This window comes from Dermacentor variabilis, chromosome 4 (genome assembly GCF_050947875.1).
Source record: "Dermacentor variabilis isolate Ectoservices chromosome 4, ASM5094787v1, whole genome shotgun sequence".
NCBI classification, from domain to species: domain Eukaryota; kingdom Metazoa; phylum Arthropoda; class Arachnida; order Ixodida; family Ixodidae; genus Dermacentor; species Dermacentor variabilis.
The window spans coordinates 16,276,583-16,348,671 of NC_134571.1; the positions used below are offsets into that span (position 1 = coordinate 16,276,583).

The following is a 72,089-nucleotide window of genomic DNA, read 5'->3' on the forward strand; positions in this document are numbered from 1 at the left end:
CTAATACCCTTGACCTCGTTCTCGCTTCACAGCCCGACCTAGTTTCCAACATCACTCACGTTCCAGGAATGAGCGACCACTCTTTACTCTTTTTTCACTTAAATCTCGCACAATCTAAACATGCCAAAAGAACTGTAACTATCCGTAATTACAATAAAGCTGACTTTGACGCGATTAATAGAGAATCATGTTCATTCCTTGATGTTTTCCTCCAGAATTTCGACAGTCGTACAGTAGAAACTAACCGGGCAATCTTCGTAGAAAAAGTTACTTACCTAACCAACACGTACATTCCCATTCGCATCGTAACTAGCAAGCCAGACGCTCCCTGGTATAATGTTCATATAAGACGCTTATCAAATAAAAAGAGTCCATTGTACAGGTCGGCAAAGTTTTCCTCGAGTGAAGCTCGTTGGAGTGCCTACCGATTGGCTTCAAGCGAATATGTATCAGCGCTAAGAAACGCCAGAAACAATTTTTTTATGTCACACGCTGCCGTCCATGTTAACAAATGATACCAAGAAATTCTGACGCGTTACTAACCAAAAAGATGATGACACCATAACTCTTGTAGATAACTCTTGGACTGCCATACCCTGTGATCATATCGCGTCCGTCCTCAATGTAACATTTATCCAAAATATTTCTGTAACCTGCAATGTTTCCCCACCCACTGCACCTTGTTATGATTACCGGGCTATGTTTCCAATTACAATAGAACCATGTGGCGTCGAAACCGTGATTAAATCGTTGCGGCTCTCCTCTACTCCTGGCCATGACCTAATTTCCGTGAAATGTGTGCACAACACTGTTGTTTATTCATCTATTTTACTAGCAAAACTTTTTCAACAATCGCTTGACACTGGATACCTGCCGTTTGATTGGAAAATCGGTAAGGTGATTCCACTTTATAAATCAGGTGACAAGCATTCTCCTCTCAATTATCGGCCTATTTCATTAACCAGTATACCATGCAAAATATTAAAACATATCCTATGTTCATAGCTTGCTAACTTTCTTGAGTCAAACTAATTTTTTTCAAGTTCACAGCATGGCTTTCGAAAAAGATATTCTTGTGAAACGCAGCTGGCTTCCTTCATACATAAGCTACACCTAATTCTTGATACTCGTTCAATGGCAGATTGCATTTTCCTAGAATATTCCGAAGCTTTCGATAAAGTGTGTCACAAACTGCTACTTCACAAACTACAGCTCATGAACATTGACCCCAAACTTCTTGCTTGGATTGAGTGTTTCCTTAAAAACCGCTCGAAATACGTGTCAGCTAATAATCTTAACTCTCAGTTAAACCCTGTCCATTCCGGCGTCCCACATGGCTCCGTCCTCGGGCCGCTTCTTTTTCTAATCTACATCAACGATTTGCCTTCTTCTGTTTCCTCTCATATCTATTTATTTGCGGATGACTGCTTAATCTTCAGAGAAATAACAAGCAGTGACGATGTAACCGCTCTTAAGTTTGACCTGAACGCTATTTCATTGTGGTGTAAAACATGGCTTATGGAACTTAATATCACAAAATGTAAATCTTTTCGCGTATCCAGAACTTGCAACAGTATCCCCACTTATTCCGTAGATCATGTCCGCTTAGAATCGGTAGGCTCATACAAGTACCTTGGTGTACACATCACTTCCACTCTCACTTGGTCTGTACATATCGCATACATGCTAATCATATCACAACATGATCACAACACATATCACAACAATGCTAATCGTACGCTTGGTTACATCCGCCGCAACTTTTCTAAAGCGCCCTCATCCCTCACACAGCTGTTGTACAAAACGTTAATACGTCCGAAACTAGAGTACGCCAATCCATCTGGGACCCTCATCATGAAAACCTAATACATTCACTAGAAATGGTCCAAAATAACTCGGTTCGCTTCATTCTTTCCAACTATAACAGGACCGCTAACATATCTTCAATAAAATCAAGCCTTAATCTACCATCCCTAGCCTCACGTCGCAAAGCGTGTCGTATCTGTCTGTTCCATAAGATGTTTCGTCATCCACACTTGTGTAGCGAATTAATCCCTACCCCACGTCACCTATCATCGCGATTAGCTCATCCCTACAAGGTCGGTGTCCCATTTTGTAGAACTAACGCATTCTTTCAGTCGTTTATACCTCGTACAGCAGCAGAGTGGAATCGCCTTCCCGCACTGACCACCACCACCAAAGATTACCAGCTTTTCAAGAACGCCTTAGCTAATATTGTATGAGTAGACACACCTGTTAACTTTTTATTGCAATACTCCTATTCCTTGTATCACATTTCCTATTTCTTCTTGTTTTGTATGCCTGTAACCACTCCACTCTCCAATGCCAATGGCCCTGAAGGTACATGAAATAAATAAATAAATAAATAAATAAATAAATAAATAAATAAATAAATAAATAAATAAATAAATAAATAAATAAATAAATTAATAAATAAATAAATAAACGAGTTGGTATAAAACGAGTTGGTAGTTTGCGCCACCTGCGTCCACTATTTGTTCTTTCCTGTTTGTTCTAGAGTCCTTCCTTCAGTGTAATACTAAGCACAATACAATCGTGAACGTTCACCAACTAGCCCCGTTCATTGCTTCATGAAATGAGCCACGAGTCTAGTCACCGGATACATTGCAGCTGTTGATATTGGGCAAAGGCTGTGTTGAAAAAAGTCGGTTATGGTAGAATGGCACAGGTGCTTCACCTATACCGATACCGCCACAGAACATTATGAACTGCTAATTTGCTTCTCATCACGTTCCGTTTCTGTGCATCATGGGGACGGTGGTTCCCAACGCAATAACAAGGCAACTGAAGTGGCTTGTTGGCGACCGAGAGTGACTCGGGGCGCCATCTCAAGGGAGACCACGCACTGGCAGGGGAGAGATATTACGACGCGCCTGCGCACATGGCGCATTTCAAGAGCTCACATCGCTAAATCAGGCTTCGTTGTTCACTTAATATCGCTGAACTGTACCGTAGCGTTATAAGAGATGCCGTTGTGCACTGCCCCAATATAACTTTGGACCACCGAAGGGTAGGCTGCACCGATCGCGTAAATCCAAGTTGACGGACGTGTTACAGAGATAGTTCTGATGCCTAATAAGCAGGCGGTGGGAAAAGAGGGAGGGAGAGATAAGGGGGCAGACTTTAGGGGTGTTCTGTCGCTAGTTCACCATCGCATTTATTTGGCAACAGAAGTCGTCCGGAAGCAAAATCTTATCCGTGATTTCGCCGGGGTCGCGGTGTATGAGCCGTCGTGCATGTCTTCGGAGGTGTCGTTATCGTAATCCCAACGACGGCTGTGATCTTTGTCATGCTATCATCGTAATTATCTTTGCTATCGTCATCGTTATGCTCTCGTCATTGTAGATCGTCATCGCTAGTCGTCGTCGTCCTTTTGTTCTGGGACCACATTTCATTGTTTTGGGGAATTTTGAAGGCTTTTCTGTGAGTGGGCCACTGTAGTATTTTCATTACAATACGATAGAAACGTGACCGCCGCCTTTCGGAATTGAACAAGTAATCTTTTGACGAGAACCAGAACGTCATGTGGCTGAGCTACCATACACTGTAGACATCACCCACAGATGGGCACCTCCACTTCAGATGGTCAACACACACCATTTCTTTTTCAGTGTTACTCCAACAACTCGGGAAAGATTATTCAAAAGAAGTATTTTTTGCCGGTCAACCATTGCAGCGTTGCCAACGTAAAAAATTGTTGGGTATTTGCCAGTAAGGAAATTGCAAGATTTCCATTAATGTAACTTTTAATATAACGGTTATCTAAATTTGCCTATTGAAATCGTGATATTCAAGACAATCAGCGTGCTAGCATATATCCACGGTTCTCAATAATAGCGCTGTTTTTCCGGACATCACCCTCCGCAACCTTGCAGCAAAATCCCATTGTCGTTTTACTCGTAGTGGCACGACTATCGCCTCCAAAGCACGCGAAGAATAAGATGGGCTCGCGTGCAGGTGGCGCGAGAATAGAACCCGCTATCGCGCTCGATCTGAGTGGCCACTCCCTAGATCCCGCTGCACCATGGCTGGCCGGACTTAAGTAAGCCGTGGCTACGGCGGCTACCTCTTCGCGCCGCCTCTCACGTAGTTAAGTTTTCCCAGAGATTCTTACTCAGGCAATCTGGGACAAATATTCGCGTAAGAGCAAAGTATAATGTCGCTGCATAAAGAAAGAGTGTATCTATGAACTGGCGCTATTGCGAGAACTTGCCCCTGGCTTATACATCTTAGGGAGTTGCCACATTTATTGAGTAGTTAGAACACGTGTAGTAAGCTTACCAATAATAACAGAAAAAGCTAATCAGTGCTACTTTGCAGTTCGATTAGGTTATATGGGCTTTTACTGTTGACTAGCGCTGTATCTGCACGCACCCGCACGCAGGCACATGTTTAATGCGTTAGCACGAGGACAGCAAAAGTGAAAAAAAAAAGGTGTACATGTGCGAAGTGTGGGAAGGCGGTCGCGTGGTAGAACTAGAACTTACAAGAGAGTGTATACATATATACATAGTCATGACCATATCAAACCAAGAGATAAGAAGACAGGATAAGCATTGCGGAAGTTAAGTTTGGTTATAACTGAGACATAGCAAATGAAGACAAACATATTGAAAGTGGAAGAAAAGACAACTTGATGACGGTGGGAGCCTGTATATATATATATATATATATATATATATATATATATATATATATATATATATACGGTTGTCGATCGATTACTACGGGAAACATATTGACAGTATTCAAAGCGATTTTCAGTATTTATTCTAATTTAAGGGAGAAAAAGGGGCCTGTATGACGCCTAATGTTGAAGTAGTGGTTTGAATTTTAAAGTGAAAACCGCTTTTAGCGCGCGAATACTAATTTTGTGCTTTTTTAAGGATGGATGGTGTACTTTGATCATGCATGTACAGTATATTATAGAAAAGGTAAATGTAACAAAACTTAAGAATGGAATAATTTTTACCTTGGTGCCAACTCTAATTTCCTTGTTAATGTCTTACCACGATGAGATGCAACTCTTATTTGTAGCCTATGGCTTGGAGTACCTTTTGCCAATGCGTACTCCTACCTCATCGAAATGGCCCCAACTCCAGATTATGATGTTTGTGGGTACAAAGTGACGATAGTGGAATAATTTTTACCTTGGTGCCAACTCTAATTTCCTTGTTAAAGTCTTACCACGATGAGATGCAACTCTCATTTATAGCCTATGGCTTGGAGTACCTTTAGCCAATGCGTACTCCTACCTCATCGAAATGGCCCCAACTCCAGATTATGATGTTTGTGGGCGCAAAGTGAGGATAGCGCACCTTTTGTGTGATTGTCGTCGTTAGGATTAACAAAAACACTCCTCTGCACGAAGCCCGACAAGATTGACAACATTCCCCTTACGGAAGCCACAATTCTTGGACCTTGGTCCCAGTTGACGCCGTCACTAACTACTTTAAAAGCGCTAGTGTGCTTTTTAAAATAAACGGGATTTTGAAAAACTATAGTCTGTGCGAACTGATGCGTTTCTCTTTTTTTAAAATATCGTGTTGTTTTCTTGTCTTTTCTGCCCTTACCTCATTCCCCAGTGCAGAGTAGCTAACAGGACACTTAATTTGGCTAACCCCTCTGCCTTTCAACTCTTGTTTTCCTTCCTTCCGTGTTGAAGTACCCTTCTGAAGCACAGAAAGGCTCTCGTTATGCAAGCGTTGAACTAATCTGGATAAAATTTGTTGCATTTAAAAGATAGATAGAGAAAAGCCTGAACTCCACAGACTGTATGAAACAGAATCTTGATTAAAGGCATCATGGCGTTTGCACTAAAAATCCCCCAAGAAAGGTAAATTAATAAACATTTAAGAACAAGGTGTTTCATAGCCGTAATTAGGCACCAACAGGCATAGCAACTGCACGAAGCGGTCAAATTTGATAGACTAATTTACAGCTTAGGCGAGATTGTTAGAGTGTTTGCGAAAGCTTTGCAAAAGTCCCCCCCTCACAACTTAGTAGCACATCTATGAGGGATGAGTAATACATAAATTCCGTACAATTTAGACGTTTCATCAGGTGAAGTTTATATAATTGTGACATTGTTTTTTATTTATGAGTTATAGAGAGTTGTTGCAGACTTGAAGCTTCACTTTGTCTAACTTTGCAATTTCCAACAATTTTTGTAAAGGGGCCAAAATGAAAAATCTACCCCATTCACACGGTACATCTTTTATATGCAACAAACCTGATTCACTATGGTGTCGTGCATTCAGAGGAGAAGTATTTCTACAATCTAATGTTGCTAGAAACAGAGCTTCTGAGGTAAAGGTTCTACTTAAAAGGCTCAAAAATAAGATTGCGCGTAGAAGTTGGAAATAAAGCGGCAGGTTTAACGAGCGAATGGTAAGAAAAACTTAATGTGTTGAACTGCACTGGAAGGTTAGTGTTAGTGCTAGTGTTAGTGCAAGTGTTAGTGCAAGTGCAAGTGTTAGTGCATACGGGCATTCATCCCGTTCTGAGACTGTGGCTTTATGATGAGGATAATGGGTACAAGATGCTCCGGGAAACTAAACTTAAGCCTAATGTTCCAGAGAACTGTACCCATTGGTTAATTGACAAGAAATTAGCAAAATCATTGCTGCAGTAGCTGTATCACACAGGGCTGAATACGCCTTTGGAAGATTTTTTAGGTATTTTTTCTTTCTTTTTTTTTGTGGGGGGGGAGGGTTAGATAACTTCCCCCTCCGAAAAAGAAAAGCTGCATGTACGATCAAGAAAAATAGTGCCAACAATACCACTGTTTTCAGGAGTTGGTGAACAAGCAAGATACAAGCATTGTTTGCAAATGGCTATTTCCGCCAACCACTACTCAAGGTATAGCAGTGAGGGTATGCTTCACTGCAAAATGAATAATAATAATAATAATAATAATAATAATAATAATAATAATAATAATAATAATAATAATAATAACACTACTACTACCACCACTACTACTACTACTACTACTACTACTAATAATAATAATAATAACAACAACAACAACAACAACAAGGATTTGCGCCCCACACTGCATTTGCTTTGAGCAGATAGACTTATACGGAGGTACATGTTTTCTACAGACGTGGGGATAAATCCAGCATTTTTTTTCATATGCACCGAATTGCCGGATGTCGCATTTGTCGTTACAGGTGGAAGCCTGCAAATAACGGCACAACCAGGGTCGTATATCGTTTCGAAAGCAAAAGAAAAGAAAACACATTGGTAACGTTTTGAGGAAGATCGCTTACCTGGATCAGCGCGTGTGCAAATTTAAACGCGCTCACTTCGTCGTTTCAGCACAGAATAAACCTGGACGTTGCTGTTGTCAGCTCGAGCCAATTTAGCGACACGACGCTGACATGTCGTCATCCTCGACGCAAGAGTTCCTTTGCAACGTGAGTACTGTCAACTAAGAAATACATGATTGGAAATTTTCAACTATTGATTGAAGGGGAAATGTTGTAATGGTAGGGAGAGGGAATGTCAATAATTGGGGCTTAAAGATTAGCAGCCCATAGCAAATTCAGATATCAATGCCCCGTGACGATGAAGCTATGTGCAGCCTCTTATATGCTACTATCACTCCTGCCCGTGACAGTCAGCCTGAAGGAACGCGTGGTAATTTTGAAGCTTGGAGCCTGAAACACACCTCCCTGCACTTAGGTGCGACGCAAAAGGTTTGTCAGCTCTCGATGCTCGACCAAATCATGCGCTTGTTACGTATACCGCGGCAGGTACAATCAGCGCAACTTCAAAGGCGAACAAGTTTAAAACCACTGGAGTACGCCTCTTGCGTTTTCAGGTTGTACCTCTCTTGTAATAGTGACCTGATTCAGGCTCCAAACGTGCATTGTGGACTGCATCGACTACGAGGTGCTTGCACGTTGCACTCCGATGTAATTGTGCGAAAGATTTGTTCTGATTAGCATTTTCTGTTTGCGTTTAAGTGTATGCTGGTACAGTCGTCGGCTTTATGAAAATGGTTGCTTTATTTCTGTGTAAGGACTGGCATGGAAGGGTCCCAAGACTACTTATTTTCGCTGTGGGATGAAGGTTAATAGGTGGAAGTTAGCACTTAATGCATTCTATACTTTCGCAGGAAATCAAAAGGTCTTGTTTCCAGGAAAGACACTGCATGTAGATGATCACCCATGAATCACTGGTGACTGTACAGGCTCCAACATTGTCGTCTATAGCGCGGGAGAGGCATGCAAACTGCAGCATGCGTACAAATACATTTACCTGAAAGAAAAATACAGGGAAGCGTTGCCCGAGACGCTAGATTTGTATTCCTAGGGGCGGCAGCCAAGGGAATTATAATCCCAGAAGGATATTGCAAATCTTGGAAAAATTCACAAGTAGATATCTTGTTCAAGCTCAAAGCTTGTCCGGTGTCTCTCGTATGCTTGTTCGCAGCGCTTCAGTGTTTCTAAAAACTAATCTGCGTTTACTACGTCAGCTGCTGACCTATGCAACTGATTCCACTCCTGAATTACGAAGTGGAGGAACGGATAATGGATTAGGCCAGTTAGGGCGAAAGGTTGGTGAACATCGAAAATGGGTCCAAGCGCGGAAAAGCTGTAGCTGCTGCCTTTATTATTGTTGTGGCGTAAGAAGGATGGTTGCGATAGATCGTTTGAAAGAATGTTATTCCAGAAGCTTTCCTCCTTCTTTCCAGTGATACAAGGTCCACGCTTTCCTTAATTTTAGACTTACTTGAATAGGAAGAGTAATTCGATCAGATGAACTTAGCGGCTTTGTTTTGTAGTAATTCTAATCTACTTTTTTTTTATTCAGTACCTGCATCGCCTTTGTAGGCATTACAGCAGGGGGTACATTCATGTCTACATCAATTGTCACTCACTTCAACACACAAAGCGGGGTAAAAAATTTCATTGCATCGTACACCTACAATATTTGACGGAAGAACATTCTACTTCCTCGTTCTCCTATATAAAAAAATGCATAACGTAAGGTGCCAGCCTCAATAGAAATATATATATATATATATATATATATATATATATATATATATATATATATATATATATATATATATATATATATATATATAAAATGGTAATGTTATTTATTTTTTCCTGCCAATGCCTGTTTTAGAATGGTAAGCAGTGAAAGAATTTGAGTCTGAGGCCCTTTTTTCTGCCTTTTAGATCCTGACATTGAAGTGCGCCCTTGTTTTCGGTGATACTGAGGTTTCTGTCGCAACTCCACAGAACGAATCGAACTGCCCTATTCTGAATTTTTTAAAGTAAATTGGATAACTGACACGGAAAACCATCCCAGCAGATACAAGCGTACTCAAGCAACGAACGTACATGAGTGAAATGCAGCCGTTTTTACAATTTACTAGGTAATTGGCCAAAATTTCGACGTAGGAAGCGCAATCTTCGTGTCGCCTTCCCTCTTACTTCCTGTATATGTTCCACCTAAATCCGGGGTAAATTAAAATCCGGGCCTATTAAACGCAGAAATAAAGAGGTATTAAAAAATAAAGAAAATTCCTAACTATTTGGATTCCATAGCCCAGCGTAGAGTAACACTATTTAATTTGTACTCGTATGCCTTCTATGAATGTTTTCTTGTAAAGGTGATGTTTCAACATTTCGAAACATTTAGCGACATTTCCCATTGCGCACACCAAGTTAAAACTTTATCTAAATCGCTCTGAAGGGCCTAAAATCACAATCAATGTCAATAAGCCTATACACTACAAAGTCGTCTGCAAACATCCTGAAAGATGACGTAATACATCTAGTGACATCATTTATATACAATAAACATGAGAGAGGCCCCAAGACAAAGCCTTGGGATACGCTAGAGATCACTGCAGCAAGATCAGAGGAGATGCCATTGAGAAGCACATATTGCTCTCTACGTGAAATATATTCAGATAACCCTGCAATTACCTTTATGTCCAATATGTAGGCGTGTAGTTTGCTAATATGTAGGTCATGAGCCACAACGTCAAACGCTTTACGGAAATATAGAAATATGCAATCAATTATGTGTCTTTTGTTTATTGCTATAGGGCTAAATCGTGAGTGAATTCTACAAGCTGCGTAGTATAACAAAAAACCCTGCCGAAATCCGTGCTGGTTTACGTTTAACAGATCACGTTTAACTAGATGCCATATATTACAAGTATATATAACGTGTTCTATTATTTTGCATGTAATACTAGTCAAGGACACTGGCCTGTAGTTCTCAGCGCAGTTTTTAGGCCCACTTTTGTATACAGGCACGACATTTGGCAATTTCCAGTCGGTAGACCGGTACGACACCCATATCTAAACACTTTTGGAAAAGACGGCATAAATACAAGCATAACGATTCAGAACAACTACGAAGCATTGCTGCTGCTATATCGTGTGGCCCATTTGCCTTTCTGGGAGAAAGATTTGCTAAGAGCTTACGTGCACCTTCCAAGACAAACTCAAGTTCGGGCATTTCTTCATTGCAAAGCGAGCAATCCACACTTACAACCCGAAATTTGCGATTACTAAACACGGAAGAAAAGAAACTACCAAATACTTCAACTTTGCGCTTGTCATCTCAGAGAACTGTGTCTAATTATTCAAGAGGACGGACAGAATTTTCGTTCTGACCATTACGCCGGATATACTTCCAAAATTATTTCGGATTTTCTACCAACCGTTCCCCAAGACGAGCAAAATACGATTTATTAGCCAATTTGGCTAAATTCTCCAAATCAAACTTTAAGCACTTTAGTTCGAATAAGCTCTTCAGGTATCAGTGTTTCTCATACTTTAAGTATACCTTCCGCACTCTGCGCAGCAAGATGTGCTGTTCCTGATTTTCATGTGTCTTAACAGGAGGTCCCAATACAGTCTTTGACTATGGGACATTCTTATGTATACTACGCACATTTTTTTCACATTTTCAAACCACCGTTTATTTTTATCATTTTTAGATGAAAGCACCCATGACGGAACGAACTTACCTCGACGATAGAAGAGCTTTTCTTTAAAGCTTTCCCACAACTGTTCAACGCTCAAATCATCTGCTAATGGGTCAAACGTTGGGAAGTACGAATCTAACGACTGATCTATAGAACGGTAATCAGCCTTACAATACAAGAAAACTTTTCTAGGCGTTTTCTTCACCATGGATACATTTTTAACACTAACCTCAGAAACAAAAATATTATGGTCACTCAGTTCAGGTAGTACATTAACGTCTGATACAATACCAGACCCATTACACAACAGCAAGTCCAAGAAATGGCCAGTGCCATCATCACGCGACGCACTGAGGACGTATTTTTCAAATGCACAAGTGTTCATTAGATAAAAAAAAACGAGTACAAACAACTACTAACAAAATGCCTGGGATTTGCACATGACCAGTCAATTTCCGGTATATTAGTCACCTCCGAGCAAGGTAACATATTTAGGTTACATGATGCATTCCAATTCCGAGCAAGGCACGGTCATTTTTCAAACACTCCAGAAGGACAGAAGGTTTGATGAACTTTTCATACGAGTTAGTGGACGACAGTAGGAGCCAAACACCATGATTTTTGCGTTTGGGAGCCGCATCCTAGAAAAAACGGCCTCTACATCAAGAAGTGCGCTTGCCACGTGAACTCAAGGAATACTATTATTTACTAGAATAAAGACACCTACGTCGTGAGAATTTCGATCGCGCCGAAAACAGTGGCAAATTGCCGGGAAGATTTTGGAATCAAAAGCACAAAAACCTAACCATGACTTGGTGCCCAACACTACCATGGACTGTAGAGTACGTAGCAGGCATGGAAACTTATCAATTTTATTCTTTATGCTCCTGCAATTTATCAATATAACCCCCAGGGGCAATCCTGTTGTGCGCTTATGCGAAGGCCACTGCTGAACTACATCTCCCCTTGCACTATCAAGCCGAAAGCACTTTCCCCGCAGATAAAGCGCATCATGCTCCAAAACAGCCTTGTTGCCTTCCCGCTTGTTCAACTTCACATAGTCCCGTAGTTTCTTTCTTTTGTCCCTGACTGAGCGTGAGAAATCTTCAGATATGTTATAACTGGTGCCTTTGAGTTTGTAAGCGTTCAATAGCACCAATTGGCGGAATTTAAAGAAATAAAATTGAGGAGCTATGCGTGATGAGGGCTCCAAATCAATGACGAATATTCAAATTTAGATCAGACGATTGAGGTGTAGGGAAGAAGTTCTCTATCCTTGTTAGCTAAGCGAAGTGCGCGTCGGAGAAAATCGAGTTGTATTTGCTTTCTCTAAAAGACAATAAATAGGTGCGTTCTACGTCATATTAGTAGTCAACTGGGCACCTGAATATTTAACTGACTCAACTGGTTCAATTTCGTCATTATTTATTCCATAAGTGTGCGACAAGAAGTTATTTAGGGCAGTAAATCAAATTAGCTTTGTTTTCTCGATGTTAATACTCATGTGCCAGTCAAAACACTATTGGCTTATTTTCTGTGAATCTTTTTCGAGTTCACTGCAATCGTTATGGTTAGTGACAGCCCGATGATTAACACCGATACCAGCAAACAGACAAATTTTTGAATTTATACCTATGTCAATATCCTCTATGCAGATTAGAAACACCGTTTGTTCCAACACTGCGCCCTGGGGCACGCCAGACGTGACGTGATCGAAGTTAGGTCCATCGTTATCAACAAATACCGCTTGACACATGCCACATAAATATTCTTGAATCCAACCATCGACTGTATATTATATTTTAATGATTGTATTTCTTACTTCAATGACTGTATCTTTTATTTTATGGCAACATGATTGTTTAATAACGAGTGTCCCAGCTACTAAATTTTTTTTGTATTTGTTGGTTGAACTCTGTTCCGAAATGTCTCTGCTATAACGTTATCTAATAAGTCCTTCATTAGAAAACAAAATTTAGGGATTTTGTGTGCGAAAACCACTCTGATTATGAGGCACGTCATAGTGCAGGGCTCCGGATTCTATATTCGACCATCTGTGGTTATTCTTTAAGGCACCCAAGGCGCGGCACAAGGTCATTTTTGCATCGCGCCCTCTCCGAAATGTGGCCGCCGCAGCCGGGAATCGACCCCGGGACCTCGTGCTTAGCCGCGCAATGCCAGAGCCCCTAAGCAACTACGGCGGGTGTATGACCTTTATTTAAAATGCGCCCCGTACCTTTCATGTGTAGTACAATTTCTCAATGAAATCTTACACTGAAGCGAATATCTGATGACAGAATCAAGGGAAGGGAATGAAGGATACAGTTGTCGTGTCCTGGCAAAATATTGAAGCTGCGGTAAACCATGAACTTGAGAAGCAAGCTATTTCCTTTAGTGCGCATGCGCGCACTCTTTCTATCACACCTTCCCTCTCCCCTTACCTTTTCTCTATATTTCCGAGCTTGAATAAACCCGGCGTTCTTCGGCTGGCACGACTGTCTCGTTCACTACGGGAGGGGCGTTGCCTCCGCCCGTCAACCATCGTAACAGAAGCTATCACGACACTTCAACAAGATACCCTGTGGTGTCCGATGTAATAACACGCATTTTTCTTATATGCTGCAAGCGGACGTAGAGTACTTTAAGCGATTGTTTTTTTTACAGGGAAGCCATATATGGGGGCTAGGTTTCCATACATTTTTCTTCTACTTGAACGAAGACTATCATCGTCAATGGCTCGTACCGCCGTAAGAATTCATACTCCTGTAAGAAAGCAAAAAATGCAACGGCTCATAGCAATAGCACCGTAAGGCAGAGGCTACAAGCACTCAGCAAAGTGAAGTGAACAGTGCTCGCACCCAATTCTTTCTAATGACGCATACAACATACAGAGCAGCATTTCGAAAACTGTCGTCATCAATGGCTCACACCCCCGTGAGCAATGGTTCATACTCCAATAAACAAGCAAAAAAAAAAAGGAAATGCAATGACTCATAGTCCCATAAGGTTCATGGCGACTCAGGTTGCGTGATTTAGCTGCCATGACACTACCACTCTTGTCGTTGTCGGTGATTTCAATGTGGATGTGTCGGTACCAAAAAGGGAGCGATTTACGCGTTCCGTGTTGCAGACATATCCCTTGCGGTGCCACACCGATCCGGCCCAACCGACCACCCAGCGGCGTACGTGCATCGATTTGAAATTATCAAAGAATGTGATTGTAGTTGCGAGGGAAATAATGACCACCGATTCAGAGAATAAATGAGTGCGCGTACATTTCGTCACGATGACCACCCATCAAGAGAGTAAACGAGTTCGTACCTTTGTTCAAAATTGTGCTTCGCCTCCGTGTCGTGCGTTGGTCAACCACTTTCACAGAGTGAAATGGCTCATGTTTTCTTTCCCCCAGGTTCTCAGACGGGAAGTCAGCTGGTCAGCGATCGCAGTGTGGCTGACCATAGCCAGCGGACTATTTGCGCTTAAAAGCCTTGTGAGTAAGAGAAGAGACAAAAAAAGCAAGCGTCTTCCGCCCGGTCCGAGTGGCGTGCCGCTGCTCGGCTATCTCCCCTTTGTGCGGAAACAGTATCACGTCGCCTTTAAAGAGATGAGCGACCGCTACGGGCCAACTTTCAGGTAGGCGTTTCTTGAATGGCCGAGTACACGTTTGCGAACCGATGACCAGTGTTGCGCTCCATGCGTAACAATCGCTGTTGTTCAGGAAGGGGTTGAAATGGACGTGTCAGATAACGAATTTCCGCGCCGAGAATATTCGCAAAAGGAATATAACATATGTAACGTTATGTAAACGTTCGCGCTGATGTTTACTGATTAGCCTTGATTTCTGTGAGATGCCACGTGGATTATGACACACAGCGTAGTTAGGGTATGGAGGCCCTGACGTCACCAACCTATGATTTATTACCGGTCTCGAAAATCCAAGTGTACGCGCCATTGCGCATTTCACCTCCGGCAGAATGCGGTTGCCTGCATCTGCAAAAGAAACTCTTGGCCTGATGCGAGGTATCATCGTGTTTTATCATCTCGTGAGAAGCCAAGAAGAGGCGATGAACGCTGATACGACGTCAAAATGTGATAGGGAGCTAAACCTGCAGGTGCGAATGTTAAAAAAATTAAATTATGGGGTTTTACGTGCCGAAACCACTTTCTGATTATGAGGCACGCCGTAGTGGAGGACTCCAGAAAGTTTGACCACCTGGGGTTCTTTAACGTTCACCTAGCTAAATCTAAGTACACGGGTTTTTTTCGCATTTCACCCCCATCGAAATGCGGCCGCCGTGGCCGGGATTCGATCCCGAGACCTCCGTGCTCAGCAGCCCAACACCATAGTCACTGCACAACCACGGCGGGTGCACGTGCGAATGTTAAAGAGCGAAATTTTCTCTCATAATTTTGGGAGTGTTGGTAGCCACGAATTGTTTGTGAATTTCCCCTTCAGAGCTACTTTAACAGCTCTCTGGGCCCTCGACAGGGATTATATGTGAAGGGAGCGCGCGCTTCGTTGTTGGTTGACGCTCGAGGAGATAGTCGACCAGCATTTCATAGGCGGTAGCGGCTGCCAAGAGAGCTAATATTGAACCCATGCACGCCATTAGAGTAGGAATAGTGAGTAGAGTAGCAATAGTGTGCAGCGCAATCACATACTATACCGATGAACATACGGTTGCTGGTCACCTTGCCTTGAGGCTATATGAACTATTTATTTGGCAGCTTGCTTTTGTTTTCTTTTTCGTAATTAGTGTCGAAATAAAGACACTTAGTCGCTTTGTAATACGGTGGCGGTGGCTATGTTGCTGAAGGTGGGGCTAGCCTGGCAGGCCCGGTCGGCAATTGCACCGCCTGAGCGTCTTTCTTTGTGCCAGATATGTCGCCATGGTACCCATCAGTCCTGTATCTCGCAGCATTTTGAGAAGAATGCGTGAGACTTCCACTACTATTCTGACGGCGTTGCGGCGAACGAGCCTGCGTGACTGCGTTTGTCGGCGCTGTAGGAGACGGCCGGAAAAGGGAGCTGTCGAATAGGGGTGTGTAGTGATTCGCCGTAAGAATATAGCCTCAACTACAGATGCATGAAGTGCGATCGTACCTTCAGTTGACCGCGCTGCTATCGCTTTCTGTCGTTTAATCCGTACTTCGCTTCCTACTCACTCTCATACAATGCCTTAAAGTAAATGCGCTGCCACTTCAGCTGCACCCTTATCTTAGCATAAGAACTTTTTGACTATTGCGTACTAACAACAAAGCTTAGTGAATTTCGCCCCTTGTGTAATCAGACTGCGTGGTTGAAGCGAATGATGGCGCACATTCTCGAAAGATTGTGGCTGCTAGTGATTATGATGGAAGGTACGGTGAATCATGTGTGCATAGCCGACGCTCCTGACCCGGAAATCAAATTTCAACGACCGACGACTGTGGTCACCGCTTGCATTGTGGTGTGAGCATCGTTTGTCTTGCTGGTGATACGCTAAACAAATATAGGGTAAAATTTTGCACTAGAGCTTTTCGACAATTGCATTCCTCGCCGTCCTACGACGTCAATATTGTCACGTGGTAGTGACAGTGAAGAAAGCAGCAAAACTGTGAATGACGAAGCTAGCGTCTTATTGGGCGAACTTGTGCCCTCAAATGCAGGCTACACTCAAAGAATCGCGACAACGGCGAACACATTCGGCGATCGTCGAAAATCTCAGCGGGTAAAGCGCGTCGGCTTTTATACTTCAGTCATCGAAGGTTCCCGAGTAATCGCTGGTGCTCGCGTGTCTTCCAGAAAGTACTACATCATTCGCCTCGCGCATGCATGACATCAGATTACAAAAGGTTCGGTGACAACAGACAGCGGATAGAACCCTCGACACCATTCTAGAAACCTCCGATATACGCAGGCACGTCCTGCGCTGTGCGATAACATTTGTTAGGCGGTGAAAAGCGGCCACCTGAAAAGATAAACAAGTACACGTGTCAGTATGTTTAGGCCATAAAGGGGGTGCCCTCTTTCGCTGTTCGGTGCATTACAAAAGCTTTTGCGGGCAGATTCATCGATTCAGGGAAGCAGTAATTTTTAACAAGGCCTCTTTCTTTCATATTGTCCGTTAATTTTCTGTACGCAGGAAACTGAGACTGTTAACAAACACGTAAAAAAGGACGTTATTATAACAAATGCGAAGAAATAAACTCTACGTTGACTCGTGAGCAAAAGCTTCATTGCTCTTTTGTTTGTTTTTTTTAGTCGATTTATACATCCGTCCGGTCATGGCCACTTGTCGAGAGTTGATAAACACGAGGTCACGTCGGTTAGGGAAAGAAGGGGATTGGATAAAATAATTGAGTTTTTACGGCTTTACCGTTCCCTTGTGTGAATAGCTTGATGTCGTAAGGAAGTCATAAAGACGTGGCTTCCTGCGGTGAGGCTAGGAATGTCAATTGCATCCATGTTTTGTACAGGAAGATAGCAAGCAAGAGAACGTCTCTTATTCGAATTATTATGGCACAAATTACTGCTGCGCACTATAAAGTATGTGGCTGGGGGGAGTCAAGACTGACGGTCGCGACGTGAGAGAAGGAAAGGTAGGAAAGTGCCCAAAAGGAGAAAACAAAAATAGCAGGAGGGGAAGGAGTAGCCAGAATCCTGAAGGCGATAACCTTGAGCTTTCACGCGTCGTCGACAGGCTGTGACAACAAGGAAAGCAAACTCGCATTACAGCACATCACAAGCTAGTCGAACATACCAGCAGAGTAACTATGGGGATTGTGGATGACAGGGAGCTAGAAAGCATAGGAAAGATGAAGCGTACCGGTTTGGCAAGCGCTCGAAGGGTTCTCCCAGCTTTCTCTGAAACATTCGAGCGGATGTCTATAGAAGAAAAGCGGTTTTGGATAAGTGTGGCTGCTTGCAAGTTCGCGAAGGGTTCGCTAAGACATCTTTGCAGTTTGCGCGATCGATGTCGAGATGGAATTACGGGTGAACGGAAAGCAGGAACAATCGCCGTACAAGTTCGTCGACCATGGCTAACGCCACAACTTCTCTCCACGATGCTCTGGGGCATGGTGGCGCTGGGAACAGCGCGCCGGTAACGTCATCGATGGGACTGACCTTTGTGCTCAGCTACACCTCGGCCTGGTGCGATCATTGCACTTTCATTCGTGCACTTGCGCTTTCAATGCATGCACGCGTAGCGTGGGTGCTCTAGAATGAGTCTGTAGTTCCCAAATTAAATTCTGTGACTTTGAGCGCCAAAACCACGTCGCTAGTTATAAAGCACGCTGTAGTGGAAGCAGGAGGAAATAACTTTATTGAGTCCTCAGGAACCCCTCCCCACCAACTCTTGGTTTAGTGGTCGGCAGGGGTCGCTGGCCGCACCCCCGTTGGGCGGGAAGCCCGTGACCCTCCACCCTTTCGTGAGCCCTCTGGACGACCCGGAGCTGGGTCTGGTGGTCGTCGCTTCGCAGGGTGTCCACCCAGTATTCTTCTTTGCTGAACACGGTGCCGCTTAACGTGGAACATCGCCAGAGCATGCGCGATAGCGAGCAGTACGATTCGCCGCAATCCGGACATTGCAGCTCTACGTCCGGTAAATAAAGGCTCAGTCTGGCTCTCGAGGGGAACGACCTTGTTTGAAGCATTCTGAATATAGATGACTGTGGTCTAGTGAGTTTAGCATGGGGGAGCCGGAAGGTCCTCCTCGACAGCTGATAGTGCGTTGTTATTTCGTTGAAGGTGAGCAGCGGGTCTCGGTGCTCCCCTCCCTCCCCGCCACTTCGCTCGCCAAGATCGCCGCGGTGAGTGAGTACTCGCGCGCGTCCGTGCGCCAGCTCGTTGGCGTTGGGAAAGTCGGGGTGCACGTCGGCCACCATGTGGGCTGGAAACCATTTGAGGATGTGATGACCCGCGGCTCCCTCACTGCCGAGGACGGCCGCCGCTTTCCGCGATATCGAGCCTGAGGCGAACGCTCTGGCCGCCGATCGCGAATCTGTGTATACGTAAGGACGTTCGGGGTCCCTCATTGCCATGGCTATTGCCACCTGTTCGGCCACCTCGGACGTTACCCCCTTGACCGATGCTGCGTTAATGATCATACCATCCCAGCGTATCGAGACATCCGCGTACCGGTCGCTGCGCCCGTACTGGGCCGCGTCTACAAATGCCGCCAGTCCCGGGCAGTTGGCGGTCGATTTCAGCAGTGCCCGGGCTCTGGCCTTTTGGCGCCCGTCGTTGAATTGCGGGTGGACGTTTCTCGGAAGCGGTTCTACCTTGAAAGTGCCCCTGACCGCCGCGCTGAGCGCGACCTTGCGTGCGTTGCACTCTGCCTCTGCATTTATCCCTGCTTCTTATAGGATGCGTCTGCCGGCCCGGGTGGTCGACAGCCGCACGACCTGTGCCTTGGTCTGTGCTTCGATGATTTCTGCTAGCGAACTGTGGACCCCTAACCGATCGAGCCGCTCCGTGCTTGTAGTGATCGGAAGACCTAGCCCCTCTTCATGCTCTTGCGCATCAGTGTGTCTATCTTGGCCGCGTCTCTCTTGGTCCATTTTAGCGCCGAGGCTACGTAATTTACGTGAGTCGTGAGGAAGGCGTGGTAAAGTCTGATGAGATTGCTCTCGCCTAGCCCACCCCTGCGGTTCGTCACCCTGAGGATCAGCCGGAGCATGTTCCCCGCTTTGGACGTGAGTCTCATGACCGTTCGCGTGTTACCGCCTTTAGCCTCAATTATCAGCCCCAGGATTCTTATAGTGTCCACTCTGGTGATCGGCTGGCCGGCACTCGTGTGTAATTTGATCGGTATTTGATCGATCGTGTAGTCGTTAAGCTCGAGAAAGAAGTTATCTTGAGTAGGGGGACGGTAAAAGGCTCCTACAATTACAGTGTGCCCATCGAAATATACTTTAATGAGCACGCACTCAAGAGCAGGTATATCAGGTAACCTAGACACGAGTAGTGACTGTTGATAAATAACTGCAACACCACCGCCGCGCGAACTTCTATCTTTACGATGAATTCCGTAACCTGGTGGTGTTACTTCCTCGTCGGAGATATCGGGGTGAAGCCAAGTTTCCGTGATTATAAGAATATGTGGCTTGTGTGTTAAAATGATACTTTCAATATCATCAGCTTTATTAACGATGCTACGTGCATTAAGGTTGATGAAACGGAGCGGCTTTTGGGCATCTGTTTGGGTTCATTGTGACTGGCGTCTTTCTTCAGTTTGTCTGCCTGTGGGAATCCTTCTGTCACTTGTGCCATCCCATCGGAATAGCTCGCCATTAATCCTAATTTTGTCGTACACTAGTTGGACTTTCCCCCCAGCAGCTCTAATTTCGGAGGCGCTATCCCAGAGTTTCTTTCTTTTAAGTCTTGTGGGCGCTGAGAAGTCTTCCGAGACCGAAAATCATCGATTGATAAAGCACCGTCAGAACCCTCAGAAATTCTTCCCGCTTTGCAAGATCTGCTACGGAGGAACACCACTGTAACCACAGTTGACGAGGAACAACCTCAACCGGACCTCGCCCTTTTGCAACTTTGGGCAAAGCGACGTCACGCAGAAGTGTATGCGTCGAGGAATCCCGATGCACCCGGTAGCCATGCACGTGCTAACCATATAGCGGCGAAGGCGCGTCGGCACGAAAAGCAACTTTCTCGACGACGATGGTATGAGTGGTGCGAGAATCTTGGATCGAGCATTGGAAACAGAGCGCTTCGGCGTACGTTCCAATCAATGGAACGCGGTCATAAGCAACCTGACCCTGCAGCGAGCGTTAGGTTAGCGATGCAGAGTTCGCCAGATCAATTTGCAGAACACGCTGCTAGAGCGTTTTTCCCGAAATACGATCCCGCGTCACCTATAAACTGCCACGAAATTGATGAGTCTGAAACAACTTCCAAATCCGAAATATCCAGCCCTTTCAGCATGGCCGAACTAATCGCGGCGATTGAAACTTCGAAGCAACGAACAACACCTGGTCCCGATGGTATTCCTTATGAGGTATTCAAGAACATGGAAGGAGCAGCTCTCGACGCACTTCTTCAGGCTATTAACAAAGTATGGAAGACTGGAAACGTTCCACCTGATTGGAAGCATTCAATTGTTGTCGCGATTCCGAAACCAGAAAAGTCTCCAAATAGCCTGCAGTCTTTACGCCCAATTTCACTAACCTCAACTGTCTGCAAGCTCGCTGAAAAGATGTTGGCCACACGTGTTTCCTGGTGGCCTGAACGCCACGATAAATATCATCCTGCTCAAATTGGATTCCGTTCTTACTTGGGAACTGAAGACGGACTTTCTATCTTATCAGACGATGTTTTACAGGTTTCACCACACAGTGACGCTGTGCTCACGGTAGTAGCAACAGCCATAACGAAAGCTTATGACAATATAGACCATGAAATCATTATAGCCAACCTCATCGACCTGGGACTTCCACCGCGGGTGATAAGATTCATCTACTCACTCCTTCAGAATCGCACATTTGCGATTAGAGTAGATGGAAGGCAAGAAAGATACTTCACATCGAACAGAGGAGTCTGTGATGTGTGGTGCGCGACATGGTGCGGCGATCGGGACGGTCGGGAGCAGACAACAAGGAGTGCGCGCGCCAAGGCAAATTCCGTGCTGGAAGGAGAAAGACGACAACGCCGAAGAGCGTCCGGCACGTGAACGCGCGGCGCAAGAAAAACAACTAAAAGAAGAAAAGCAAATCAATTAGGTAGAACCACGGGGCATCAGTCCAGAAAGAAGAAAAACCGTGGTGCGCTGGCAGAAAGAGGAGACGCAGGGGAGACGCCAGGAGAGTTCCAGAAAGCGACGCCAGGAGGAGGTCAACCACCGGAGCGGGCGTTGAAGACGGGCCGTCGGGTTCCGGACCCGAGCCACCAGGACTTCACCCGACCGGGGCCTCCTTCCAGCCCGTTCCTGTGCGTCGCCCGTCTACCCGAGCGTGCCGTCAGCTCCTCAAGGCCGGTGAGCTTCTGCGCCCGTGGGCAGGACGAGACCAGTCGGGCTACGGGCCCGAGTTCTACGCCAGCTGCCCGGCCAGAACGCCGCCCCCGTCTTTCGTGCCGCCTGCTGTACGAGGCCGGCGTTCGAGCTTCTGTGCCCGTGAGCAGGACAAGAGCAGTCGGGATACGGGCCCGAGTTCTACGCCAGCTGCCCGGCCAGAACGCCGCCCCCGTCTTTCGTGCCGCCTGCTGTACGAGGCCGGCGTTCGAGCTTCTGTGCCCGTGAGCAGGACAAGAGCAGTCGGGCTACGGGCCCGAGCTCTACGCCCAGCTGCCCGGCCAGAACGCCGCCGCCGTCTGCTCGTGCCACCAAGCCGCCTGGTTTGCTTCTCCAAGACAGAGCTGGCCAGCTCCGGTCGCCCGGTCAACCAACTTACACCACGACCTTTGGTGAGACCGGCGCCACTCCTTTCGTCAGCTTGTCGCCGCGTCGCCGCGTCGAGACTGTTATGTGTCACTGCCGTCGTGGAAAGCCCGGACTCGCGCACTACTTAGCTCCATACTAGCCCCAAATGTGTGTCTTGATGTGTATTTGAGTGTTTCTTTTATGTTTGCCATTTTCTTCTATTTATTTTTTAGCCTTCTTTAGTCCCATTAAACGTTTTTGTGTGTGTTCGAAACGAACGGCTTTGTTCTCAATTGGGTCCTCGGAGGCTCCGCCTAAGAGAACCATCAGAACCTTTTGAGTACACGAACCTGTGTCCCCATATTAGGATCATCACAGAGTCCCACAAGGTTCGGTTTTGGCTCCTCTTCTCTTCAACGTTGCTCTAATACCTCTAACCCGGCAACTACATCGGATTCCAGACGTGAGGTCCTTAATCTATGCAGATGACGACACTTTGTGGTCCGTGCATGAAGATATATCTAGACAAACTCAACAGCTTCAAGAAGCCCTTGATGTTCTGAACAACTACGCTCAGAAATCATGGTTGGACATTTCCGCCCAAAAATCAAGCTATGTTGTGGTGGCCAACAAGAAAGGACGCACAAGAATCACGCAGCACCCCTTAACATTTAGACTCGGCGCAGTGACAATCCCTGAGGCTTCTGAGGTCCGCATACTGGGTCTCGATATTCACCCCTCCGGCAGTGGTGCACACTGGCTCCGTAAAACCAGACAGAGTTCGACAAAGGCCCTTCACCTTATTCGTCGCCTTGCAGCAAAAGCAGCTGGAGCTCGTAATGACGTAGCTCGACGGTTGGTGCGTGCAGTCTTGCAGCCACGAATTTTATATCAGACACAATTTCAACGGCTGACTTTGGCACAGCTGGCACAGTTGGAGACGAATAATCGCGATGCTATGCGCACAATCACAGCACTGCCCCGCATCACTCCGATACCAACCTTACAGGAACATGCCCAGCTCAACACAATTGTAGAGCTAATTTTGCAACGTGAAAAAGAACGTGAAATAAAAAAGCAACTTGTTCCGGCTGTTGCTGCGTTGCGTGCTCATTTTCAACGCGGCTCTCGGATTGACAATCAGCCCTATCCAATGCCTCCCTGGGAATTCACCAGCATCACAACTAATAAGCCAACGAAGTTACGACGCAGCGATACAACAGGTATTATTGACGAACACAATATCGTCGATGCATCATGCGCTAACATCTGCAAAGTCTGTACGGAGGCTGCCATTTTCCCAGACGGCGGAAGGACATCATTCCTGAGTACTACGCATAATTTCATCAGCGGCCACCAGCGCTATTTATCTACGGAAGCCAGCGCTCTAGTAATGGAACGTCAAGCCATCCACGACGCTGTGCAAGATGCGACATCTAAGCTGCCTACCATCAAGCAACTAGATATCTTCACTGATTCTTTAGCGGCTATTCAGGAACTCAAGAAGGTTGTTAAGGCGATGGAAATCTGCGAGACAATACACACTATGAATAGTAAAACAGCTACTTGCGTTAAGGTACACTGGATTCAAGGCCATTCAGCGAACCCTCACAACACTGCTGCTGACCAGCAGGCATACTGCCCTCCTAATCCTGATCCTCCACCTATTCCCCTCCCACCTCAACCCCGTAACTCGCTCCCAGCCCGTAAAAATGTTCTCCGGCAGGACACACGCGCTCTTATCCCACCGTAAGTCTGCTCCCTCCCCCTTCACCTTACTAGGGCGGAGGAAGTTGTGCTTAGGAGGCTTCGGGCCGGGGTGCCCCTTACACCGGCTGTTGTCTCAAGGTGGAACTGGTCGCATTTACCACTGGGTGCTACGTGTCCATACTGCTCCGTTCCTGTGGTGGAAGCGGATGCATACCACCTAATATGGACATGTACGGGTTTACAATCGGAACGCTCGCGTCTCCTACTGCAAGCCGGCCTCCGCTACAGTGTGACAACCAGCTATGACCGCTGGATACATGACAACAGATTCCACAAAACACTGCTTCAATTCATACACAACACAGGCCTCACAGCACACATATAATACACATATACGCTCTAAGAATTATGCCTCAAGGGCAAGTCTTTATCGCAATAAAAAAAAGACACTCTCCTTATGCGGTTATCTAATTTTCACTACACTGACTATGCCTCATCAAAATCCCCTCTCCTTGAGCGTGCTCCTAGCCTCTCATCAGCCAATTAGATAAAAAGCCGCTCAATGTAGGCAATGTTATTCGCTTTGAAAGGACACAAATATGACCTCCTGTAAACCAGGAGAGCATTTGGTTGGGCTTTTCGAACAACGCTGCGGATTACCGCCCTATGCTTGCGTCGGTGGTTACGTAAATTTGACGTCAGGAGGCTGGAATAAGAACATATTGGAATTGTGTTACGTTATAAGGCCCATAATTGGAGCTATCGTTGAGACCAACAATTCTGATATTTCGGAGAATAATGTGCGGTAGACTAAGCTTCTACAGCGGTTCTTCAGTAGCATCCACGAGTTCCTTAGGAGAAAGTAGAGGTTTTTCAAAGTTCTTCAGAAATATCGGGTGCTTCTCCTTGTACCATATCTACTATTCGTAGCAAACAAGTTAAGTGAATCAATCTTGATTTCGATTTCTCTTTATGAACTGAATTCAGCGATATGCATTTCTTTTTTCAGAAAAAGCGTTAAGAGCTATCGGGTGGCACGGTGAATTTGTATTTTAGGAATAAGAGCAGAAACGCTTTGCTCAACGCTATGCTTAGTCCCCAAAGCCACGTTTTTCGCTTTCTTTCGTTGTGAGGATTGTGAGCTCTCACATTAGTTGTCACTTCTGCTTTCTTTCGTCAAAATCAACCTCATGACGAATCGTAATTCCCACAGGAATTATTGGAACAGAAAGTATTAAAGAGACCCGTAGGGCCAAGTTAAGACCAGTAAAAGAAGTTGTGTATAGAAACCTTACCTGTATTGCCAAATGAAATCCTAAACATACAGCTTTTACGGTGAATGTGATTAATCTTACTGCCACAATGACGTTATGACGCTTTCAGGGTCCGCCTTGGCTGTAGAGATGTGGTTGTGTTGAATGACGTCGCTTCCGTCCGGGAAGGTCTCAACAATCCCGACATTTACTACAGGCCCGAAGACTTTGTGTTTCGGTATCTCGACACGAAAGGTTTTGTACTCTACAATATTTTCGTTCGCTTTCCTCGAAACGTTTCACTGACTTTTATCGTAAGCAACATACACTGCTAGTAAGTAGTTCACCATTGAGCAGTATTCCTGATTTTCTCCTTTTGTCGTCAGGAATCGGAGGTTTGAACGGAGAAATATGGCAAGTGAACCGAAGGTACTGCTTCCAGGTGCTGAGAAACTTGGGCTTTGCCAAGAAACCCATGGAGAAGCACATTCAGGTAAGAGCGAGTACGCGGGAGTTAAATGTCCTCACGTACGAGCCGAGAAGCCTGAAAGTATAGGAGGAAGCAGCGAAGTGTAATATGTACAGAGAATTTCGTTCCTGACCTGTCTTCCAGTGAGAACTACTGATATTGCTTCGAAAGGTTATGCAATTCTAGAATTAACCGATGACTTCTAATCAGCACAGAGTTTATGGTCGTGGTAAAAGTTGTTTTGGCAGCATCACTAAAATGGTGCTATGATGCTGGTCTATAAACCACGGCAAACGGACTGCGACAATGACAAGCGAGACGGGGACGGCTTCTTTCAGCAAACTGTTAATTTCAAACCAGTACATGTAACGTTGTCCTCAGAAATCAAATTTCTTGGATGGAGCGGGCTTCACCTAATGTAAATCAATCAATCAATCAATCAATCAATCAATCAATCAATCAATCAATCAATCAATCAATCAATCAATCAACGAATGGATTGATGTATCGACTAACTAATTAATTATTATTATACAATCAGTGAATACCGCCGTGGCTGACGAGCGGATATGGCGTTACGCTGCTGAGCTCGAGCGTGTGGTTTCGATCCCACCGTCGCGGTCGCATTTCAATGGGGGTAAGATGTGATAAAAATCAATTCGGAATCCTCCACTACGGTTTCTTTCACAATCACATCGTGGTTTTGGCACGTAAAACTACAGAATTTGTTAACCACTCGATTACTCAAAATTACTGCTTTTAGCCGACTCTTTCACCCCCCTTCACGTCCCCCCCCCCACCTCAGGTCATCTTACTGTATATACTGAAGTTCTTGCTTATCACTGCCTCTCTTACTCATGCATAGTTAGAAATACAGTGCAGTGAATAAAGTTCAGTGCATTGCACACCGAAATGTTCACTTGTTGGTCATAAGCAAAATTATGCCTAATACTGTGCAAGGTGCTAGCAATCGGGTGACTACAATAAGAAAATAAAATTGTCGAAAGCGTCACCTAAGAGAGTTGACGCGGGCGCTGTGGATGTCGTATTCTCTCTCGTTTTTTCTCGAACTAGGAGGAGATTCAGGGCTTCACCAACCTATTGGAATTCAGCAAGGCAAAGCCAGTGAAAGTTGCGCAGCAGCTCACTGCCAGTGTGGCTAATAACATGACGGCCCTGCTGTTTGGCGAACGCTGCGACCCCCACGAGCCACGGGGTCGCTTGGTGGCGGAACTGCTCACCCTGTTCCTGCAGAACGCCAACTTCTTCACATACAATGACTTCCTGCCCGTAGTCCGCTTCTTCGCTGTGTACATCCCGAAAACAAGGCTCCGCATAGTCAACTACGTCTTCAAAGAGTTCAAAAAGCTTGTCAGGTCAGTATAGACGCCGCCATTGAAACCTGTGTGCAGCATCTACACCCGCGAGTTGGCGCTGGAACCACGAAAGGGCATCCTAATCTGGATTGCCTCCATGGGGATTGAAATACGATGCATGCATTCAAAATGTGGTCGCGCCGTTGCCTCTTCCCTGAGAGCTTAACAGTGTAGGCACACTTACTTTGTATATTACGGTCGCTGTAGTACTTGTCTGTAAAGAAGTACTTCACGCGTTTGTCATCGAGTTCAAGTTGTTTCAAAGCTGAGTTTGTACAGCGCGAATTGACAAGATACGCAGCAGAATCTCGTTAAGCGGAACCTCTAGGGACCGGAGAAATACATATATTCGGAATAAGAGGCGTTCCGTTTACTGAGAAATATATGCAGAGGGACAGCACTCTATGCCATGCACCCTATTAACGCTGCTAGCATGGATATCTAGCATGAATCTATCAGCTCGTCTGTCCCGTGGATTAGTTGCGTTCGAGAGCTACTGGGCGTGCTAGTTAAAGTTTTTAGGACGCGCCCGCGACGCATCAAAACAAAAACAAAGCTCTTACTGTTCCAGTCAGTGACTAAATAGCACGCAGTCGTGTAGGAGGAGTCAACATTGTCGAATGGTGCGCTGCGAGGCGTCCGAAATCCCGGTTGTCCTTATTTTGGTCACCTATAGGGTGGCACGCATGCAGCTCTGGGCATGCTAGGGACTAAAAATATGCCAGCTTGTTGCCTGCTTGAGCCCTTCCCATCGGTTTTCAAGAGTGAGTTCCTGAATTAAAGGCAGGTCTTGCAAAATATATACTTCAGATCCTGCCTCTGTCTCTAAAATTTCTTCAAAGCATGCTTCCCTGATTCTGTTTGACGTGAGCCGTGAAAATTTAGGTTCCGATTACCGAAAGCTTGCTTTTTCATCACCCAAATACAAAACAAAACAATTTAGAAGCTGCTCCTCGTTTAAGCGTTTAAGCTTACCGAAATTCTACTTAAACGAACACAAACGACATATGAAGGCGCTGGCTTCCCACTTTTTATTTTGAAGTCGTCAAACCAACTTCTATGCGTACAGACATGTGATCGAACAAAAAATACACGTCAAAATGTCCATGCAGAAACGCAATTTTTCGTCATTAAAATTTACACCAGAGCCACCCACGCCAGGATCTCCAGCTTCTCTAGGCCATGGGAAATGCTCACGTAAATATTAGTGATAAGAACAGCCGTTTCTGAATGGTCGTCTCTGATGTGTATGGGTTGTTTGATCACATGTATGCGAGTAAAAACTTAGTTTCATGATTTCAAAAGAAAATGTTGGAAGCCAGCTCCCCTGTTTGTAGTTTGTGCTGGTGTATGCACTGTTCATTTGAGCTGTAAAAAGCTCCGTTTTCAAGAAGAAACTACGACCTAGTCCGTGTACGAATTCTTTTGGAGTTTATTTTTTCTTAAGTAACAAAAACTATACGTGTACGTTGCATGCGGCGGCGCTTAGCGAATGTTTTGTTTACTTGGAAAGTATCTGTGTACTAGAGCGGCAAGTTGGGCCAGTTGGTAGAAGTACATCTTGCAGTACCGGGGTTACTGCGCTATACACACACGGACAACAGATGTAGAAATGGACAGGACACGCGCGTACTCACAACTTGTCTGTGGTGAGCCTGCGCGCGTCCTGTCCACTTTTGTTGTCCGCGCGTTTATAGCAGAGTAACACCCGTATCTGTCTAGCTGGGGCAACGAGAAATTTAAACACACACTGTTAAAAATAATTCCACCTGCCTCTCCCCTCCTGCCCCCTCCTTTTCAGATAGCGCTGGCTGTTCACATTCCAGTCGCTTTTATATTGAGCACTACAATTTTTTTCTCTGAAATATCATTCATGAAGGAAACAAACTAGATGTTTCTAATCGATGGAAACTTATATTGCAGTCACTTAAATTAACCTAATTAACTCCTTAATATAAACTTAACTAGAAGCGTGTAAACTTCCTAAATGCACACGAATAAATGCACACGAATATAGCGGCTGTTCATTCTAAAACAACTGTGCGCATATTATTCTGTCTCTGTGCATTGTGTTACAGAGCTGAAGTGAAGAACAGGGAACAAATCATGGATCAATATAAAGACAGAGATTTTATAGATGGTTATTTGAGAAAGGTCCAAGAAAACAAGGGCATCAATTCCCACTTCAGCTGTAAGTACTTGAAACCTTCCTAGAGGTAGTGGAGATGACTTTAAACACTTTGCTGTCCTCCTCGGGATAAATATTGAAAAGAAAACAAAGAAGAAAGAGCAGAATGACTTAAACGTACTCGAATCCGTATAACTTGTTTTCTGAAGTTCTATCTATTCTACATTAATCAAACACGTATTTCTGGCTAACGAATGAATACCTTCGCTGCCGGCTTTCTTCAAAGTATTCTTTATAATTTTTTTTCCGAAGAAAGTCAGTTATTGCCAACATAGCACGTCGCACGAAAACATCAACCGATGTTTCCTCGCTGGACTAGCTTTTAAATTTGATTGCCCTTAAGTAATTTCAACGCGCGTTGATTTTAAACTTGAAATGACTTTCGAGAAATTCTCATATAGGTAGGAAATTCCATAGTCTGAAGACGACTGCCTATACACTTATATGTTTGTTTGCTTTCGTTTAGGAAGTTTTACTTTTGTTCATGAAAGATGCAAATATTTTATAGACAAACGTTGCTGTACCAAAGGCTGTACACAATGTTTGAGGCTAGTTGTTCTCAAATAATGGGCATACAACGGTCGAAATAAAGTGAGAGCCATAAGATCATGGGGCGTCAAGTGACGCTGTAGAAACTTTCAAGTAAAAGCAACTATAGACTTTCTACATACTGATTAAGCTATTTATAAGAGAATTCAGCTTCGAATGGGATGTGTTCTATATTTTGTGACATTATGAGACAAGACAAACTTGTCTTGTGCCAGAGAGCAGTGTTCTTCGCAAAAGTGAGAGGTCACATTTTGTCGCAGTGGCAATTCTGGAAGCGACTGCGATCAACTTCTACAGCGCTTCGACCAACACAGTCAGGAGTGCCATCTTGTGGAACCTGTACATCGCGGCCAGTGACCCAGATGGTCATCAGGCGCGCATACACAGGGAGATTGATGCTGCTGTGGGCAAGCTGCGGGCGCCTCAGTGGGACGACCGGCTGCGCATGCCATTCACCATGGCCTCAATGCTGGAGATGCTGCGCTGGAGGACAATATCGCCCATCGGCATAAACAGGGCGTAAGTGACGAACCTACGCGTGGAAACGAGAAGTTCATCTCTTTATTTCTATCTCACACATGCGCAACACCCACACATACCCACACATGCATATGCGGATGGAGAGGTACATGTAGCGTACTTCTTGTCCTTGAGCTGTATTATTCGAAGGGGCGTACATCGGTAGCAGGGAAAATCGAAACACACATTCGTCTAATTACCGGGAATTCAATAATTAACTTCCTAATCAATAATTTATCGCACATAGCGCAATTTACGGTATGGAGCCGGTGAGTTCGCAAGGCGTATCCACTTGTAAGGAAGTTTCGGGATACATTATTTCCCTAAATGTGCGACGAAATACGCGAGTGTTCCCGTAACTTTTGTGCGTCAGTGGATAAAAGGGCATTTCGTAAAAAAAGTAAGAAGACCAAAAGTGGATCGTTATGGCAAGTTTTATTGCGCATATCTCCAACCTGGTGTCATTCTGGAAATTAATTTCAAGTAAATACGCCTTGCGAGCTCGGAGGCTACGATTCTTAAACTGCAACATGGGTCGTGAGATAAGTAATCAAGAAGATAATTAGCGGTTTCTTGTTAATGAGATGAATATTCGTTACGATTTATCATGCAAGTAATTCCCGCCGCTCGGAATAATCCAACTCTAGCATTAGAATCATGTTAGCTGCAACAGATGATCCTTAGGCATTCCTTAAAAGATAAAAATGTTCACCCCGTATACACATATGCGTGAGTGTAGAGGTGATCAGAAAAGCGTAGTAAAAAAGAAAGATATAATTATGGTCCAACATATATAGAAGAACAGTGCCAAACAGAGCCATATCAGAGCGAAGTCAAAATAAGTTGTCAGGAAAAAAACTCCTTGAGAAATTCGCAAAAGAGGCATTCCCACGCTCAGCAAGGTTTATAGCTGGGCTGGTTTGTACGGATGCACTGGCACAAGCTGTGCGACAAGATGGTATAGAAGGCAAGCAAGGGAAACTTCAAAAAGTGGGGGGTGGGGGTGAAAACAGTGTTTTCCACACTAACCAAGCTTTTAAGTGTTTTCGACCTCATCAGGAAAATGAAATAATGCGCGCATGCGCATTATCGAAGGGAGTGCAGCGTCCAGCATAAGAACCAGTGTGCTACTGTAGTTACCTGATTACTCACGCGGCAATGCAAAGTCCGGCTCGCGGTGCAATCCTGCTGTGACGTAGCAGGGCGGCGTGAAAAAGTGAGAGCACATCCAGTCGGGAGTTGCGTGCAGTGGCGATCCCAGTAGGAACGAGTAAATGTGGAAGTGTAATGGCAGCTTCGTTCTACTCGGCCTCGCTGCATTGCAAAGGCGTGGCGCCAGGAGCCGCGCTTCGCAGTGCGGCACAGCGTAAACCGGTAAATTTCCCGAATAATTTGACGACAATTGTTTCGGTTTACTTGACAGTTTTTGAATGTTGAAACATGGAACTGGAATGTTATGTCTCATGCCTTCAAGTTTCCAATATGGATATCATCCATCATGTTTGTAACGAAGAGGTTAATTAACGTAAGTAGTTTAATTAGCGAATAGATAGCTTTGGTTTTTCTTGCGCCTGATATTTGTTTGAGCAAGTATTGCGGGCTTTAAATAAAAAGTGTTTATTGTAAAGCAAGAAACTACAGAACACCATGTCAGGGTCAGTGTCGCCAATTTTTCTCGAGTGCTTCGCTAAACGTAAGGAAAATCGTTATTAAATTTAGCTAGATCTTGCTGTAAAGTCCCTAAAATTGTCGCTAAAGATGTTGAGTGATTTTTATGTAATGTATACTTTTTGGAACACTTGAATGTGGGCTAAACGGCATAAGGCGTCTACGGCAAGATTTTGCGTTCTTCTAGCACTTGCGCAGTTGAAGAATAAAGTCTAAATTTACCAGCAGGTTGTAAATTAGATTTAGTTTACTAATGTACATATTTAAACAAAAGCATTAGGGGTGTGCGAATATTTGTGACTTTTAAATAACGAATTGAACATTGTCCTATTCAACTTGGACTTCGACTTGTGTAGTCATTATTCGTGAATGCGAATACTTTTCGAATACTTTTCGAATTTTTCAGATCGTCAACTGCCGTCAATTAAACATAAAAGTGGCACACAAGTGCGGTAAATTTTCCCCCTCGCGGGCAAAGCATCAGCATGAAACATGCGAACTTTCGAAGCAGGCTGTGTTGCTTAGGTAGACAAGCTATACAACGATCATTCGCACTCTCTGAAGAGTCCTGTGGTTGTGGAGAAACTGCTAGTTTGCTCCAAATGCTCAATTTGTGTTTTTATTAAAAGCCGCTTTTTAAGCTACTATGCAATTTGAGAAGCTTACTAACTTTAAGAATACTAGGACGTCATCATCGTTTTATATTAATTGTCAAAAAAGCTGTTCATTATTCGAGATCTATTCAAAAACTATCGCACATTCGATTCGATTCTCTCCTGGCACTGTTCGATTCGTATTCGATTCGGTCTCAAAAATTACTTCTCGCACACCCCTAAAAAACAAGCGTGATGAACGCTTATACCCCGCTTTCAGCTTCAGATGTTATGGTTACAAATACAGCATGGTTAAAGAGAGTAAGAATCACCTGATTTTCCTAGTACAAAGATGGACTTCGTCCGTGTTATGACTTGCGAATTTCCTAGTTGTCGGCGCTCGTGAAAGGTTAACTGAATTATGTGGTACTATCTTAATCATGTTGTCAACGTGGCAATGACCAAACACAAAACCTTTATACAGATCAAATACTACGTCACCAGTCCTTGATCTACCGGAAATATATGTGCTGTATTGATTGTTGCGAGAGCGGTGAGAAACAGGGGCATAACGTATGTATTGGCGTGAAAAAGCCCAGCCACTTGATATGCACAATTTTTACAACTGATCTGTTCAATTCGTTTACGAGGTTCTAGCTCTCGCTAGAAAATTTGCTGCAATAAGTTTTGATAATTTAATTTACTGCTACGCTTGTGGACATCAACCAAGTGGACATACTAACTAAAGAATGTAAAAAAAGATTCACTATGTGAGCACGCTGTGAAGAATACAATGAAGCTCTCAGGGCCATTGACCGCAGCGTCGAGACCATCGTTACCTATCATGGTCAAAGGGCTCGCACGCGATACCGTGAATATCGGCCGCATTTTTATAGCTTTTGAATAGTAGAGCGCGTTCTAGAAAGTCGTTTCTGCAGCAAGTATTCTAACTTCGAGATCACAGAAATGTCGGCACTTCTTCTGTCCCGTCGCTAAAAAAAAAAAAAGCCGCAGGTCGTCCAATACAAATATTTGTCGCTAAATAGACCGTAGAGTCCGTAAATAAAGCGAAACTATTGCTAAAATGCCAACATTGGTTATGTTTTCTTTATCTCTTCCAATAAAACTGGTTGTAGATCTACGCTCGTCTGGTCACTTTTTTGTCTTTCTTAAAAATAATAAATAAATAAATAAATAAATTCTTTATTTGTCGATTTACAGAGTACAACATCCTAACTTTCTTTTGGCGCAGCTTGTACTAAAACACTTTCTAATGTTGCGCCGCACGAAACTGGATGGCTGCGTGTCGCCGCTCGCGTGTCACATTACCGCCACTGTGACATCCCACGAGGTTTAGTACGCACCTTGCAATCCCTCAGCGTGTTGCTATAAAACTGATGCGCTGCTGTCGCGTTCCTGTTCGTGCAGCTAGATGTAAAACTTGCACAGTTGTTTCCATGTTAGAGCGGCGTGCCTGCCTTACACGGTCTCAGTGAGAGGGATACATCTTTGCCAGTCATTATTCACAACAAACACAGGTGTCTGACGTAGGACATATTGGCAGAGTAGTCTAGTGTTAATTGTTTCAATCTCGTTTTTTTTAGCATCATACTTTCACAACGTGAATGGACTAGCAGAGTGCTGCGCTGGCTAGGAGAGATGTCAGACAGTTCACTGCAGGGACATCACGGTCGGCGTATATACTGACAGCCATTTTATGCAACCTTGCAGTGTTCCATAACACAACCACTCCAATTTTCACCCTTGAAGAGTTGATTTTATGTCAGGTATTGTTCATAACTTTCTCAGTGCTACCAATTTTTATTCGGCGCTTCTTGAATGATTTACCTCGATTCTTCTTCTGCCTCCCTATTACACTGGAACTATTCTGCCAAGCGTCTGGGTTTTCTTGCAAAACCTACAAAATTGTTTCTCGGTAATTTGACACCAATGGAGATTTTGGGCGTTTTTATCTTGCGGCCAATTTCAGGCGTCACTTTTGCTTTAAGAAACTGAAGATAGTCAATACCATTCTGATATTTTTTCAGAAGTAACTTCAAGTATTTGAGCCTTGCGACAGTGCTTGAATGAAATATTTCTCTGGCAGAAAATTGTGGGTCAGAGTCACAGTAGCCAATGCCAAAGGAAGCAAAAATTTGGCGGTTACGCGTTTCAAGCGGCGTTTTAGTACGCAGGCTGGGCAATGGCATCAGTCCGTGTTTTCTGGTTCTTTTATAGCAGACATATTACTTATCCATAATTTCTGATTGCTCAAAGGTGCTGTTGAAGCTCTCCTGTACTTACCTGTCTTGCTGGAGAAGGGATTGTCCGGTAGCATTAAACTCACAGGTTACAGCGTTGTGACGTAATAACTAGGCTCTTTGACAATCAATCAATTTGATTAGGCGACATGTTTTCGCTAAAATACAGGCGACAGCATCAGTCTTTCAAAATGTTCAACTTCCTCCATCTTCGATATATACAGCTCGTAAATTTTGTGGGACTCGACTCCATTTCTGAGCAAACGCTACTGCGAAGATATAATGAACACTGCGGCGGGAAAAGACGAAGGGACAGGACTTGAGCGAGAAAACAACACGCGACACCTGAGCACGTCATGTGTTGTTTTCTCTCAAGTCCTGTCCCTTCGTCTCTCTGCGCGAAAGTGTTAATTATGTCGAAACAACTAGCCCACTGCAGAATAGGCACGGCTTCATCACTCTTTCTAAGCTTATCTTTGCCGGCGAGTGCTTGCTGCCAATAATTTTCTCAGGCGATTTCCTTAGGTAAAAGCCCTAAGTTCGGTATTCGTGGCCTCTGGATTCATAATGAGAAACTGCAGAAAGTAGGCATGGTAGCTCTGGCTTTGTTATTACAGGTTCAGCGCCACACCGCCTTCGGTTTTTACATAAGGACACAAGCAACATCTCGGCACTTGCGTAAAGCCTCCCAAGGCAGAAAAGCGTAATTTGTCAGTCACCTATTTTTTCACATGCAGCTCTTTCGTGTTGTTGTTCGACAGCTTAGTGCTAAGAGGTCTTTGTATTAATTATAAATGTGACTCATGTTCAGGCAGCCGTCGCGGTGGTTTAGGGGTGCTGATCAGGAGGTAGCCGGTTCGATGCCTGGCCATGGCGAGCGCCTTCCGATGGGCCAGAACGCCAGAATACCCGTGCACTTAGATTAAAGTGCACGCTAAACAATCCCATGTGGTAAAAATCAATCCGGAGTCTACGACTGCGGCGTTTCTCATAGCCGCATTTTTGCTTTAGGATTTTCAAACCCCGTGGACCAGTCGATTACGGCTATAGCACGAGTCATGCGTAGAACGGTCCACGTGTATATATTCCTAGCTGAGCAGTTCTCGTTAGACCCAAATTCATTTCTTGAACCTCCTGTGTATATTTCGTGTGATCTTTTGTTTTGATGATTTGGTGGAATCTATTATTTAAAGCAAAATTTGATTTGCTCCTACAGTGACACAACCTCAATAACAGTAGTTAAGAGTTTTCATAGGCCATGGTCTCAAAATTATATCAAGGGGTATGCACCCTGTGTATTAGTCCAATTAGTTACATTTAGTCGTAAAGCATATTGCGACCACGGTCTGCTATACCCGGTACTATGGCGTATTGTGTTCGCACGTTAACATGCTTTTTACACAGCTATTTACGAAATATGAGTACTTCTGCTTTATATGTCTCTATTTAACTGCCTTAGAAGGAAACATCTTTAGACATCTATGAAAATGATTTATTTTTTCGAGGCGGGTTGCCTTGAGGCCGAGGAAAAAGTATGTCGTAAAAATGAATGTAATCCCGCATCATGGCAGGATTTATAATAACAATCTGAAATGACCGTCATCTTTAATCCACGTGCCGAAGTTAGCATGCTGGTCACTGCGGTACTATTCTGCTAACATAGTACTAGCAGGGTTCTCGAATATGTCGTGCACCTGGGAAACAGCGCAGCAAATTTTTCGATTACACCTTCATGCACTTAGTACTTTGTCTACTGCCTTGCCGCGCAAGCCAAGTCTCTTCCCCCATTTAGAAATTCAGTACCTGTTTTCCCCCAGACAACAAATGCGTTCTGTGACTGTGGTTTCTTGTCGAACACAAACCAAGTTGCTTTCTTTCGCAAGTCATGCTGAACATTTCTTCAGCTCGCATATATTGAAGCAGCGTGCATTGACTCGTTTTCTTAATTTAGATAATACATTTTGTTCCTTTTTGTTTTTACTATAGGGCTGCAAGAAATACAGTAATTTGCGGTTACGATGTGCCTGCTGGCACTGTAGTGGTAGCAAACTTCTGGAGCCTTCACAATGACCCAGTCTACTGGCACTGTCCATCCAAGTATGATCCAACGCGATTTCTCAATACCGATGGCACAGAAGCAAAAGAGAAACCGATAGCGTTTCTACCGTTTAGCACAGGTAAGTTTGGAACTAGTTGTCAAAAGAACTCTTCACCAGAACTAATAATATTGAAGCGTTTGGCTTAGCATAAACCTGGTGTCGTGTACCTAGTATATCTGAATACTGGAAAATATAAACGGGCACATCAGGGCAGTTTTTGACACCTTGTGACAATGAGTTGCCCCATAGAGTCAAGCTGTTTATGGTTAGGTTCTGGCGGTCTCCGTGGACAAAGACCAACAATTTTTCATACATGGGCCGATCCCGAAGATAGTGAAATGCCGGGCAGACCCGCGGCGGAGGCGAAGTAGGCTTTAAGCACTCCCCGTATGTGGGCCGATACCGAAGGTAGTGCAATACCGGGCCGATCCGCGGTGGAGGTGCCATTCGCCATTAGGGGGCCCACATTCACAGGTTCACTGGTAATCCTTCATCGCAGAGTGGAAGGGCACTGAATTTTCGCCAAGAAAACTGCTCTGTACAATTCCGTGCTAAAGAAGTTTACCCTAACATCTCCGGCGAATCTATTCGTGTAGTTAGACTTGTATTCATGAATATTGAATTGTAGTCACGGCTAGAATTTTCATAAGCTAAGTGCCTCAAGAGGAAGTTACCTGTCTGTATGACCACGAATTGTCCTTTCCTCATCAACGCTTATAAACGTATGAGGTACTCGGCAGTGTTTCTTTTGCAACTGTATCTGCAGGGGTGCGCATATTTCGCTTAAAATGTTTGAAAAAATGTTCTGCGCTCACCGGTACAGTGTTCTTGCTAAACTTTTTCAGAAAAATCGAATTTCGGAGTCTACGTCGTTCCCATTAACACATGGCACAGTTAAATGCGCTGTTTCTAAGAAATAAAATATGCAAAGTTGTCCTCGTGTACAGCGATGCAAGATGCTGCAGCGATGGCGCTAGCATAAACGCTAGCATAACATAAGCGTGTTCCAGAGGACCGGGCAAAGCACGGCAGCCCTCCGCGAGTGGCCACATTGTGCTGCTGCCGGTGGGCGGTCGCACAAGTGTATGCTAGTGCCGTGGCGGCAGCAGCTTGCATCCCTATAAATAACGGCAACTTCGCATTGCTTTTTGGAAACTACGTAATTAACTGTGCCAAGTGTTACTGTGAACGACGTAGACTCGAAAATGAGGTCTTTCTGCGAGTATTGAACAGGAAAAGTGCTGCGGTAAGCGCAAAACATCTTTCCGCACATTTTAAGAGAAATTTGCACGTCCCTGTATGCCATTCATTAGGCTACCGGTAATCTGCTCAAGGTGTAATGAACATGCTCGGTCTAAGCCCATTATTTTTTGTTGCAAGGCATCAAATGACACATTGATCGAAAAGCCGGCGTTTGTCGTCTGAAGTAGCGAAACAACATCTAAGTTCCCATTCGCTGCGACACCACGTGACGAGCGCGCCTCGGCAGATTTTCCATTGGCTGCGACGCCACGTTACGTGTGCGCCTACAAAGAGCAGAGCGGGCGAAAGGGAAGACCTGCTGCTACGTTGACGCGCCAGGTGTTGCGTGAAAGGGGAGGGCATCGTCGGCGACGCCACGTCTACCCTCGCTCTCGAAAATATATGTTGTACGCGCGTTCCTTGTCCGCGCAAGCTCCTCGCCTGCCTTCCAACTTCGCCTCGGTAATCGCTATAAAGAAAGTAATACATAAACCAGAATAAATTCGAAGGGAAAAGCGTTGGTGGTAGTGGGTTTCGAATCTATCACCCTACGCTCAGAAGCCGAGTGCCTTACCTACTGGGATAAACCAGGGCCTCCTAGACAGCAGGCCTGCGCGCTCTGTTTGATCGCATCATGCAACTTGGACCGAAATTTCCATTGCCAAGCCCGTTGTGATGAAAGCGGTGACGTTAAAATCAGTGCGGCTTGCTCGGGAGCGTCCCCATTGGATTCTATGGCAGTCGGGCAAGGCAGCATGTCGTCACGGATCGAAGCGCACGGGCCCTGTGCTATCTGGGAGGCTTTGACCAAGCTTGTCAAAATATTCACACACACGCAAATAGTTCACAACTTGAAGGGCCGCGCAGCTTCGTTCAATTGGACATAAATGCTTTCGCACTCACAACTTATAAGAAGTGCTTAGGTGTCCTCGATTTTTTTTTCAGTTTCAGGTAAAGGTGTTCGATTCAGCGTCTTTGCCCGACATGAAAAAAGATCTAAACGCAATTTCTTTTTGTAGATGATGGAAGCGGAATAAAGAATACTTATAGATCACGATACTTGAAAACGCTATGGTAACGGTGACACTCGGTGCAAGGATGTTTGCGTAACTTAGCGAGTCACAAGGCTCAATTTTTTCTTCCGTCTAGGTGAAACTCTCGAAGATACGAACGGCTGCCAACAGCTCTTGCTGGGGGCAGCATACAATGCCCGTTAATATAGGTCGCGAAGACAGAAAAAAACCCACAGATTTTTCTTTTTTTGTGACGACGTACGGCGCGAAGGACAAGAATACGGTGTATATATAGCTTCGCTTATGTTACAAAGATTACGGTGATGAGCAAAACGTGAACAAGGTGAATGCAGGAGCCAACGTTTCGACAAGTGGACGTGTCTTCTTCAAGGCGACGTACCCTTTCCTCGCCACAGTATATATACGTGCGGTTCTTTAAAGGGGAGAGGGTGTGAGGCGGGAGGGTGCGGAAACGAGGGAAGGTGTGTTAGCGCGTCGAATTGACAGTAGAGGAATGCTGTGCACAAGGCCAAAGCCAGGGCCACACCCCCCCTCCACCCCGGTCTGTCAACGCACGCGTGTTAGCCGGGGTGTCAAGGGAGTCTGACATGCCCGCTGAAAAAAAAAGAAAGAAAGAAACAGAAAAAAAAGGAGGAATGGAAACGAAAACAAAGGGGAAAAAAGGGGAGGATACACCAAGAAATCAAACTAAGTGTTGATGACTATAGCTTGAAGTTTAGCATAGCGAATAGATTCTAAAGCTCCCTTTGAAACGTTTATGCCTATTGGTTGCAATGTCTTGAACTTATGGATAAGGTATGATTCTCTGTGTTTTCTTTGTCGTTCAGAACGGAAATTTGATTGTAAGATGTTGAGTTTAAGTTCATCAAAGTTATGACGTGGTTGGTTGAAATGCTCGGCGACGGCTTTGGGAACCTTTTTAGCTGTGACCGTGCGATGTCCGTTTAATCTGACGTTCATTGATTGTCCTGTTTCACCGATATATTGTTTCTTACAGAAGGAACATTCAAGCATATAAATCACATCCGAACTTGTACAAGTGAAGCTAGATTTGATTTCATGTGTATAACTATTTGCGGTGCTTTTAATTTTAATGTCACTTTGAAGGTGCCTGCAGGTTTTGCACCTAGGGCGACAACATGCTTTTATTATGGGGGAATGCTGTTGGCTGACTTTTGCGTGCACTAACATGCCTTTAAAGTTCCTATTTCGGCGATAGGTAACCTTAGGTACATCCGGGAACGCTTTTCGCAGACGCTCGTTACTTGATAATATTGGGTGGTATTTCCTTAGGATGTTGTTTATGCTTGGGAGTGCATTATAATATTTTGTTATAAAGGCCGGCGGTGTGTCAGATTCTAGTGTGGGCTGTCTCGTCGCCAATTCCGACTGTCTCTCCAATCTTGACGCGGCCTCATAAGCTCTATCGAGAGCAACTTGGGCATAGTTCCTTTCTGCTAGCGTTGTTTTAAGGTCATTTAGGTGGTGGATATAATCGTGGTCTTCGCTGCAGATTCTTCTTATACGTTTCGCTTGTCCGACAAAAATTTCTTGCTTGCAATGTCGCGGGTGAAGACTGTTGTAGTCTAAATAAGTAGACTATCTGTAGGTTTCCGGTAAAGTGTCGTTCTCAGTTTTCCGTTTTCTATGTAGACCGTCGTGTCCAGGAAGTTGATCTGACTAGGAGAGTGGTGAGCAGTAAATTTTATACTCGGGTGAAAGCGATTGAAATGAATAATTAAGTCGGTTAAGGCGCTTGTGCCGTGTTCCCATATTATAAATATGTCGTCAATGTAACGAAGATAGGTGTGGGGTTTTAAAGGGTAGGATTTCAGCAGGTCTGCTTCAAGCTGTCCTATGAAAATCTTCGCATACGTGGGAGCGAATGGCGTACCCATGCTAGTGCCGAAAATTTGCAGGTAGTGAATGGAATCGAATTCGAAATAGTTGAGCGTGAGAACTAACCTAAGGAGCGATAAGTAAACTTGAGGAGCGTGTGCTTGGGGATTGATTGCGGGAGATCTAGAAATGACTTCAATTCCTTCACTCATGGGAATGTTGGTGTAAAGGGCAGAAACATCCGAAGTGACTAGAATAGCGCGGTCGGAAAGGATTTGGTTGGCATTGATGTCATCGATAGTTCGAAGGAAGCGGGGCGTGTCTTGAACGAAAGATGGGAGGGTGGTGGGTATATCTGACAGGTGGTGATTTAAGAATTTAGATAGTGACTCAGTAGGTTTGTTGTTATTAGACACAATCGGCCGACCTGGGATTTCTGCTGTAAATATTTCTTCGACCGGAACTTTATGTATTTTAGGAAGAAGATAAAAGCGGCCTGCTTTTTTGTTCTTGGGCATCATGAAACGATATTCAGATTGCGTGATTAGTTCCCTCGACAGGAGCTCCGCTACCGTGTTTATCACAATATTGCTGTAATCTAAAGTTGGGTTAGAGTCGAGTTTTCTGTAATGGGTGTGGTTGCTCAGTTGTTTAGAGGCCTCATTCTTGTACTTTTCTATAGGCCAGATTACGATACTACCGCCTTTTTCTGCTGGCTTTATTACAATATCATTCCCTTTCGCTAGTTCTTTAAGGATTTGTTGTTGAGCGGTGGTCAAATTTTTGCGTTCCCGGCAATGCCACGTTGACTCTAGAATTTCCTTTGATATCAGTTTTATGTATAGATCGAGGTCTGGGCACTGTTCGGTTTCCGGTGTCCACGTGCTAGGTGGTCTAAGAGAGTCTCTATCTTCTTTTCCTACATCTGGTCTATCGAAGAAGAACTCCTTGATGCGCATGCGTCGTGAAAACTCTGTTTTATCTTTGTGAAGTTCGTATTCGTTTACTGCGTTGTTCGTCGGACGAAACGTTAGACCACGTTTCAGGAGATCAACTTCTTCGGGGCTTAGACTCTGGGATATGTCTACTACATTGCTGCAGTGCTCTGGATGCTCGCCTGTAGGACTGTCGGGGGAGCTACATGCTGCAGGGGTTGCATTAGTTTCTTTGGGTGGATCTGCAGCTCTAAGATTACGGTGGCGGCACTCCTTCATCCTTGTCCTACCGAGGACGAGCCAGTCTAGTCATTGAATTTTGTAACCCTCCTACATACCGAGGACAAGCTGGATTCGTCCATATGAAAACCTACAAGCCCAGGTTTGGCTTCACCCCACATAGATCAGTTGGGCGTAATGTGTACGGGACTTCATCAAAGTAATCGTATCGTCCTATTTTAGGGTAAAGAATGCGCCTTTATCAGCTCGCGTTAGAGTTTGAAGCTCTGCAATGAATTATTTACTACTGGTGGGGTTAAACAAACTCTTAGTATATCATATATTTAAGATATATTTTTAAAGCGCTGTTCTGAAACAAATATATTCAATAGTATTTCTGACTGTTTCTTTGTGCATATGTTTGTTTGAAGGAATGAAAACAATAATTATATTAGGGTCATTTTTCCTGCGGATACTCGGTAGCGAAACGCTCAACAAAAGGGCTGTACATCAATGCGACCTGCAAAACACATAGAGACACACGCATTTTTTGTGCTGATATTATAACTTTACTCATATGCAACACTGCTTGCTCAATATTTTCCGCTGCACTTGCTACCGGCAGCTTAACGTCTGAATAAAGAAAATCGGGGCCACAAAGGGATTCAGCCGCCAGGACTTAGGCAAGTTCGGTCATACGTTGGCCCCAACTTTACAGTTACCAGCCCTATAAATGACTAGACTGTCGAATGTAGATATTCAGCTAGACGAGTCTGTGAATGATCTCGGAGATGTGAGCATACGTTCCACAAAGAGGATATTGTCCAGGCAGATAGATGTAGGAGCTAACCGCTAAATATGGAGCTCGAGTATTACGTGACCGATTACCTACTTCTGTCCGTTTTTTCGTTAGCCGTGACCTGCTGACTTGTCGTTTTTGATCAACTGCTCTTGCAGGAAAACGAGGGTGCCCGGGCGAGACTCTTGCCTTGATGGAAATCTTTCTCTACGTGACCACTGTGCTTCAGAAATTTAGGGTGCTTCCCGAAGAAGGCAAAAGTATTTCGCTGGACGAATTTGACGCTCTATTAACCGTAATCGACGACACTCAAGGGCTGCGTTTCATATTACGATAAAAACCATGGCGTAACGTCCTGCTTGCTTCCAAGGCTCTTGCCTCCTGGACAAATCTTGACATTTTGACAAACCAAGATGAGCGTGGACAAGTAAGACACCGGCAGCGTTTTTACAACGCATGAATTGATAGTGCTACAGATCGTCAGGAGATTTGAAGACGAGTGGGTAAGCGGCGCGCTGAAGTAAAGAACCTATGACTTCTGCCTTTTGCTTTTGTTTAAACATGCTTCAAATAATTTCAGGCATAAAAAAAGCCTCTGGCGTAGCCTCTTAGAAAATTAGCCACTCTTTCGGCAAGCCTCGTGTGCCTGTGAAAAGGCTCGCATATACATATCTCTGCCTGGATAGAAGACGTTCTAGCGTTCAGCAATGCTGGCAATAATGAGTTGGCGCTCTCCCTTTTAGTTTGCCTATTTACCACAACGTTGGTTCCGCTAGAGAGCCCAAACAGAAGAAACAGAAGAATTGGTGCTTTATTACGTGTGCCATTGACATGAAGAAAAAATAAATAATGTTTTCCGGATTCATCACGACCTGTGTAATATACACACTGACCTGAACTTCGCGAGGTGAAGGGAGTCCCAGCTATTCAGAACCGAAAGGAAGTGTTATTTTAAATGCGGGCGAGGGCGTTGATTTTATCTACACTTACGCACACTGCTGAATAAGCGTTTCTGAAATTTATGCTATGCTGAGGCCCTATAAATTCCACCCCAATGTCATCGGTTTGAATGGGTTGCGTGGGGTCGAACACTGACACCGCAGTATGACCTTGATTAATGTTTTGCTAGTGTGTCTGCTCCTAGGCTAGTTGGTGATACATTCTTCGTAACAGTGTTGCAACATATCATGACGGTCCGCTATGCATACGATGATGATGATGATACTTCACACGAGTCTTCTTTAACTGCGCTCGCAATCGTTTGGCGGTAATTGATTGATGGTTTCTACCGGACTCCTAAAAAATGCTATTATAATTAGACGCTTTGTCTATAGTGCAAATGGTGTTGTGGCAATTCGCCCTGCTGAGTGCGCTCTCATCTGCTGGGGGACTTACGTAACGTACCGAGTAGAAATGCGAATCTGCATATTCCGCCACACAAAAAATTTCGACACGCATGGGAGAGTTTATGCAAACAGAGACGGAGGATTGCTATAAAGCATAGGCGGAGAGCTGAAACTTTTCTGACGCGTGGGGGGAGCGGGGTGTGGCGGTGCCCTCCCAGCTTTCCGAAGCTCTTGTGTATACTATATATATGAACGAGAAGAAAGGGGGCTAACCGAGGGGCCCGATTTTTATTAGTCATATCGTGAGAAGCCAACAAACACTGACTCCAAGGACAACATAGGGGAAATTACTTGTGCTTAATAAATGAAATAAAGAAACGATAAATGTATGGAAATTAAAATGGATGAAAAAACAACTTGCCGCAGGCGGGAATCGAACCCACAACCTTCGCATTCTGCGTGCGAAGCTCTACCAATATATATATATATATATATATATATATATATATATATATATATATATATATATATATATATATATATATATATATATATATGTTTCTTGCACTTAAAGAAACTTCGTGTGACCTAGAAGAATTGAGCGCTGAAATTGACGGCGTTATATAAGTACACACAAGACGTCATAGTAGGAGACAGTGTGTAATCTTCCTTCCTGTGATAGTCGTATACTTGGCTTTCACTAATACTGCTCCGCCTTTCCGGCGAAACTGCATTCTCTCTCCTCTTTCTCTCTCTTTCTCTTTTTTTTCTTTTTCTGTGTGTCTGACTATAAGCGCTGCTGCGCATGACTGCTGTTGATGCAGAATTCGAGAGACTCCGACTTGGCCTGATTTCAGTTACTGAGTGAATGTTCCCCCAACTACCAACTACCATGCAGTGTTCCCCAACTACCATGTAACAAGACTTAAAGAATGAACAGTTGCGTTACTCGAAGAGTACCTAGTGCCTATTGTTGCCACTACAGTGGAGTAGCCGGCAGTAATTCTTTCGTTACTGAGATTTAATTCTGTAATAGCAATTAGCTATCTAACGCGAGAAGTACTGTCCTAATTTTCAAAGTGTCAATGAGGCATTTCTAGGCACCCAAAATGACATGTACCTGCGGTGTTTTCAGCGAGGTACTAATTGAGCACAATTTGTTCTGACCGGCAAAGAAACCTCACAAAGTTTGAAAAATACCACGTGAGTACGTCCCCACCAACATCATAAAGCAGCGCCCTCAAATAAGCTGATTGAAAGCTACTACATTGCTTGTCGCAAACCCGAAGAGACAGCGCATCACCTTGATAATGGTGCGGAAGGAACAACAACAGCAGGCATCGCGGCTTCGCAGCTATTCCTTCTTATTTTTACGTCCCACTCAATATATGTCTCTCAAGGTGTACTGATCATACTGATAACAAAACCCCCTTAATAACATGGCCGAAGCGCCGCTATGACCATGCACGAAATGCGAAAACCAATGTAGTAAGCATAAATACATTTATGCCTATTACATAATTACATCGCCGCATCAAAAGAGTGCGCGCGAAGCTATATTCTGTGCCAGAAACTTGCTCGGAGCAGAGCGAAATTAAAGTGACCGTTTTATTTTTCATGAAAGTGTATACGTGCTGCAAGAACACATTAATGTAAAAAAATAAAAGCGATATAAACAGACTGGGAAGCGACTAGAGAAAAGGTAAAAGCGACAGGTTCAATAAAGTAAATATACCACTTCTAAATGAGCCGAATTAGCAATCAGCATTGTCCCCACAAAACAATTACCAATAGTGTTCAGAGTGCCCTTATTATCTATGAATTCGTAAGCTCCGATGAACACCAGCCTAGAGGACGTGTTCGAATAGGTCTTCTTTTTTGCAGCTACGCAGTACTATGTCCGTTTTATCACATCTTCAGTGGCTTTCTTGTTGACCGACGCCAGAATTCTACGCCAGACATCCGTTATCCTTGCCTTCAACTAATCTGACATCCGTCTCGATAATGTAAGCATGATCTTTCACATAACCCCAAAGAAGGAGGTCAAGTAGAGAGAGGTCAGGTGACCTAGCAGACCAATTTACAGGCCCGTGCTTTCCAGTTTATTGCGCATGAAAAGTCGCATCCAACTAGTTTCGTGCTCGGCTGCTGCTGTGTGCGGGTGCCCCATCTTGCTGATATTAGAGAAGTGGAAGACGTGACAGCGGGACTTCGCTGAGAAACTCATCCACCACTCATTCAAGGATTTCGTTCACGTAACGCTGTCCAATCATTGCGTAATCGAAGAAGATGGGACCGATTATACCACCAGCGTAAATTGCGAACTACACATTGAACGACCACTTATACAGGTGCCGATTTCACGTTACCCTGCGTAGTTTGGAGTCCCTGCAATAGTGTGCATTATGCAAATTTATCTAGGCGTTTCTGCGAAAATTGGCTTTATCTGTGCATATGATGTTACTCAAAATGCCCGGTGACTCATCGGCTTTTGGGAGGACCCAATTCGAGAAATCTAGACGATTCTACAGGTCCCTATTTTCTAAGCATTGGTGCTGGTTAAGGTGGCACGGGTGAAAGGCCGTCATTTAGAAACCTCAAAACTTATGACTTGGAAATTGATACCTGGGCAGCCACGTCCCGCACGCTAACATGAGGGTTTGAGGCCATAAATGCTAGAACATTCGTGCGCAGGTTAGGACTCCTCTGCCGCTGTTTCTTGTATCTGCCGGTTTGTATTAGGTTTTCATAATTTCTGGTGATAGTCGATGCGTTTGGTCTACCGCCACACTTCCATGACTGATATATATATTTGCGGCCTTCCTCTTGTTGCCATTTGCAGCGTCCAAGGCAAGGATCATGTTGACCTTCTGCTCATTAGAGAAAGACACGGCGACTGAGGCGAAACAAAACGCACCTTTAAACATTTGCACTGACGTTGTCAGTTCGCTTTTGTGGTGATAAGTTTTGTGGCAAAAAAGAAAAAAATCACCCATGCACTTAATTTATGCTAAGACAGCAGCTATCACAGCTTGTTTCCAACTAACACCAAACGCGACATGTTACTTGGGCCGGGGCGCGGCAGGTAAGGCACTAGCTCGATCACGATGTTTTTGTTTATTTCCTTTATTTCGTTCCGAATAACTCAGAGGGAGCCTGTTCGAGGGCGCTGCATTATAATCTCTGTGGGAGCGCAGTCACGTAGTATTCTCCATATTTCGCGGGGTTTATTTATCAGTCCGAAAAATAATAGTAAACAATCAGTACGTCGCTGAAAAGCCGCAGTTAGATGTTCGTTGGCTGTGCCTTCAAATTTCTCGTTGACACTTTGATAATTAGGATAGTACGTCTAGAGCGAGGTAATTATTTCCGATTACCTTTTTAAATCTCATGAACGAAAGAAATGCTGGTAGCTACTCCACTGTACTGTAAAAAATCAGCACGAGGTTTACTTCGAGTAACGCATTGCTCCTTTTTAAATCCTGGTGCATGATAATTAACTGGGACACCCTGTACATATTTATGCCCTTTGCATGAAAGTTACGATGTTTCGATCCCTAATAAATGTTGTAACTTATTAGAAATGTTTCTTTTCATGAGTTTTTTTTTCACTGGAAAGAGAAGCGATACTGAGACGGCCATAATTCACGTGCATTTCTCATGCCGTTGATAAAAAACTTTGCCGAAGTGGTCACTGAAGTCTATAGTTTTTTTTTCAGGGTCAGAAAACCACGCAAAGGAATTCGAAGCGATGTGAACATACAGCAACATATTCATTCTCTAGGCATAGGCTACCCATACCTTCAGAAACAACTTTTAATTGGCTACCTCCATCTCTTCCAAAAATATAGTTAACGTTGTCCTTTGTGCATATTATATATTGTGTGTGTGCATGGTGTTCACAGTGGAAATATAAAACAATGTTGAAGCGAGAAAATACGGATGAGGCAGCCGCCGCTAGTGCTTCTAATGCGCCTGTCCTGCTATTGTCAGGATTTGCAGAAATAAAGCGAAAGTATGGACTAAAAGCGGTGCACATCCGCGCCAACAATGATTCAGTAAGCTAGTAGCCCCAGTAAAATTTCGAGTGAAAAGTTCGAGGGAAGTCAAAAGAAACCTCAAATGATATGGGTGGCAAAGCTCGGGTAATGACACTTTAGGTTTGTGCGGGGGGGGGGGGGGGGACAGGAGGCCTGAGCAATGCGTCACCCCCCTCCCCCCCCCAGTAGTCAGCGCTTATGCTATAAAGATAGATGCCATGTTCACACACATTTCTGGATATAGATGAATGCCAGCAATATTTCTCTCAGTACATCCAGCCAACTGATATGTAAACATGCACAAAAAAGTATATGTCGTAAAAGAGGTGGCAAAAGATGCACGAAAGGTTGCGTTGCCCGCATAGCCTAAATTTGTCAATAAGAATGCTACTGATCCGTAAGTACCGACCGTTAGGGTGCCTTGCACCACGTTTACATTATCTCCGCACAATTTCCATCCCCTCTGTTTTGGAACGTAAAAAGAAGTGTCTGCTGCTTATGTCGACTGCTGACAGGTTGATGCTTCATCATCATCATCATCATGGTTACGCCCATTGCAGGGCAAAGGCCTCTCCCATACTTCTCCAACTACCCCGGTCATGTACTAATTGTGGCCATGCTGTCCCTGCAAGCTTCTTAATCTCATCCGCCCATCTAACTATCTGCCGCCCCCTGCTACACTGCCCTTTCCTTGGAATCCAGTCCGTAACCCTTAATGACCATCGGTTATCTTCCCTCCTCATTACATGTCCGGCCCATGCCCATTTCTTTTTCTTGATTTCAATTACGATGTCATTAACTCGCGTTTGTTCCCTCACCCAATCTGCTCTTTTCTTATCCCTTAACGTTACACCCATCATTCTTCTTTCCATAGCTCGTTGCGTCGTCCTCAATTTAAGTAGAACCCTTTTCGTAAGCCTCCAGGTTTCTGCCCCATACGTGAGTACTGGTAAGACACAGCTGGTTATAAACTTTTCTCTTGAGGGATAATGGTAACCTGCTGTTCATGATCTGAGAATGCCTGCCAAACGCACCCCAGCCCATTCTCATTCAGATTATTTCAGTCTCATGATCCGGATCCGCGGTCACTACCTGCCCTAAGTAGATGTATTCCCTTACCAATTCTAGTGCCTTGCTACCTATAGTAAACTGCTCTTCTCTTCTGAGGCTGTTAAACATTACTTTAGTTTTCTGCAGATTAATCTGTAGACCCACCCTTCTGCTTTGCCTCTCCAGGTCAGTGAGCATGCATTGCAATTGGTCCCCTGAGTTACTAAGTAAGGCAATATCATCATCGAATCGCAAGTTACTAAGGTATTCTCCATTAACTCTTATCCCAAGTTCTTCCCAATACAGATCTCTGAATAGCTCCTGTAAACACGCTGTGAATAGCATTGGAGAGATCGTACCTCCCTGCCTGACGCTTTTCTTTATTGGGATTTTGTTGCTTCCTTTATGGAGGACTATGGTGGCTGGGGAGCCGCTATAGCTATCTTCAGTATTTTTACATATGGCTTGTCTACACCCTGATTCCGTAATGCCTCCATGACTGCTGAGGTTTCGACTGAATCAAACGCTTTCTAGTAATCATTGAAAGCTATATATAAGGGTTGGTTATATTCCGCACATTTCTCTATTACCTGATTGATAGTGTGAATATGGTCTATGGTTGATGTTTCAGTCCATTTTAAATCCAAGCGCTTCAGGAAGCTGTACATTAACTCCGGGTTTCACTGGGTGAGTCCTGGCGCATTCCATTAGGATGTGCTGAGTGGCCTCCGGGTTTTTGATGCAGCATACACATGCCTCACCCAGTTGCGCAGTGAGGGATCATTGAATGCTATCGTGTTTCACTCTTAAAGGCGAAGCTTAAGAGTCCTCCAAATTTTTCTCTGTGTTTTGTGAACGCCTTTGTAGCGAAGACCGCTAAAGAGGATCTGCTTGTACAACGAAGAAATATAAGCGTGCCCGAGGACTGATTTGCTGGTTTATAGCGAATGCAGGTAGCGGCACTGCCATTTCCCTTCGCACTTGCCGCACGCATAGGAAGCGTCGGTCAACACCGCAGCAAGACCGCGCGGAAGGATCCGGACACGCCGTAGTTATGGTAGCCCTTCCCTACTTCTGGCTGGGCTGTCCAGCAGGCTCACGAAGTGGGCGTGAGGCTTGGCCTTCCGGTGCGGACGTGGGAGCGGCCCGCTTAGTGGTTAATTATCACTACTTGCAGGACCAAATAAAGTTTTCCATCCATCCATCCATCCATCCATCCATCCATCCATCCATCCATCCATCCATCCGTCCGTCCGTCCGTGCGTCCGTCCGTCCGTCCGTCCATCCGTCCGTCCGTCCGTCCGTCCGTCCGTCCGTCCGTCCGTCCATCCATCCGTCCGTCCGTCCGTCCGTCCATCCATCCATCCATCCATCCATCCGTCCATCCGTCCATCCAGCCATCCATCCGTCCATCCATCCATCCATCCATCCATCCATCCATCCATCCATCCATCCGTCCGTCCGTCCGTCCGACCGTCCATCCATCCATCCGTCCGTCCATCCATCCGTCCGTCCGTCCGTCCGTCCGTCCGTCCGTCCGTCCGTCCGTCCGTCCGTCCCTCCGTCCGTCCGTCCATCCATCCATCCATCCATCCATCCATCCATCCATCCGTCCATCCATCCGTCGATCCATCCATCCATCCATCCATCCATCCATCCATCCATCCATCCATCCATCCATCCATCCATCCATCCATCCATCCATCCCTTCTTCTGGCCCCTGACGTGATGATCTCCGAATTGACGACATCGTCAAGGTAATCAAGGATGAGATAAAAGCGAAGGTTGGCGAAGGCTACAATGAGGAATAGTATGCAGACAAACCAATAATTTTCACCAGTCAGGCAACAGCTTAATTCAACATACGGCCGCTTCATCTTGCGTGACTCCCATATTTCGCAACGGAGCATGCCCAGAAACTCGATGCCATAGAGTCGACTGCTGTCGCACATTCCGCCGGATGACGTGAGCAGATGAAAATGATTGGCATAATTCAAAAAGTATATTTTCAGTTCATGTTAATCACTTAGCCTCCTTTGTTGTTAGTGGTACGGTGCGCGACCTTTACCGCGAAGTGACCTTTATAACAAAATTTTGGACGTTTCGAGCACTTCGTTATAGGGGCGTCTTAGTATAATAGTTGACAATGCTAAACTGGTTTAGCGTTTCTCTCTGAAACCATTTGAAGCGAAAGCCAGCGGCCGCTCTTTAGAGCCTCCTCTTTAGCTAATGAGTAGCGTATAGCATCGAGTGACTCCTTTTTAGCTTGACAGTTCTTTATAGTTCAAGAACCCCGCCGGCAGTCCACACATTGTTCGCCTTCTCGCTTATTCTGTGATAGGCCCTTCAGTATGTGATTCTCCTAACCAGCAGAAAAAAAAATTCGGCGATCATTATGAAGTTTTCGGACGAAAGCTTTGCTTTAAGTTCTTTACTCTAAACAGCACGTAGTCTCGGGAAAGTGGCATCTATATAGCACCACAGCGCCAACGTCCTTCGTGGAATAATCCCAGCGCTTTCAATTGGAGACGCACTTGCGTCAACGGGTCTCGCTGTCGCAGTACTTGTGTATTGGGCACCCAACGCCACGGATGAATGATGGAGCGCGCGAAGGAACGTCGGGATGGGGTATAGGGAAAATATGAAAAAACTCGCCGAACTTTTCGTCGTAATAACCAGCTTCATGAGGCAGAACTAAAAGCGTCGAGCAGCGAAAACATCGCGCGATGTCATTCCAATCCACAAATTTTTGCTAAGGTAATAAATGTCAATGATGCCCCCGAGGCAGCAGCAGCTGGTAAAGACGTAAGATAGGTTTGTTTCAAGCTACCAGTCTGCCAGTTTCACTCGAAGAGAGCTTTCGTCTTGGGGATATCATATTCGCCCACGTCTGCGCGCTGATTTTGAAGAAAAAGAAAGTTGTGCGGGAACCCTTCGAAGATGATTGTAATGTAAACGAAGCATATACTGTTTTGTACCATAGTGCTCTTGTGTGATCTTTTTTTTTCGCTTTCGCTTTCTGGTTCAAATTATGTTGATTTGTGCGGCTCTTGCACGGCTGCGCCTCGCTTTCCAGTGCAAGCACGACAACAAGAGAGACGCGCAACTCCGCGTGAAATTCGTCGCAGACGTGTGTCTCGCATTTGCCATGAATACTAGTACATTGTTACACAACAAGCAGCGCCCAGTGCATCCTTTCTGCCACCGAACGTAGGCCGATCATGAAGGTGGTGCACATAGCGTCTCAACCTGTTAGCTACCACACCGGAAGAATGGGGGATACTGGCACGCCATCACTTTTATAAGTAGATTGTTGTTGTGCGACGGGGCGCACGCTCCAAGCGTCTCAAAGCGGTAGCTTGCATGAGCGAACCAGTGGGGATTGTTTTTGTCATGCTATGCATTGACATTTGTCGTTCAATGAGAGGAGCATCGGGCTGTCTTGCTGGGGTCTCTGGTACAAGTCCCACACTGGAACGTAATGTTTTTAATGCGTTAGCATTGGCATGCACGCATGCATGCATGTATGCAATCCATCCATCCATCCATCCATCCATCCATCCATCCATCCATCCATCCATCCATCCATCCATCCATCCATCCATCCATCCGTGCTTTCGTCCGTCCGTTCATCCATCTATCCGTCCGTCCATCCGTCCGTCTGCCCTCGATCCATCCATCCATCAAGCCGACCGACTAACTAACTAACTAACTAACAAACTAACAAACAAACAAACAAACAAACAAACAAACTAACTAACTAACTAACTAACTAACTAACTAACTAACTAACTAACTAACTAACATTTCTCGCCTACATGTGCCACTGGGTGGTGAGCGGTCGAATGGGTAACGCATCGGGCTGCTGTGCTGCGGTAACAGGGTTCGAAACCAGCCTTTGGGCCAAGCTGGGTAACTGAGTGTGTGGCAATGTGTATATATGTGCCGCTGTTGAACGAACCTTTTTCACGCCGACATGTGCCGCTGTAGACGCATGACTGGGTACGCACCGCTGTTGAAATAAACTCTATGACGCCGACTTGGAGCACTGGGTATGTGCCATACGGTCTGTGCTGATCTCCATTTAACACGTTTTATGCCATCTTGGACCACTGGGTATGTGCCACTAGGTGTGTGCCACTATTCAATGAACTTCTTTGATGCTAACTTGGGTAATTATGTACGTGGAACTGGGAATGTGCCGCTCTGCAATGACAAAAACATCCTTTAAGTTTCTCCAATGCTGGGCGGAATCGAACGAGCGGCACATGGGTTCCTAAAGGACAGCAACCCAACGCGTTAGTAGGCTGCGCCACAAATGAATTTTTTCTTTAGTGGTATATATTACGAATATAATACGTACTTGCACAAGGTATTCACATAGTGGCCAAAACAGTCATAGGTAAGTCTACATACATCAAACAAACACTTCACAGTACAGTTACTACTGTAAACAATTCTCTGAAAGGGAGACAAAAGGATACACTGCATCAACAATGGATACCAGTCTGGTTAGAAGTTTATTTCATCATAAAAATCTTTCGGTTGTGAAATTATCTGAATGAAATGTGACGGTGAAGGCACAACGGATTCAGCATTCCGATATAACATGCGAGTTTTTCATAAACTGTGCAACGCCATAGAGTAGTATGTCAAATGGTACATCTTCACATTTAGTAAAGAGGAGAGGGGGTTAACCGAGGGTCCCGATTTTTATTAGACATATCATAAGAAGCCAACAAACAATGACACCAAGGACAACATAGGGGAAATTACTTGTGCTTAATAAATGAAATAAAGAAATAGTAAATTAATGGAAATTAAAGTGGATGAGAAAACAACTTCCCGCAGGTGGGAACCGAACCCAAAACTAAGTAATTTCCCCTATGTTGTCCTTGGTGTCATTGTTTGTTGGCTTCGCATGATATATCTTCACATTTATGAATCATAAGATATCGAGGATTTGAAATATGAGGATTTTCATCAAGATCCTTTTTAAGAGTACTTTGGATAACGACCCAATACAAGATGGTGGTCTTGCTTTCAATAAAGCAGTGTTCTATAGTTTTCTGTACATTACAGAGAAGACAGTTAATCGAAGATACAAAATGTTTTTCCAGGCTTTAACAGGTAGCGTTTCACTTTGCACATTGTAGAAGAATGTTTTGGAGTGTAGAGAAATAAGCCATTTAGTGAAGGCAGGCCTGGTTCATCTTTGTGTTAGACGATAAGCATATCGTTTCTTTTTTCGAGACTTTCTCGCCCATTACTTCGGGTGTTCTTGCAAGTTAAGCGCGTCAACTCTTCGCCGAATTTAGGAATTTCGGAAAATTTTGCTTCACGTTCATATTTGCAGAGATTCATGCTTGAAGTGCACCTACGTGCACTTGCGGGTGCGCTTTCTGGCAGTGAAGTCCTCAAATTAATACTTATTCTCCATCTCACGGAAAATCTGCATAAACATCTAATTGATATGTTGATTTTGGAACCTCCGTTATAGCGATCGCTGTAAATCGGCATGACTTGACATACTCGCATCAGTTTGTAAAATCTTCGCCACAGATGCACTGGGTATGTGCCACTTTTCAATGAGCGCCTTTCAGGCCAACGTTTTAGCGAGCTTCATGAACGCAGTAGGTATGTGCCACTCTTCAGTGTACCTGTCGCCAACTTGGGTTGCTGAGCGTGTGCCACTGAGTGTGCGGTGAGCGAGGAAGCAACTGTCAGCGTTCGCAGGCACCGGCGCGCCACGCTCGTCTTCTCGGAAGTCACGCACGGACTTTGCGGCCGGTGGTACAGCGTGTCAAGGAAAAAATTTTTTCGGGGGGGGGCTTTACATGCTAAAACCACGATCTGACTGTGAGGCACGCCGTAGTGGGGTACTCCAGAAATTTGGAGCACCTGGCGTTCATTAACGTGCACCTAAATCTAGTACCACGGGTGTTTTCGCATTTCACCACCATCGAAATGCGGCCGCCGTGGCCGCGGTTCGATCCCGCGACCACGTGTTTAGCAGGAAAACACCATAGCTACTAAGCAACCACAGCGAGTCGTGTCCAAAAAGAAGCGCATAGTGGACATATCTTGTACATGCAAAGGCCACCTGATCTCGTCTCGAACCTCCACCTTCCCTCGCGTCCTCAATAAAGTTTACTTCCTCCTCCGAGAGGAACCCGGTTGCAGCACGACGCATTTCTCGGGCGTTATGCATTTCGGAGGCCACGCACACGTATCGCAGTGGCGGCGCTAGATGGCGCCGAGCGTTCTTTGGGAAGCCTGAGAGAGCAGTCCCATTGCAGTGCACGCCTCATACATACCTTGTTTTGACGGTGGAAATACGTGGTGCCTCTATATTGATTCAATGTTAACGCATTACCGTCGACATTCATCGTGAGATGGGTTCTGCCGCAATTTTTTATTGAACGGCAGCTTGTGTTAACACGCTGCTGCTTTGGCCCAAAATTACACTTTTGTAGATCAGAATATTTTAGTCTCGTAATACCGTTTAGACGAAGCTCGCCTAATCTCGACCCCCGTCGCCAGCAGTAGGCGCAGCCTGTGCTGGGCTGCGACTTTGACGACGCGGCAGCTGACGACAAAGCCATGGCGAATGAACACTGACGGCAAGCATGCGATAGGAACAGGCTCAGTGTTGTCATTGTTGTTATTTCTTTCTTTATGCCAGTTCCCGCAGACCCAGGCAAAAGATGGCGGCCCCCTGAAGGCACTGCAAATTCTGGCCTATATTGAGAGCCTTGAGACTTCTCTCTCAACTATCGAGGCGAGAGACTCAGCGACCGGCCAACAAGTACTAAACCCCAGCGAGGTATAGTATAGAAGCTTCGCTTAAAAAGAAAAAAAATAAGAGTGCTAGCTTATTCAAGCTTTCTGAAGGCACGCAGGAGTCAGACCGAGAAGTCTGGCTCCTGCGTTATCCGCGTTATCACCCCATGCAGAGCATTGACAGCCAAGTGCAGGGCGCTGAGCATCTGCTGAATCGAAGCGTCATCCTGTAAGAAACGCTGACAATGCCTGCAGGTTCAGCCGAAATGAATCATAAAAAAACAGCAAGCGGAGGCTGCAAGCATGCGAACTGCCAAGTAGATGCTGAACGACATTAACCTAAAAGTTTGCTTCCGATAACACTCAGCCGCCGCAGGGCATCACCACGAAAGCTTTTTAGTTATTGACTTTTAATGCGTTCGAACGCGCCATCGTTTTTCACCCCCTATGGGCCAATGACAACGAATGACAAGGAGGCCCCACCACAATACCGAACGGCAAGAGCACGTGCTCTCTTTTCAAAGAAGGTCGTCACAACGCGGAGCACTTACTTGCCGCCACTTGGGTGTGAGCAGCATAAAAGCCAGCGCCATCGCCACTGCACCGAAGTTGATACGCGGCCACTCGATCTCGTGTTCTCTGATCGAGCAGCCATGACTAAAGGTCACTTAATCAGTGCCAGACGTCGACTTTCGTCGGTAGAGGAGAAATAAACAATGCATAGCGGTAGCAACGACATAAGGGCCGCGGCACTTTCTCAGCTTTCTGTCACTAGCAAGATGAAAACTACATTTTGCTCCTTCAGGCGCTACCCAACTGTTCCTAGACGAGCACTTTGTTATGGTACTGCTGCCTCTGTTCCACTACTTAAAGGCGGGGACACTTGCAAAAGAAGTTTGAAAGATTCTTAAGTGGTTCTTCTGTTCAACTTTCTGTGAAAAGGAACTAAAATGTTTCGCAGTCCTGCTAAGCCTTTTTTGCACCAATATTTCTTTTAACTGCCAGATATTTTTTGCCTAGTCGGATCCAAGGATGGAGCAAGATCAAGCGCAAGGACGCGCCATTTTTGTCTCAGAGAAATACGGGCCGATCTGGGAGATAGCGTAGCTTGAGAAACCGCTGGACACAGTGCAATTAGCACTGGATATAGTGCGAATTAGAGCGACCCAATTGTGCAGTATCGGAGATGCTGCAACTAGACACCGAATCTAGTCCAAAATAAGACGGCCTGACTCGCCGGTATTGGGCGTAGTGAAAACAGACACCGGTTATAGTGCGAATTAGGGCGACCCTATTGTGCAGTATCGGAAATACTGCAACCAGACATCGGATCTAATGCAAAGTAAGACGGCCTGATTGGCCGGTATTGGGCATAGTGCAGACAAACACCGGTTATAGTGCGAATTAGGGCGACCCGATTGTGCCCATCGTCGTCATGCCATTGCAACCATATTAAAATTGTCAACACACCGGCATCATGTTGTCGTCACGCCGTCGAGGTCACGTCATCATCATCACACTATCGTCCCCATTGTTCGCGCCCATTTGAGCCGTTTATACCTTTCATAAATGTTTCGCATGACAGATTATAATCAAGGATGGTTTCTGTCCTAACTTATTTATTATTTTTGCACTAGCTGCAACGTTCTTGATGCACTTATTACGTGCAATCAAGTAAAACATTTACAATTGTGCACAAAAGTTAACAACATTGAACGAGGTTGTGCAGCTGCACTGGAACGTCCCGTAATGGTTGCTGTTGTTCTTTATTTAACCGAATAAATACAAGAATATGCGCTGAGAGGAAGCTTTAGCTAAGGGGCTTCTATCTGTTAAAGGATAGAAACGGAAAAATGTTTCTTTTTCTGGCAATTACTGCACGTAATTCGATTTGATTTGTTGCTTTAAATTATTAAGTTAAAGTCTATTGACGGCAGGAAGCGGATCTTTATTTATGCCGGGACTGTTTATTAAAGATTGTTAGGAATTACAAAACTTCAGGAAACGAAACTATTAAGTTTAAAACTCTGTAGCTCAGCAATAAAAAACTCGATCACAACTCTCTAAACTGCTCCTAATAATTCATCTAAAGCGCACAAGGTTGATATATTTTATGCCCCTCTGACATAAACAAAATAATTTCATACTTTTGCAAAACAATGCTTAACGTTCTAACCTTCTCACGTGAGCTGTAAATCCATGTATCAAATCCGTCTGCTTTTGATTATCTAACGAATGCAGTTAACGGAACAGTGGTATCTGTTTTTAATGCTGAGGTACTGATCTGCAAACTTCGTGCTATAATCTTTTTAAACCTTTCCGCCCAATTCACGACATGACAGAAAACATACCGCACAATTCATGAAATGAATTAGATAGAAAAAGTTAAACTTTGAACGTGACGCCAGCACAGCCTTGCGGCAATCTTTAGAACTTTAGGTCAAACGGGTCAAGACAAGCATTGCTTTGCGGAAAAAATCAAACTAAGAAAATCAACAGTAACACCAACATTCTTCGTTTTAGTCTAGGACGTCGTCAGTGTCAAGCGACTTCGGAACGTGGCTTGATAATTTTATTGTAGAATGAAAATATGTTGAATAGCAACACAAGAAAAAAATATCAGCAAAGTCCTTTTCGCGATCATTGTTATGTGAAGATGGTTCTACAATCTCCGGTTATTATTTGTGATGAGAACTAGACCCAGCATTTAAGGACAAAAAACAAACGAATAATAAGCGACTTCAAGTGATTTACGTTGTTTTACTGGCACGAAAAATATACGCGCGTTATCCAAACAAAACGAGAAAAAAAAAGAGAAATGAAGCTGCGTTGTAAATTTCTTCGCTATCGGCAGTGTAGAGACTCTCTAATGAGAAAGTTGGACCCGGTTGATAGTTTTGCGAAAATATAAATTTTTTATATCGAAGCAAAGAATAATTATAGCCGAATAATTTTGAAGCGAATAGTTCTAATTGTGGGATTTGCACAAAGCCTTTGCATAAGCGCGAAGTGTTGACCAATCTCAGAAAAGTAGGTTTTGTTTGCAAAAAAAGGAATTAGGTTAATATCCGAAATTAGTTGACTTTCCAAATTCTGTTAATAATAATAATAATAATAATAATAATAATAATAATAATAATAATAATAATAATAATAATAATAATAATAATAATAATAATAATAATAATAATAATAATAATAATAATAATAATCAGCCTGTTTTATGTCCAGTGCAGGACGAAGGCCTCTCCCTGCGATCTCCAATTACTCCTGTGCTGTACCAACCGATTGCGAATTTCCTAATTTCATCGCTCCACCTAATCTTCTGCCGTCCTCGACTGCGTTTTCATTCGCTTGGTACAAATTCTGTAATTCTAATGGTCCAACAGTTATCTAACCGGCGCATTACATGACCTGCCCAGCTCCATTTTTTTATCTTCATGTCAATTAGAATATCGTCTATATCCTTTTGATCTCTGATCCAAGCCACTCTCTTTCTGTCTCTTAACGTTATGCCTAGCAATCTTCGTTCCATCACTCCTTGCGCGGTCCTTAACTCGTTCTCAAGCTTCTTTGTCAGTCTCCAAGTCTCTGCACCATATGTCATCACTGGTAAAACACTGATTTTGCACCTTCCTCTTCAATGATAATGGTAAGCTTCCAGTCAGGAGCTCCCTACGGCCACAGGGACGCTCCCGCTACTCACAACGAAGTTAACAAATTATTCTACATGCCTAGAAGGGTTTCTCTACCCCATCACCCCAAGTTGAATAGGGCGCAAGCCGTTTGCTTAGACTTCTAGGGACCAGCACATATCCTTGTCTGTCTGTTCTCCAAGAGGCTGACTCCGACGTGTATAGCGACGACGACTGCCCGTCCCGCGGGCAGACCTCCACTCTAGCGCACATGTTCTGGGAGTGCATGTTGACATACCCCAAGTTCACCAAGGAGGAGTGGGACTCGCTTCTGCGTAGCCCCGCTCTAGAAAAGCAAATCCTGGCTGTCCGGCGTGCCCGCGACCGGGCCGGTGGGCTAGACCTGCCAGTCCCGACGCGGGTCTAGCCGGGTGCGCGATGAGTTCGCGTCCTCGCCGGACCTGCAATGAAGTTTCCTCACTCACTCACTCACTCACTCACTCACTCACTCACTCACTCACTCACTCACTCACTCACTCACTCACTCACTCACTCACTCACTCACTCACTCACTCACTCACTCACTCACTCGCTCGCTCGCTCACTCACTCACTCACTCACTCACTCACTCACTCACTCACTCACTCACTCACTCACTCACTCACTCACTCACTCACTCACTCACTCACTCACTCACTCACTCACTCACTCACTCACTCACTCACTCACTCACTTCCAGTCAGGAGCTGACAATGTCTGCCGTATGCAATCCAACCCATCTTTATTCTTCTAGGAATTTCCTTCTCATGACCAGGGTTCCCTGTGACGAGTTGATCTTTGTAAACGAACTCCTTCTCAAACTCTAGAGGTTGACTGCGATCCTGAACTCTAGTTCCCTTGACCGGCTATTCATCATTGTCTTTGTCTTCTCTATATGAATCTTCAAACCCACTCTAATACTGTCTCTGTCAAGGTCCTCAATCATTTGTTCTAACTCGTCTGCATTGTTGCTGAAAAGAACAATATCATCGGCAAACCGAAGGTTGCTGAGATATTCACCGTCGATCCTTACTCCTAAGCCTTCCCAGTTTAATAGCTTGAATATTTCTTCCAAGCACGCAGTGAATAGCATTGGAGAGATTGTGTCTCCCTGTCTGATCCCTTTCTTTATACGTAGCTTCCTACTGTTCTTGTGCAGAATTAAGGTAGCCGTAGAACCTCTGTGGATATTTCCCAAGGAATTTACGTAAGCGTCTTGTATTCCTTGGTTACGTAATGCCTCAATGACTGCTGGTATCTCTACTAAATCAAACGCTTTTTCGTAATATATGAAAGCCATATAGAGAGGCTTATTATACTCTGAGGATTTGTCGATAACCTGACTAATGACATGGATGTGAACTATTGTAGAGTTTCCCTTCCTGAAGCCAACCTGTTCTCTTGGTTGACTAAAGTCCAGTCTTGCCCTTACTTTATTGGAGATTATTTTAGTAAATATTTTATATAATACTGGGGGTAATCTAACGGGTCTATAATTCTTAAATTCCTTAACGTCTCCTTTTTTGCGGATTAGTATAATGTTTGCATTCCTCCAGTTTTCTGGGACCCTTGCTGGCGATAGACACTGCGTATAAGGAGCCGCCAGTTTTCCAAGCATTATGTCTCCTCAATCTTTGATTAAATCGACTGTTATTCCACCTTCTCCTGCCGCTTTCCCCCGTTTCATGTCTTGCAAGGCCCTTCTGACCTCATCTCTAGTTATAGGAGGAGTTTCTGTATCCTGTTCATTATTGTTTCGAATGGAGTACTCCTGAGTCTTCTGAGTACTATACAGGTCACTTCATCTTGGTTTGTCCTATGCCAAATTACTTTCTCACTGATTTCTGGCGGCGTCCACTTTTTACGGCTTCTTCAGTCTTTCTCACGTTATAGTTTCGAATATCGCTTAATTTTACCTTGTTGATCAGTTTTGATAGTTCCGCGAATTATATCTTATCTTAGAACATCGGTTTAATCAAGCAAATGGTCGAAGCGAAACAGTCTGGCGTGAACTTAACAAGCTTTTAAGACCAGATCGTGAAGATGAGTTGGAAGTTACTGTGGGTGGCAAATCGTTAAGGGGCGAAGAGCTAGCAAACAGCTTTAATGACTACTTTACTTCTCTAGCCTCAAGCAATTACAACAAAACAGCAATTGAGTATTTGGGTGTACTACCCAATAAACATTCAGCCTTTTTTGAGCCAACGTCTCCTGAAGAGGTTTTCTTAGTTTTCATGTCCCTGAAAAACAGCAAAGCGCGTGATATTGATGGGCTGCAAATAACACCCATTAAATTTGTGCTCGATCTTCTGTCACCTGTCCATACTCATATATTCAATATTGCTTTATCTACTGGAGTCTTTCCCGAAGCAATGCAACATGCCAAAGTTACTGTACTGTTTAAATCGGGGAACAAAAACGAATTTTCAAATTACAGACCAGTTTCAGTATTACCTGTAATTTCAAAAGATTAGAAAAAATTATCTGTAAAAGGGTTACATCATTTTGCGAAAAACATTCTATCATATCCCAGCAACAATTTGGTTTTCGAAAAGGAATGTCGACAGAGCTTGCTTTACTGTCACAAAAAGAATTCATTCTGAACGGTTTTGAAGATAAAAAGATAACAATAGGAGTTTTTATTGACTATTCTAAAGCGTTCGACCGGATTAATCATTTAATTTTATTTGATAAATTACGACATTATGGGTTTCGCGGCACTCCATTAGCACTTATACAGTCATATTTAAGACATTGAAAGCAGTGCGTCTCAATTAAATCCCACCAATCAACCCTTCAAAAAATTTTGCAAGGACTTCCGCAAGGCAGCGTTCTTGGGCCAACATTGTTCAACATCTACATAAATGACATCGTTCACATAAGCAAAAAAACACACTTCATAATTTATGCCGACGACAGCAGCTTGTTTTTCCAGTCAACTAGTCTGGCTTACCTTTCGAACCTGGCAAATAACACCCTGAGTAGTTTACTTAATTGGAGTAAAAGTAACTCGTTGGAAATAAATAGTACGAAAACAAAAGCTATTCTGTTTGCTCCACCACAGAAAAAAATTGATAGAAACATAATGTTAACGCTTGGTGTGGAAAGGATAGAGCTTGTAAAAACAGTAAAGACTCTAGGAGTAGTTTTTAATGAGCATTTATTGTGGGATGATCACGTCGCCCGAGTTTCAACGTCTTTGGCCAGGGCTTGTGGCATACTATGCAAATTCAGACATGTTTTACCCCCTAAAATTAAACTTTTAATCTACAACAGCCTTCTTGCTCCTCATATAAATTATTGCAATCTCGTATGGGGAACCACTTCCCAAACGAATCTTCAGAGACTACTAGTCCTGCAGAAAAAAGCTGTTCGCAATATTGTGAATGCCTCTTACGATGCTAATACAGCTGCAATATTTCTCTCCCTTAATCCGATTCCCGTACAACACTCGTACGAAACAAACCTTGTTTAAAAGTGCAAAAAACAGTCTTCTATGCAACAACACATTTTTCTTAGATATATGCAAATTAACTTTCCCCACACATGTACCGTACAATATGAGGCAAAAGAATACTTGGCTACTGCCATTTTCAAGAACAAATTATGGCTTTACTAGATTAGAATATCGCGTACCGAAGTTACTAAACGCCTTACAGAGTGTTGATCTAACTCTAAATGATATTTCTAGGCGAACGTTGACAGCACAACTTTCAGAATACGGCGCATTTGCGTGGAACCGGTGACGCAAACGGTTGAGCAATGATTAACATGACTTATATAACGGTATTTTGCTTATATTTCTTGAGTATCCTTTGTACGAAAGCATGTTGCTGGACTAAATTATACCCTTATAAGTGGCTGTATGAGTTACAATGGCATGTTTTCGAAAAATGAATCTTGTAACAATATTTAAAGAACAATGTTTCAAGAAAATGTTATATATGTACTTGTCTTTTTTTTCTATTGGTGAATATGTGCGCACTTCTTTCTTTTTTCTCTCTCTCTCTCTTATTGACAAATTAACAGGAAGTTTTTTGGTATGAGTGTGTGTATATGCATATATGTACTCTGAATGTATGTATCAATCTGTGCCTGTTGCCAAGAAAAGGGGCAAGGACCTAGTCAAGCTGCTGCTTTGCAGCTTTTTGTTCTTGCCCTAGTGTTCTTTTTCTGCTGTAAAAAAAAGAATGCTGAAATAAATGAAATGAAATGAAATCTCTTGAGTTGGACACTTTCTTTCTTTGTCGTTTCTTTATTAGTTCCTTTGTTACTTGGGAGAGCTTGACTACTGGTTGCCTTGGTGCCTTGCCTCCCATTTCAATTGCAGACTCTGAAGCCAGCTTAGTTACGGTTTCATTCACTATCTCTATGTCATCTTCATCTCTATGTTCTAAGGCTGCAGATTTATTTGCAAGTAACAGCCTGAATTTGTCTGCTTTTACCTTTACTGCCTGTAGGTTGAACTGTTTCTTCTAGACCAAATTTTCCTCTTTCTCCCTTTAAATTGAGGTGAATCGTAGCACTCACTAACCTACGATCACTGCACTTTACCCTACCTATCACTTGGACATCGTGCACTATGATGGAATCGGCAGAAAGTATGAAATCAATTTCATTTCTTATTTCACCATTAGGGCTTTTTCAGGTCCACTTTTGGTTTCTACGTTTCCTGAAAAAGGTGTTCATTATTCTCAGCTTATTCCTTTCTGTGAATTCTACCAGCATCTATTCTGTAACGGTCACACCTGTAACGCAGGATGAGGGGGCTAAGAATCTCTGGGCCCAGACAGGCCGCCAATGGAAAGTGGAAACTGTTATTCAGATATCTTAATTCAAAGTGGAAGTTCAACATTTATTACAGCTCTAGCAGCGAAAGAAATTCATTTACAAGCTCTTGCTCACTGTTATGCTTCAGTCCACATAATATTTTGTCGTGGTTGAGGCCGTGGCAGGGTTTCGCGTTCGCCTGTCGTGCGTCGTTTCGAACCTGGCGTTGCGAACCTGTCGTGTAGCGCGACCTTGACTGCGCGACAGCGCCAGCTCATGGCGTGTTGCGCAAATTTAGCTGGATTCTTTTCACACGTGCCCTTAACCCTTCCACTCTGCAAGTGCACAGACGAGTTTGGTAGGCGCGCTCTACGTCTTTGTGGCCACCAGCCTAGCCCACGTGCATGAATTGAACTTTTCGCGATGGTATACCGTCCACCGCCGCACATGCTTTGGCCGATAGGCTTAGCTGTGCTGCTAGTCAGGTGTCGGCCACCAAAGTTGCGGGCTAGTGCCGCGTCTAAGCAAATCTATTCACAGCGGCCGCGCGGCTATCGGGAAGCCGTACGGCCTCTGGGAATAATGTGTTTCGAGCAGTTGAAGCAATTAGTGGGCTGGTGTAAACAAATTCGTCTTTGCCTCGTCGTGCTCCCCCAAACAAAAGCTGTTTATTATACATGCTTTATACTTGCAATATTTTAAGGTGAAAGCCTTAAGTGGCCCATGCCTCCGATGGTCTGGATCGGATCGGAAAACATTTATTGGGCTCTAGAAAAGAGATCTTCGCGGCTTCAGACGGCCTCTTCCATCGTCAGATGAATTCTTCTGTCTGCAATCACAGGAGGGTTGAAATCTGGGCCAGTTGGTACATACTTGAACGAACAAACCAGTGAAAAACACAAAGAACAAGAGGAGAGGTTCACACCACAACGACTGGGCTATCAACTGAGCTTTATTAGAATCGGTGTAGTCCCAGCAAGACCAAAATTTGACAGGAAACTTCAAGGCTTCCTTCTAAACAAGCGTGTATGCAAAGTTTTTAGGTATGTGGACGATTCTTTAGTACTTTTAGAGCTTTTACCAAATGACACTCTGCCCGCAGCAGTACACGATGTATTGACTGCTTTTAAAGCTTCTTCACGCACTCTTAATTTCACTCATGAACTTCCTAGCAATCATTCCATCAGGTTCCTAGAACTGCAACTAACTTTGATGACGGGCATTTGTGCTGGATGTTTTCACCTAGGGGCAAGAAAGCTCTTTTACCATTTGGATCTGCACATTCAAAGATTGTAAAAAGAGGGATTGCAATGAATTGTTTCCTCAATGCACTTGAAAGAAAGCTGTCACCACGCTATTAAAAGTAGCTTTGACGCACAATTCCAACGTTTAGAAGCCGCAGGGTTCCCTCCGCCTCTTTTGAAAGCGGTGGCTGAATCGCTGCTTCAGAGGCTAAAGAAGGAACGTACGAAGCTGGTAGATGGTGGGGCAACTGAACGTAGGAAACTTGAAGTTACGCCGTACGTGCATAAAGTGAGCCACAACATCGAGAAGGTTGCCGTCAAGCAGGGAGTAAGTGTTGTGTCTTCTGCCCCTTGTAGGCTTTCAGGTCTGTGCTCGCGCATTTCTCGAGGCAGGGCAAGGAACCACGTTTGCACAACGCAGCCTGAAAACCGTTTTACGGCATGTGCTGCAGGGGTTGTCTATAAGTTCCCTCTCACGTGCGAAAGATTTTACACAGGCCAAACCGGTCGATGTATTAATTTTAGGCAGTTTTAGTACTGCGTACGTAGCGTACGCAACCGCGTTGCGTACGTAAGATCGCTGCGTTCTGCAAACTGCGCATGTGCAGAACGCAACACAAATGGTACGAGATGCGTACGCGGCCGTTGCGTACGCACGCATCCGATTCTTGCGTGCGTACGTAGGGAGCCTTGCGTGCTGCTCTCGTGGTTCTCGTTTGTTCGGGAGAGCGCGAGACAAAAGAGTTTCCCAAGGTGGCAGCGTCAAAGGCGACTCGCGGAAGGCGGTACTTTCAATGGCCTACGATTTGGCTTTGCTGCGTGAAGTGAACGCGCAGAAGGCATTCCCAGACCCTGCACGTTGGGAATGCATAGCAAAAATAGGAACTTTGTTTTTGAGGAAGTGTTCAGTGTGTGTTGTTTGCGCGAAAGGCTCGACCTGCTTTTGGCGCAGTTTGTCGCAAATGACCGTGCCAGCCTGAGAAAGCAAGTACTAGTTTTTTTATTTTTCTCGATATGATTCGTGCATTATATCCGCTTGGTTAAAACACGCTGGCGGGCTAGTTGGTTAGAATCCATGGTAGAGTGTATAAGCGCGACTGGACGAGGACGAATTCGGTATCACTTTCGGAAAAGGAGATACGATTCCTTGGTTTGTCTTCGTGACGATTGTAGTACGTTTTTTTTTCTCTCTTTTTTTCCCTTGCCTTGCACACGTGTCCGGTTCAACGAACAATACCTAAATCGCCAAAACACATTAAAATACTAATGTATAAAACACTCATTCGTCCTGTATTAGAGTACGCTTCTTCCGTCTGGAACCCGTATAAAGTTTGCGACATTAACAAAGTTGAATCGGTGCAAAGGAAGGCTGTTCGTTTCATTCGTCATCGCTACGATAGTGATTTTTCGCCTTCATCTGCAATGAATTCCTTGAATTTATCTCTTCTATGCACAAGGTGGCATATAGATTCCATGAAACCATTACATTCAATTATTCACTCATGTTGTAGACTATCCGCTGATGATTACGTTTCTGATGCCAGTGCTCTTCCAACTAGATGTTGTCATACCCTCAACCTAAAGCCTTTCTTTGCGCGCACTAGCACGTTCAAACACAGTTATTTTCCGAGAGTTGTCGACTGTTGGAACGAGTTACCCGGTTCTGTTCGTGAATTGGCGCTGTTTGATTTTGTAGAAGCACTAGTGTGATGAGATTACTGTGCGTTTTTTTATCTGTTATGTTCAACTGCCGTTTTTTGTTGTTGTTTTTTGCGTATTGTTGTACTCCACTCCTGCGATAGCCCTGAATATGACTGCAGTATTTGAAAATTTCAATAAATAAAACACTGCAAATAATCATTCACAACCGATTACAAATGTTATAAGTAAATACAGTTACACAAATAAACAAACAATAGACATAATGGGTTAATCTTTTCTTATGCTGTTAAACATGGCGAATTTCTGTTAGTTCTAATATGTTTCAATATTAGCATCGTTTTAACGACACGTATTGTGCAGTGTGATGTCACTTCTTTTGCATTAAAGTTTTCGTGCCCTATTCCTCGATATGCATGGGCTTGTGACGGCCTTCGTTTAATTTTACTCTACTTTTTTTTTCTGCGAATGCAGCTCTTTTAGATATGACAGTGCAAGAGGGACACGAGATGTAGCGGGAATAATGATTGCATTTTATTGTTTACTGGAAAGCGAGGATGTCTCAGGGAAACCCTTGGGCTAACAGAAATATTTTTGTTCGGGGCTACGCTGCTGCAAATTTTGCTGCCCGAAGAAGGCAAAACCATTTCCCTGGATGTCGGGAACAGCCTCATCGTGGTGGCGGACGACACTCAGAAAGTGCGCTTCATACTTTGATGCTTAATTCGGATCCTCAACGTGAGCGTGGGTGTTCGTGCTCTTCATTATCTGAAGAATAATTACGCAGAGTGCTTATAGTCTATGGATAAAATTATATTACAAGCTTCTCGGTCAATGCTGTCAATAAACATTCCCCGAGAAAGTAATTAGGGAATCCACGCCCTGATTTCATTAACCCACTTCATTAAGCATTCAGGTTCCGAGTTAGTAGCCTAAATCATCATACAGTCGGTTAGCGTGTTCGTCCATCAGTGTATAAATTAAGCAATCTTGTGGGGTACGTCGTGCTGCCTCCAATACTGCGAGCATGTTTATGAAGCTTGCACTCATCTTTGGTCATCTTGCACTTTGCCTTTTGCGTTTCTTTCCGATCCTGTAAGAGGAAATGACAAGGCCATCAGACTCAAGCATCAGACTCATCAGATTCAATGCACCGAAATATTGCTTCGAGAAACTTGATGATTAAGATGAAAGCGGTTTTCCTAAACTGTTTTCTTGCAGTACATTTTCTAGGTTCCCATCTTTGTGGCTTACGCGCTCTTTGAATAAAGTCTCGAGATCTTGCTCACTTTTGTTTGAAGTTGAACGGTTGACATTGCGAAAATTCGGTATGTACGGCACAATGTTAAAGACGTACTAAACCATATGAACGGCAGAGTTTTGTTACACGTTTTTCTTTTTTCTTTTTCTGCTATTACCAGCCCACCGCTCACTCCTGTAGGCGCTACATTCTGCGTACTATAGATTGGGATGTGCTCGTGGGGGCAATCTTAAGCTTGATACCTGCTGTAGCACTGAAAGCCATGCACTATATGTCACAGTTATGCTTAATTCTCATATGCACCTTGAATCCAACCTTAAGCCTTCGAGTGCCACCAAGAATTCCCCGAAGAGACGCGCCCCTTTTGTGTAGGCTATGGTTACATACTTGACTTGAAGCGCAAGAAAACACTGAGACAGATTAAAGGAACTCCAAACAAGACGAGTTGCTCGTGCTGGCTTTCATTTGTCCCAATTTTTTTTTTTTTTTGCACTTCAGGTCAAGTATGCATTCTGATAAACTCGCCCAAATTTCAGCGCTTATAGGCTATTGTTGGGCACCGCTGCTGGCAGCTCAGATTCTAGGCCCGAGGCTGCAAGAATCCCATCAAATCACGTGGACGCCGGCCCACGCGGGACAGGCGGGGATCGAAAGGGCGAACGCCTAAGCTCGAGTGCTAAATAACCAACCGGGGCACAACCAATCGTGTCATCAATCCTCACCCTTTACCTTCGTGCCCCTGCCATCAAATTATTGCGACCGACTCGAGATCCAGCGACTCAACGGCAGGATTTATCCTCCCCCTCATAGAAAGCTCAGCACTGAAGAGGCAGTAGCTGTCAGACTTATTCAGACTAACACATTCCAAAACCTACACAGATACAGCAAAATGTACCCAGAAACATATCGCGGCATCTGTCCCTGATGCGGCGACACAGGCCCTACACTCTTTCACATCTCGTGGGGGTGCGGGGGAAAACCTCAACACTTAAAGACGCCCAGCACGTCATTTGAGTGGTGGAAAGTACAGCTGACAGGCGACACCCTGGCGGGACAAGAAGTTCTCGTCCAGCAAGTACGTCGAGTAGCCATGGCCAGTCGAGTCCTGGAATGAGGACACCACCCACTCGACCTCAAGCGCAACGACCTTGATGGTCCAAATAAATGTTTTAGAGCGCAGCTCTTTGGCGTCCGTTCCTGGGTTTCGCGTCGTCGTCGGCGTTGTCGTCGGCCTCGTAACCAGCTCCGCCCCCCTTTCATCCCCCCAGCGCTAGCAGCGACCGACTGATACCGCTGGATGCCGCTGACGCCGCTAGAGAGTCAAGATAACGTGACTGCATAGAACACCGTCGCCGCCATGCAGAAAGAGGAGGAAAGGGTCCCCCCCCCCCCCTGTTCTTGTGTGGCGGATAGGGTGCTCTTCAGTTGCCGACGCGCCGGTTATTTCACGTAGGCCCGGGCACGTCGACGAATACGTGACCACCTTCCCACGGCTAGACCTGGTTCTTAGCGCTGCGGAAGCGAGGGTATCATATTGTTTGTGTCGGCATCGGCGGCGTTGTCCCTGAAACCAACTCCGCAGCTGGGGTTGACTCACTATCGGCGTCAGCGGCATCAGTCAGTCGCTGCTATCTCTTCCCTCCTCCCTTTATCGTGTTGTCCGCTTGCTGCGCGCGCTTCTGCCCCCATCGTTTGCCGCTGGGTGTACACGCCGCCCCCCTCCCCCCTCTTCCTGCGAGTCTCCGGTTGTCAAAGCGCCGGCTCGAACTTAATTCCTTTCTTCGCTCCTCCTCCAATGCAACCCCTGTGCGGTGGCAATCAGAGAGCCAGATCGGTGGCGGCGGATCTGTATATGTGCACCGCCCGAGCCGAAATTGCCGCTGCCGTTCGCCACTGCGAAATTATCTGCCAGTTCTTTCTGAGCCATGAGCGAGATGACCGATGGAAGTCCTCCGTCTGCTGCTGCTGCTGCGGCTGCTAAACGAGCTGCCAGAGCAGAGGCCCAGCGCCGTCGCCGTCAGAATCCAGAGGTGCGTGCCGCCGAAGCAGAAGCTTACCTAGTGGAGTCTTTGTTAAAGGAATACGTGTGAAAAATAAAAAAAAATTCTGTGATAGCGCATACATGTGTTGCTCGATTTCTTTGCCTCAATCTATCGAAAAGGTGAAACAGCTTATTTGCTGCGCTCAAATTTCGCATTAGGAAGTAACGTAGTCGTCGGTAATTTTTTTTTCTCTCTCTCTCTCTCTTTCTCTGGGCATCGCTTTTACCAATGCCTACGCGTTCCGCATAGGGATGACCGACACCACATCATGTGGCGGTTGCGGCAACGCGGAAAGAATTCGGCATGTTTTTTGCTGCGTGTCTCATATGTGCGATAGACGGTGTAAAAGAGAATTGTCCTTCATGTACGTAATAACCCTAAATGTAGGTAATAACCCCAAACGGGGTCTTGAAGGAATTACAGTGACATAAAGTCGGACGATAAAGAAATTCTGGGCTTTGCGCTGTTTTGATAGGTAAGGCCAGATACACATGCATCGGTTTCAAAATTAAGAAGCCTTGGTCGAACTCTTTTATGTTCGTCTGATATCAGTTTAGGCTGTCTCTCCAAGCTGTGCACTGAAGGCTCCACAGTGCCGCATGCAACACTAGGGAGCGACAGGGTTCGCTCAGGATTCGCCTGCAAGCGCGCATGGGATAGTCCCCGAGCTAAGCGCTTTATATCACGTGAGTGGCAGAGCCACCTGCGTAAACTACATAGAGCGATACATGCACAAAGCAGATGCGAGGTCTTCAGCGTACGCTGTGCGTGTGAGGAAAAAAATTAAGTAAGATAACTGCATCCGGTGCGGGAGTACGAGCAACGGAAGGACTCACTCAAACATGTAGATATAAATACCCTGTCGAATGCTATTTCAAATCAGCACAGGAAGTTGTCCTGAATTTATGGAACGCATTTCGAGTTTAGGTGTAATAGTCTGTTTCCACTCGACCGGTTGCTTCATTTTTAGTGCCAGAGGACGCTCCTACGCTTTTATCGCCCAGCGTCGTCCTCTTGGGATGCTAAGAAAATGGGACAACATCAGAAATGACAAGTGAAGCACGTATGCGCCACTGCTCCTCTAAGTGTTACACTGAGAACT

General features: G+C 44.6%; 1 protein-coding gene across 1 annotated transcript; it reads left to right on the forward strand.

Moving 5' to 3' along the window:
- Positions 1 to 7,382: 7,382 nt before the first annotated feature.
- Positions 7,383 to 43,949, forward strand: LOC142578715 (cytochrome P450 2A12-like). Its single transcript, XM_075688217.1, has 9 exons — positions 7,383 to 7,466; positions 14,421 to 14,644; positions 25,459 to 25,583; positions 25,715 to 25,821; positions 26,872 to 27,173; positions 29,252 to 29,364; positions 30,171 to 30,429; positions 36,938 to 37,128; positions 43,277 to 43,949. Exons 1-9 carry the CDS (start codon positions 7,431 to 7,433, stop codon positions 43,453 to 43,455), a joined length of 1,536 nt encoding a protein of 511 aa, XP_075544332.1. The 5' UTR covers positions 7,383 to 7,430; the 3' UTR covers positions 43,456 to 43,949.
- The last annotated feature ends 28,140 nt before the right edge of the window (positions 43,950 to 72,089 follow it).

Coding starts and splice junctions, on each gene's coding strand:
- LOC142578715 (XM_075688217.1), top strand. CDS start 7,431: ATGTCGTCATCCTCGACGCAAGAGTTCCTTTGCAAC. Junction 29,365..30,170: donor CATCAATTCCCACTTCAGCT/GTAAGTACTTGA, acceptor ATTTTGTCGCAG/TGGCAATTCTGGAAGCGACT. Junction 37,129..43,276: donor GTTTCTACCGTTTAGCACAG/GTAAGTTTGGAA, acceptor CTGCTCTTGCAG/GAAAACGAGGGTGCCCGGGC.